Raw genomic sequence first — 71,679 nt, forward strand, 5'->3', positions numbered from 1 at the left:
TTAAACTTCCGGTCCATTTTTCATACAAAAGTCTGGGAAGGCATACAATTGAAGGTGCATATATCGTCGTTTCGAAACTTGTTCCCCAAGCAACCCTCCAATTTGATTAGCACGTGTAAGCTATATAAAACGAGAAATTGTATAACAATACCCGGAACGCTGTGCGACAAACCGTTGCATCACAGTTTTGGCACACGAATGCAGGGAAAGCTGGCGCCACATGGAGGTCAACCAGACGGCGGGCATATACATACCTAGAAATTCTGGACAAGAGCATTTTGAGCGAGGAATCGTTTATGAACGCAATTTTTTCACGTACCGCCACGGCGGCTCAGTTCATTCCACTTCCGACTTCTGTGGGAGACGGTCGTGTGATGGGAAGCTTTGAGCGTGCTTCGTTATCGGTCATGTCTGGCCGAGGTGTCGGTGAGCGACGCCCACCAGTGGGCTATCGCTTAGTTTTACGCACGCTGCCTACGGGAGACGCAATGAAGACAACGGTTTTCCTTCACTACGATATTGCCGAGCGGCCTTATCGCATACAGAATTTTCGGGAGCCGTTGAAAACTGCCGGTGTTCTACTCTTCGTGGCTGGAATTGGAGCCTTTCAAATGTCATATGTGTGGATGTTGAAGCTGAAAACTGCGGAAGAGAAGGAACGACTGCTGCCAGAAGGAGCACTAGAAGTGAAAAAACGCTTTTGTGCGGTCATTGACCTCAAAAAACGTGAGTTGGTCTTCAGGATGCACTGGGTGCCCTTCTATGTGTCGAATGAGTCGGTGCAGAAGGCTTTTGAAGACTTCGGACATGTGACAGATGTCACTCGTGAGCAGTGGAACTGTCCGGGTTTCGAAGACATCGAATCGACAACGAGGCTGGTGCGCATGGTTCTGAACGAGGGGTTCTCTATCAATGATCTACCCCACATGTTCAAGTTTTACGGAGGTACAGGGTTAGTGGTGGTGCGTGGACGTCCAACAATATGCCTACGATGCAAGAGGACGGAATATATTCGACGCGACTGCCGCACGCCGAGGCGCAGCTTGTGTCACTCCTTCGGACATGAACGGCAAGGATGCGTCCGCACGTATGCGCGCACGTATGCACGCACGTATGCACGCATGCGCTGCCAGAAATTATATTCGGGAGGGGGGGGGGGGGGGGAGGGCTCATGTTGCAGCGCAGCCTCCTCATAGAGTTTGTGGAAGGATCAAATGCAACAATAATAACCGCATTGCCATTGACAATGCCATTTTGTATTATATAACGCTACGCACTGTCTAGACAAGTGAAATATATATTTTTAAAAATAAAAGATTGTATTCGTATGTCTTCAAAATCGTGGAAGACATGATTGCAAAATATAAAACTGAGCAGGGGACAAGACACAGGAGAGAAGAAAACCGGACGAGCTCGACCTGTTTTCTTCTCTTCTGTGTCTTCTCCCCTGCTCAGTTTTATATCTTGTAATGTCATAACAACTGCCCCCTTATCGTTCACTCGTGGGAGACATAACTGACACCAATGCTTCCATGTTTTTACGTATTCAAGAAGTATAGAAAATATCACACGAAGTCTAGAATGGAATGGAATGGAAAGCTTTATTGCTATATATCTCTGAGAGATTGGCGGTGGGCCGGTGTCTTCATGTCGTGATATCTGGCCGCTACACAAGGTCGGCGCCCCTATTCCAGGGCACCGCTGAGTCTTGCTGCCTCATAGGCGTGCTGCACGATTGCCCGTTGGGCTGCGAGCTCGCTGCTGGTGAGCAGACCCTCCCATTGTTCCGCACTTGGGTTATTTACTTTATGGGATGCGAAATTGCACTTGCATTCCCACATGATGTGGTATGACGTTATGCATGTTGGTCGACACGCCTTATAATAAACAAAGTGTTATCTGAAAGAATTGATGTAAGGACATCTGTTCGACAAGGATGTCCACGGTCCTCTCTCCTTTTTGCAATTTATTTGGAGCCTTTTTGTAGGATGATAACTGCGAGTGGGCACCTCCGCGGTTTCAGGTTAGGAGTGTGTGAGGTGAGAATACTGGCATACGCTGATGACGTAGCGCTCTTCTGTGAAGACCGCAAAAATTTTGTAGAAGCGTTACAAGTAACCGAAAGGTTTTGCAGGAGAACTGGCAGCGCGTTAATTTAAACAAATGTCTCGGAGTCTGGCATGGGCAGTGAGACTTAGAATCAGAATTGTTCTGCGGGAACCAATGGACTGCAGCTCCCGGAGCTTTGGGAGTCCCGCTGGACAAATATGGGGAGAATAACATTTACTGGAATGAAAAAGCGGAAGAAACGCGGGACGGGACGAAAGGGTGGCTGGGCCGTAATCTTTTCATTTTCGCGTCCAACTGCATGTTACTCCTTTCCTGTGGCAAGGATCATGTACTTACACCAGGTATTATATTGTGCACGAAACAATATCCAAAGGTTCCATCGGGTTTTTTCGGCCTTCATTTGGGCGTCCAATTGGGAACGAATTCGCAGAGTTAATCTCTCCCGGAGATTAAAGGTCGGAGGACTGCCTCCAAAGCATCTATATGTACGGCAGGTGGATTTAAGGTTTTGTTTATTGCGTGAACAAAATGACGCCTTCCTGCGAACAGTCATACAAATCATGGTAAAAGAATGCAGCGCGAAAAAAACAAGGACGAACAGAAGTGGACAGGACAGGGAGCTGACTACCAACACATTTATTCAGAAAGATGAGCAGCTTATATAACGCAGCTTATATAACCCTCCTCGACCCTACCCAAACCAGGGCCGAAAGCGGGAAAGCTATCCGCAGACTCGTCCACACCTTCGAGGGTACGGAAGAGGAACTGCTAGATAAGGCCAAAGAGAAATGCTACGGCACGACCTTGCCTGCGGCATACGCGAAACCATACCTGGGGAAACCGAACACCCACTTAGACAGGCCGATCACCAGGGAAGAAGTGTTCGCTACCATAAAGGCATGCACGCGCAACACTGCGGCGGGAGCAGACAAGATCCAGAACGCACTCATACGCAACCTCTGCGACGAGGCGGTCGACCAACTGACCACCTTCCTCAACGGGCACTGGGCCGCAGGAACGGTTCCTGAAGAGTGGAAGCATGCAGAGGTCGTAATGATCCCCAAACCGGGTAAGAAACTCCAGATCGAAAGTCTCCGACCTATCTCACTCACCTCCTGCCTAGGCAAGCTCTACGAGCGAGTCGTTACTCGGAGGCTCCAAAGCTACATGGAAGACGAAGACCTGTACCCCCACAGTATGTTCGGCTTCCGAGCCCACCTCTCCACCCAGGACATCCTCTTACAACTCAAAGAGGAAGTCCTCACCAACGTCCCGAGCGTAGGCGAGAACGTGGTTATGACCCTCGACATCAAAGGAGCCTTTGACAACGTTAGCCACACGGCTGTAATGGAAGGACTCGACAACCTCCACTGCGGCGAGAAAATTCACAGCTACGTGAAGGCCTTTCTCTCCAACCGCACTGCAACGGTTGGGCTCGGAGACCTTCGTAGCGCTAAATTTTCGACCCCAAACAAAGGCACACCTCAAGGGTCCGTCATCTCGCCACTACTTTTCAACGTGGCCATGATCGGCCTCGCAAGACAACTCGAGAAGATCGAAGGCATACAGCACGCAATATACGCTGACGACGTCACGGTCTGGGTTACCACTGGGTCGCTCGGCCAGAAAGAAGAACGACTGCAAGCAGCGGCTGCCTGCGTGGAAGAATATGCCAGTGCACGAGGCCTCGCCTGCTCCACCGAAAAATCAGAACTCCTGCGAGTCCACAAAGGGAAACACAAGGAAGGGTCCCTCAATGTCTCCCTCGAAGGACAGCTAATTCCCGAACGAGACAAGATACGCGTCTTGAGAATGTGGCTGCAGAGCAACCAGCGATGCGGCCATACGCTCGGCCTTCTCAAGCAATCGACCACTCAGGTCGCCAGAATGATCACGCGCGTGTCGCAGAAGCGGAGCGGCATGCGAGAGGGGGATACCCTGCGCCTGGTTCAGAGCCTGGTGGTTAGTCGCGTGGGTTACGCCCTCCCGTACTTCAACCTCAACAAAGGAGAAGTGGATAGTGCAGACACCATACTCCGCAAAGCTTACAAGACTGCCCTGCATCTACCAATGAACACCTCCAACGAAAAACTATTGGCTCTTGGAATTCACAACACCTTCGAAGAGATCAAAGAAGCCCAAATGGTCACGCAGTTAGCTAGGCTCCAGCAGACTCCTACGGGGCGCTCGCTCCTTAGCCGACTGGGGCTAGGCGGAACTGCGGAATTCGAGAATCGTACTGCGAGCATACCGGACGCAATCCGCCAGACGCTAAAGGTTCGCTCCCTTCCCCGGAACATGGACCCCAACTTGCATGCGGCCCGTAGGGCAGCCCGGGCGAGGTATGTACAACAAAATCTAGCTACAAAATCCACAACGGTATACACGGACGCGGCTCCGTATACAAGAAGCTCACATAATAGCACAGTGGCGGTAGTTATTGATTCGAACTTAAAGGAATTAGCTAGCGCCTCAGTAAGGGATTGCACGGTAACCGAAGGGGAGGAGCTGGCCGTAGCTCTAGCGGCGGTAGCCGGTTATCGAAGCAACATGTCCCTTACCATCCTTACAGATTCGAGAGAAGCGTGCCGTAACTACATGAACGGCCGCATAGGTCGCGCCGCGCTCCGGCTCCTCCAGAGCGCGACCCCACCAAAAGTCATACATAGCATTTACTGGGTGCCAGGACACACCGACATAGCGGGGAACGAACGCGCCGACGAGGTAGCTCGAGGGTATACGAGCCGAGCTTCCTCCCAATCGGACGATCTACCCGACCGAGTCAGTCCTACGTACTCAGACATTCTCAACTACTATAAGGGGGTACGGATCCGCTATCCGCCGCCTCATCCTGATCTAAATCAACTAGAGGCAGTGTATTGGCGAAGATTGCAGACAGGAACATTCCCAAACCTGCATATCCTTAGCAAGATTTACCCGACGCAATATCGGGACACTTGCCCGTGGTGTGGCAGCAAACCATCGTTGTACCACATCACGTGGGAATGCAGTAAAAACGACAGCTTTCGCAAAGACCCGAGTGCGGAACAGTGGGAGAGCCGGCTCTCCAGCGGCGATCTGGGTTGCCAACAAGGTCTGATCCAGCACGCCCAACGAGCAGCGAAGCTCAGCGGAGCCCTGGAATAGGGGCACCGACCCTGTGAGAAGAAGGAAGATGGACCTCTTCTTTCTCGTCTGCTACTAGCACCTTTCTAGAGCATTAAAAGTCTTTCCTACCTACCTACCTATTCAGAAAGATGAGCAGCTTATATAACGCAGTCCAACACCCACGTGACCAAGAAAATAGCAAACGCGTTCAACTATCTAATACAAAAAAAAACGAAGTACACAATATCAAAGTGATACATATCTGGGTAACGCAAAGTCAGTCAAGAACCGATAAAACCGAGAGGACCACGACGAACCGTAAGGTGCACGCATGGAAAATGAACAGTCAGCGACCTTTGCCGCCAATGCAGCACGAGGCAAAACGAAGACGACAATAACAAAATAGTCACCGAACAATAAGTAAAGGTCGAAGCTAAAAGCAGGGTCGGGGCCAAACGCATAACAAAACAATACAAAACGCAACGCAAAAGCTGAGTCAACCTGAATAAATGTGTTGGTAGTCAGCGCCCTGTCCTGTCCACTTCTGTTCGTCCATGTTTTTTTCGCGCTGCATTCTTTTACCATGTTCACTGACCAACAAGCCCAAACAGCCGCTTTAGTTGATACAAATCATCACTTCCAGAATTCATTGTCTCTTCGTGCAATGCTCGGAGGTACACAGTACGTGTATCGCTTCCTGCGAGAGGTGGTAGGTGGTCTGGTCGTTCAGGTTTTTGCAAGTGCGGTTCTCTCTAGAGTATTTAGCGAGTGTAATGCCGAAGCGACTATACAGGGATCTTGTTGAACAGTTGTTTCCAGCATCCCTGTACAGAACCTTTTACTGTGAAGGCCCTGGGAAAGACGTTCTCAGGGGAGTTAAGAAGATGACTATTGCACCTGGCGTCACAACATTCTTTTTCAAATTGCTTAAAGGAACCCTACCAGTAAAGACTTGGCTAGAGAAAAAGGGCCTTTTTGTTCCTTGGAGCTCAAACCGGCTCTTGCTTAGAAAGCCAGAGATGGTAGAACACGTGTTCCTGGATTGTTGGGATGCGGTATTCTACTGGGATGTTTTGAAAAGAACCCTAAAAAAAGACTTGCCATTGACACCGCGCGGAATTCGGTTCCTGACCACTGAAAGTGACGTTGCACAGTATGACCAGATTATGTTATTGGGCCTTCACAGCATTTGGAGAAGAATGGCTGTTAGACATTGTGACTTGAATGCACGATCGGTATGTGATTATTTTTTGGAACATACGTATAAACTAAGAGAAGTCCTGAAGCAGCAGGACTATACGGATGATGTATTAAGTCTGATGGAGAAGTCTGATGGGCCAACTTGTTGTCATGAAAGTTCATTAGACGCGGTTGTCTGTCAAGGAGCATGTCAACTACGATATTTTACTGATCCGCAGTGTCCGGGATCGAACACGACCGCGGCGGCCGCGTTTCGATGGAGGCGAAACGCTAAGGCGCCAGTGTGCTGTGGGATGTCAGTGCATGTTCAAGGTCACCAGATGGTCAAAATTTTTCCGGAGCCCTCCGCTACAGCAGCTCTTTCTTCCTTTCTTCTCTTAGTCCCTCCTTTATCCCTTCCCTTACGGCACGGTTCAGGTGTCCGCCGATATGGGAGACGGATACAGCGCCATTTCCTTTCCCCAAAAGCCAATTTTCACTTCCAAGATTTCACTATAAAAATCGATATATCCGCAGATTACCCGACGGCAGTCTTGTATTTTTTTCTATTCACGTTTTTCTGTCGTCGAAAGAGTTCCCCATTGGTTTTCTATGGCAGTCGTAACTGTTTGAAGCGATCGTTGGAAACATTTTAAAAGAAAGATTTGCTACATATCAGAATAACGAATTTTTACCTTCAATATTTTCATAACAGTGTCTTCCAATTTTTCGATTTTCAGAATTTTTGCTCGAGAAAGGTGGACTTTAAGACACATAAGGTGGAACCAGCGATAACGGAGGCAGGGCTTCATGAGCTGTGCATTGTGAGGCATTGTGTCACACACACACACACACACACACACACACACACACACACACACACACACACACACACACACACACACACACACACACACACACACACACACACACACACACACACACACACACACACACACACACACACACACACACACACACACACACACACACACACACACACACACACACACACACACACACACACACACACACACACACACACACACACACACACACACACACACACACACACACACACACACACACACACACACACACACACACACACACACACACACACACACACACACACACACACACACACACACACACACACACACACACACACACACACACACACACACACACACACACACACACACACACACACACACACACGCACGCACGCACGCACGCACGCACGCACGCACACACACACGCACGCACGCACACACACACACACACACACACACACACACACACACACACACACACACACACACACACACACACACACACACACACACGACGCGCACACACGCACGCACGCACGCACCGCCGGCTTTCCTCGCAATGGGACTAGTACTGATTTTGCATTAAATCACTGCACTTTGTTGGCGCGGCTCTTTTTGCGAGTAGAAGTTTGATGCAGCGCTGGACATTGGTAGTGTAAGCCTTATACCCTGCATGCGTCTATACTCTCGGACAAAAATTACTGCTATCCAATTGTGGTCGAGACATGCGCTTGAATGAACTTCGCACTGAAACAAATCAAGCGCCGGTCGAGTGCCCCAGCTAGAGACAACTGCCAGCCTGTCGGTCACACTTATAATAACTCAAAATATTTGGAGGCTAGCAGGCGGCATCGTGAAAATGTGCTTCGTAGATACATCTAGAAGTAATTGAGCCATGTGCTACATAAGCCTGCGCCAACTTTTCTCTGTACAGCTCTTTTAATTTAGCACCAGCCAGTAAAACAAATCGCAATTCTGGTCTCGTCGACTCCTCTTCCACACATTCCTGCCGTACTTTTTGCAAGCGGTGCTATTACTGTCATAAAACTCGTTGAACCTTGCGCGCAGAGTTTAGCGTTGTATGTTCGTTGGCACCTTATCAATTTCCCTTTTTTAGTGCGATAGCATGAGTTCACTATCAATCCTGAAAAAAGGCGATGGGTCTCTGAAGCCTCGACCTTTAATCTTTGAGATGAAATTGCTTAGATACGCAGTGGCTAGGGGAAGGTTATGTGGTACGAAAGTTTAAAAGAAATTGTCTTAGAGATGTGGTAGCTACTGTATGGTCATGTGGTATGAAAGGTTATTGAATACTGTGTGCGAAAATGGGAGGCAAACGAATTGGAAGTACAAGTTAAGGCAATGTTTAGTCAATAGTCAGGTTGACTTGAAACCAAGTGCTTTCGCTCGTCATACTCGGTTTAACGGCGTTAAAGCTCCGTGTTTTGTTTCTTTACGTCTTTGGTAATACACATGTGTCGTTTAGTGCTCTGTTTTTGAGCAGTTGATAGTTTAACGCCAATCCTCTGCCGGTTTCTTCTTTACAGCCGTTTTCGTCGTTTGCGTGCTCAGGGAAAACCTTTCTTTCCAACTTATTAAGTTGCCGTCTGTAATACCGTCTCTTATTTCAAAGCTTAAAAAGGGCTAGCCCCTGAGGTTGAAATGCCACGAGCGCTTCAGCGGATTTTGACAGTTGTGAGTGGTACGATCGAGTGAGGCACGTGGAGGCCTGCGTTGCTCTTGCTTGCTCTTGCGCCAGCCAGCATGCCGCAGCATCGGCAGGTGAGACAATAAAATCAGTAAAAAAGCTTCACTGTCAATGAAACGCGTTCCTCGTGTTATGTGGCCTGCGCAGGACGGGCAGCTACAAGAGCGCCACGCTGTGTCCTGCCGCGCGTGGGACTACGACACGGCGTGGCCCGAGGACAGCATCGTGAGCCGCTGGGACCTGGTGTGCGAGCGTGCCTGGATGTACCAGCTCTCGCCCCTTACGTACATGCTGGGCGCCGTGTTGTTCGCTCCGGTGGCCGGCCTTCTCGCGGACCGCGTCGGGCGCCGGCCCATCATCAGCGTCGCGGTGGCGACGTTGCTGCTGCCCAGCATGGGGGCATGCGTCGCCGACACCTTCTTCTACTTCCTCCTCACCAGGTGCGCGAATGAAGGAGTCGCCATTGTCATCACTGTCGTAGGCAGAGCAGTGGTCGGCGTCCACATTCCGGTAGTTCCGGTGGGTCTAGGAGGCACCTTCAGTAGTAGACTGTACTCGAAAGGAAATTCCTGTAAACGGTTTTTGTGACGAATTCAAGTCTTCGCAAGGGGATGGTGATTTTGTTTGGTTTGGACGCTTCCCAAATATGTGCGCATTAATGATTTCGCTGCCCAGAGCCTCCCTCCATGTATATATGTCTAGATGGGGGAAGATAGGAAGAAAGATGATTAAGCCGGAATAAAACCATTTCCTGAGTGAGCGTGGGACCCGCCGCGGTGGCTCAGTGGTTAGGGCGCTCGACTACTGATCCGGAGTTCCCGGGTTCGAACCCGACCGCGGCGGCTGCGTTTTTATGGAGGAAAAACGCTAAGGCGCCCGAGTGCACACCAAGCGCACACCAAGCGGTCCCAGTCTCTAAGGATAAGGCGTTGAAACTGGGCTTGATAAAGGAGCCGATGCTGCAACACAGCGGACTAAAGTTCGAGCCATATTAGAGCATGCACCATCTGTGTTCTGGGTAACTCGAAGAATAGGAGCAGCGTGCTGGCGGCTTTCTTTCGCGCAGATCGAACCCACGGTGCTACCGATCCAAAGCTGTCCAGGTCGAAACCTATCACCCGCATCGACGAGGCTGTAGTAACGAGTTGGCCGTTCAAGGATAGCTGTATAGGTGTGAGCAAAAGGCGGCGTCAACCCCACATGCCATAAAGTTTGTTTTTTTCAACCATCAATGTCAGGTGACTCCTGGTGCACCACTGAGGGGTCTTGTCAAGAGCGGTCTGAATGCCTATCTCCTGGCGGCTAAGGCCCGCGTGTAGTTATCAAACCGTTGCATTATCCGCATATACCAAATGAAATATATCCGGAATGGTTGTCAGTTGCCATGCCAGAAGAAACAGTTCGATGTTGAAAATTTTGGGGCTAGCATGGATCTTTGAGGTACACCCTTCTCTATGTTGAAGTGGCCAATAGCGTGGCCTTGCTGATGCGTATGGTGAAGGAACGGTCTTCCAAGAACGAAGCCATGAAGCGGATTTCTTGAGGAGGGATATGATGCCAGCGTACAATGCCCATGCGCGTTGTGGACGTACATGTTTATAAGCGTGCGGATTTTGCGAGATCTGCCTCCGAGTAGCGCCATGCTTGATAGGTGGCTCAGTCCGTCGTCAGTGCCCAAGTGAGGGCGAAAGCCAATCTGAGCTGGGTGGTGTATCGACGTGTAGCAGGTCACGCTGTGGTCGCCTGGCTGCACTGGCCAGACCCACGGGATATAAAGGAAACGCAGCACAATATTGGTGGTTCTTCCCGTTTGAGTCCGAGCGTCCGCGTCCTGTTATTCGAAGCGGGTGGTACCAGTGATACCGTTCGAGTCTCCATGAGAGCCATGTAGCTAGCGTCCGTCCTAGTAGCTCACATAGTGTGCGCGTAGCGCAGTCGGGCGAAGGTTACTTAACCTTCTAGGATGCTTTCCGGGCTTAGGGATCGGCACCACCTTACCATGTTTGCACGATGTTCAGACGTCTCCGGATCTCTAAATTGTGTCCAGGGCGTAAACTTATCACTCCATTGCCGGGCCGTCGATGTAAGTCCATCTAGCCAAGGAGCTTTACACAGTTTCGCTTGATCTATTGCAAGAAACAGTATGGTGAGCTGCATTTGCATACCTTCAAGGTCCTCTTTGCTTGGAGGCGAGCCCGCTTCTGAAGGAAGAGCATTCGAGTAAGTGAATGGCGCTGCAGTTAAATCCGGAAATGAAGTCCTGATGACCCCTTAAGCGAACTGACTTGACGTCTGTGCGCAAGAAAGACAGGTGGAACTTGCGGGGTCTTGTGAACGTTTGCCGATTTCGATGAGACGAATGGTGCGCCATATAGACGCAGTCTTTGACAGTGAGCCAGGAGACGCGCACCAGTCCTGCCATCTCCGGAAACAGTTGGCTTTCCTCCACCCAACTTGAATGAGTGGCATTTTGACGCGCTGCACGAAGTTTTCTGCAGATCCGATGGGGCTGATAGCAGGCAGGCGTTGAGTGCCGTCCTGAACAAGTCCTACTCTGTGACATGGCAACGGCGCTTACGGCAACTCTGGGAATGAGGATCCAAACTGATAAGCAATGGATGGAGATAGCTGCTGCAACAGTCTATTTCTCGGTCTCAAGAGACAGGGCGTGCAGCGCACAACCATGTTAGGTCTGGCGAGGAAGAATGAGATGGGGATGATCCTATAGGTTTCGTTGCGGTGCCTAAGAAATCCAGAAGCACAAACTCTGTTTTGTATGATTGTATTTCGTGCAAATTATACAACCAAAAAGAAAACTATCAGTACCGATTCCGGACTTATATTAAACAAGGCCTGCGTACCGATTTAAGGTCCGTATAAATAGAAATAACTAAATTGTCTTAGTTACTTGGGAGCAGCGCGGAACCGACGCGGCATTGTTTAACTGTTTACTTATGTTTTTTACGCTTCAATAGGTTCCGCTGAGATGTTTTTCTTTCTTGTGCATATATACTATATATAGCCGGATACAACTAAAAAACGCAGCGGCAAATGCCCCTCATAGGTGCTCCTCCAGCCAATGGATTCGGCCCATTTTCCCCCTTGACCAATCCCCTTGGACCTGCTACCACGAAATCGCAAGGGGTGCCAGATGAATGGGAAATACCAGCTCCCTAATGGATTAACCGCGGAATCATGAAAATCGGTTGGCGCCAATGGCTGGAGAGCCTCGTTTGAGGGGCATATTCCGCTTCGTTCTTTCGTTGCATCCGACTCTAGTCATTCAAGCGTCACCAAAACGTAGTGTACATTTGGATAAGAAATATAAGAGGGAACATGGGTGCACGTGGCCTCTTCGCTCCGCAAACAGCTGCCGCCAGCAGACGACGAGAACGTGCGGCCGCGGGGAAATGCGCGAGAAGAGCAGCCGGTCAAGCTTACGGGGCATACGCCTTTGCCGCCGATTTCCGCCGCATCTCGGCGACAGCTATCCGCGAAGTGCGGCGTACACGCGCTCCCGTGTTCTCTCTCAAATTGGCTCTACCTTACGCCACAGCAAATGTGTTCGTGCGGCACGTAATGTCTTCGCAGACTCACCGTGTCGGGCTCCACGCACTCCATCGTGATGCTCCTGTACATCCTGCTGTACGAGGTGACGGGCAGCGAGCGGCGCTTTGTCTTCGTGCTCATCGACACCGCGCTGCCATTCACGCTGGTGCCACGCATGGTCGAGGCGCTGTCGTGGCTGCGCCCCCACTGGTTCCTCGTCCAAGTGTTCATCCTGGTCCCCACCGGCCTCCTCGCCTCCTGCTGCTACCTGCTCGAAGAGTCACCCGTCTGGCTGCTGGCCACGTGGCGCCTACAAGAGGCTGAGCAGCTGATGTTGGCCGCTGCCAGGCAGAATGGCGTCAACCAGACGCGTGCCAGGAACAGCTACCGCCTTCTTCGCGAGCAGCTTGCAAAGGTGCAGGCGGAAGCTTCGAGCTGTGGGTTCAACTCCAGGTTGAGGGTAGCACACTTCCACACCCGGGTCGTCACCGTGGCGCTGTCCTGGTTCACTCTAACCCTCGTCCTGTATTCCTTCACGCTACGGCCAGCTGAGCCCCCTAACGAGATTTTGGAACTGGTGCACATGTGCCTGCAAGCGCTCTGCTACGTCTTAATCTACCGGTACATGCATCTGAGGGGACACCTAAGCGGCCTCTTAGTCGGCTTCGGCCTTCTGGGAGCGTCCATGATCCTCCAGGCGGTGTTCGCCTACGGGGCCCAAGAGCATGCGGCGCGCCTGTGCGAAATGGTAGTGCATTGCGCCAGCTACTGTGCAGTCAGCCTCATCTACGGCTACACGGCCGAAGTCTATCCTACAGTCATGCGCAGCATAGGGATGGCTTTGTCATTCGACGTTGGCCGCCTGGGGGGGGGGGGGGGGAAGGGGGGGGCTGATGGCCGCTGCGATCACACTAACCGAAGGCGCCGACGCTCTGTTGGCAATCAATATTGCCATGGTTCTGCTCGTCGTGCTCACCGCTGTCGCCATCCAGTGGCTTCCCGAGGTGGTCGTGGTGCAACAGCCTAAAACGAAGGCGCTGAAAGCGCTTAGCGTCGAAGAGCGCAAGGAAGCGATTAAGGCGTCACTGACGCCGCAGCGACACCGTCGTGCCGGCAGCGGACACTCGACGCCACGGCTGTCGCAGACATCGCCATCGCAATCGCCATATTCTTCGCTCGCGCCTTCGTTCATTCGAATGAGTCCGCATCTCTACTGAAGCGCAAACAACGACACATGTGCCTTGGGAACACGGTTTTCTTCTTGAATTCCAAAGTTTTTATTTCTTCCTTACAGCGCACTTTTTTGTTATTCTTTGACATTTTTTCGAGATTCCTCAGTCGCAACCGGGTTCAAAAACAGTGCAACGTTAGCGTGCTCATTAAGCCAATGTTGACTGTCTGAAGGCTCCTTCCAACGACGTGTGCAAACATGCCTCCCAGGCAATGCGTTCTATTTGATTTGAGGCCGGTTCATTTGGAACCTTTGTGCTCCTAGAACATACACTATTTCATGAAAGACATGAGCCTCGATCGCTGCTTCGTAATTTAGAATGCAGATCGAAACACGAATCTTAAAGAAACCTATCTGCCATCACTGCCTTTCTTGCTGTGCATTGCTTTTTACTGAGCTAAAATGGAACTGTGTTTATCTTATGAGAAACCACGTTTTACAAGTTGTATTCACGCGTTTATTTTTTGTGTGACTTAGTAACTTTGACGGTATTATTTCATTAATATAATGCCTTGAATTAGGTTGGATTAGAACAGCTAGATCAACTTGGCTAATGTTATCGACAATTAGAACAGCAGATATGGAGCATTTAATTTTCTTATCAGCCTTTCATTGAAGTCACTGCACACTTCAGGCTAAATGATGAGGAAGCTGAACAAGTTCGTTTTGTTATGTGATTACACAGTGCGGCAAAAGGAAAAAAAAAACACCTCAAGCGCTCCGCGCTGAGTTTACGAGAGTTCGCACAATATCCAGGAGAAGGAACCAATTGAAAGCTTGTTAGAGTTCTGCTGCAATGGCCAAGATTTACACACACTGTCAGAAAATATCCGCTGGCATCTTTTTCGGTTTGGTACACAGCTAAATTTAGTATGAGTCTGTTGACCTCTGGATGCAGGATTGAGGAGTTTTTTTTTAACTTAAAAGAAGTGATAAAAAAGCACTACTTTCAAGCACATGTAACGGTTAGAGATTTTAAAACATTTGGCGACATGTTGTTTACCTCTGCGTGCAAGCTAAGGTGCCGAAATGTTACAAAGCACATACTTCGAGAGTAGGTTTGTAGTAATTTATAATATACGATTGGATTTATCTTTTATCTATATGGTGCATCACATGTTTACAATTTTGTTTTGAATGTTTTGATTAACGATATCAATGTCCTCCACAATGACAGAAGCGCACGAGCGAAACATAGCGAAACAATGCATGTGGGGGCACATTAAACATCGGCTGCTGAAGGCGTGCCTTGTAGATGTGCACAGTGCACCTCTGGCGTTTGTCTTTTGCCTTGCAGCCAGAATATATCAGCTAGCTCAGATCAATGATGCAGTTCAGGATATTACCCATGTCACAAAACAAATGCTTATGGTGAAGTTCAATATAGCTCCTCCTGTGGCTGTATTGGAATGCACCGAAATTTATTTAAAACAGAGCAATGAAACAAGGCCAACTTTGCAAACGTATTATTTTCATTAACTGTTTTTAATTTTATCGCAGGACAAAAAGTGGCCTGACTCACGATGCAACAAAAGAAGGCATGAAGTAGCTCACAAAAATACATATTGTAAAAAAAAAATTGAAACTACCGTTTGACTGCAGTTACGGTGAACGAATTTTTTCAGCCAGACTGCAGCCGCCCGTTGTATGGGGAATGTCACAGCTGTACTCCAACGCGGATCGAACCGAATGGCACAAACTTTGGGAATGTCAGCTTTCGACACTGCTCTGTGGAACGAAGAGCTGAAAGCAAAGAAGAGCAGACCAGAACGATCACGCTACGCTGCCACCATTACCAGTTCGTCCTTGCTTTAGGGCTTGCAATACCCCAACCTTCCGCCGTCAGAAACGATTACGCGGGGCGGGAAAGCTCATTAACCTGCAAAGAGGGATACGAACGAGTTCATATATTACAAACCAGCCGGAATGCAACCACGCTGCACACTCTACAACCATTCTAAAGCAAACCTCAATAACATCCTATTCGAGTGCCCAAGGGCCCACCACCTATGAACTTCTAGATCCCAAACCGAAGTGATTGGGAGACTGTGTTTCTTAGCACTGATCCGGAGGTACAATTCAGGATAGTGGGTTGGGCACTGGAGGTCGCCGATAAGCATGGTCTTCAAACAACCTAGCGAAGTCGCGAGGGCCTACGCACCTGTCTAAACCTCATTCCGAACCCATACTCACTTTGTCACATGAGAAATAAAAGTATGTGCCTCCTCCTCCAAACCAGCCGGCTAACAAGCGCCGTGAGCGGCGATTTCGAATTCACCGCAACCCAGCTCTTTAAAGCTCGAGCACCAGCTTGATAATGTTAACACCAAGAAAGTGGATGACATGTACGCCCACCTTGCCAGTACGAAGAGAAGCGTGCCATTTTGAAACAATGAGGCTTACATAAACACAGTGGAACGGTCATACTCAAGAACCATCGTCTACACTGCCATGGCAGCTTGGAAGTGTTCGCACACTCGAATATGAGAGGACTATGAGAGGACGGCCGCAATAAACAAACACCCTCGCACGGAGAATTGAAGTGGCACATCGAAAGGGCAAATACAACTGGGGCTCTGAATTTTGAAATCGAACCGAGAGAACTAAGGAACGAAAATACGTCAACATCACATAGCGCTGGCAATCGAATCGTGGGACGCGTAGGCCGTCAAAAAATTATCATTAATGGCGCTTTATAAGTGGACCCGCCGCGGTGGCTCAGTGGTTCGGGCGCTCGACTACTGATCTGGAGTTCCCGGGTTCGAACCCGACCGCGGCGGCTGCGTTTTTATGGAGGAAAAACGCTAAGGCGCCCGTGTGCTGTGCGATGTCAGTGCACGTTAAAGATCCCCAGGTGGTCGAAATTATTCCGGAGCCCTCCACTACGGTACCTCTTTCTTCCATTCTTCTTTCACTCCCTCTTTTATCCCTTCCCTTACGGCGCGGTTCAGGTGTCCAACGATATATGAGACAGATACTGCGCCATTTCCTTTCCCTAAAACCAATTATTATAATTATTACTTTATAAGTGGCACCAAATGAAAGCGTTTACAAGGTTAGTGAGATTACGGACTTCGTGGCTTTCACAACTGTGAACCCGAAATGCTCGACGAACGGCTCGCATGAGCACACCCGTTTACTACTCCAGCTCACACTCACTCTGGCACTATAACCGACAACAAATACAAAATGGTTTCTGAAAACAAGCGTTTCCATTAAGCTTGTTTACCTTGGTTTTAGTTAGAAGGCTACTTTTTTTTTTCGAGAAGTTTCCTTCGGCACGTCGGCTTGCTTGATGATGATGATGCTTTAGACTCACCTTCTTTTCAAACATCTTTCACTGCGGCTGAAGACAGGATGGTTCACATTTATCCCTCTACAGATACAGAGGAAGCGAATTTTCTTGGCAACCACATTTTAAAACTGTTGCATTTTAAAAACTGCCTTGCTTGCCCACCCTCATAAAGGACCCTATGTCAAAGAGTGCAACATCCTTCGTATTGAAGGCTTCTTGTCAAACTTTTTTCTAATAAAGTTACTGAAAATAGTGTAATGAAATGGTTCCTGAAAGTCAGGTATTTTAATTCCTGCATAAGGATTGTCAGATGAAGTTCAAACATATAACAGTGACAGTTGTTATACTTAGGTTTTCAAGGCTCAGATGAGGGACTGGGGTGCGTTTATGCACTTGGCTTCAGGGGTTTATCCAACCTTAAAGGACCATAGACACCGAATTTTATTTGCATGTTTTCTTGTTTCAAGGGGTACGTTAGACATAATACATGGTTCATCACGTGGTATTCACCTACGACCACTAAATAATTTATAACTGAATTTCTTCCCTCACGCTATTTCGATTTCATCAGTCGAACGATGGCTGTGACATGTAGTTGGTGTTGAGGTCACATGAGGCCCTAAAAAAGCAAATATAATCGCTTATACGTAGCTTTAATTTACTACAACATTTAAGCCAGCGCGCTAACAATTTTTAATGGCAAAAGACGACGTACCAGAAATCATATAGCCGTTTTCTTCATGGCTCACGTGACCTAAACACCAACTTCACGTCACAACCACCGTTTCGCTGATGAAACAGAAACCGAAACAGCATCAACAAGAAATACAATTATAAATTATTTAGCAGTGTTGGGCGAACACCGCGTAATTATTTGTGTACACTGACGTCTAACACATCACTCGAAAGAAGAAAACACGCAAGCAAAAATTTGTTGTCTTTATTCCTTTAACGCTATAGCCGGTGCCGCCAGCCGGAGCGTGCAGCCTGTGGTTTTCTCTTTGCGTGGCTTACTTACACCCGGGTTCGAACCCGACCGCGGCAGGAAAAAACGCTAAGGCGCCCGTGTGCTGTGCGATGTCAGTGCACGTTAAAGATCCTCAGGTGGTCGAAATTATTCCGGAGCCCTCCACTACGGCACCTCTTCTTCCTTTCTTCTTTCACTCCCTCTTTTATCCCTTCCCTTACGGCGCGGTTCAGGTGTCCAACGATATATGAGACAGATACTGCGCCATTTCCTTTCCCCAAAAAAACAATTATTATTATTATTATTACTTACAAAAATGCGAATAAAAGACTTTGCCTAATTGTGAATATAACTTACCAGAGCCTGTTTTGCCGCTGTTCTCATCGAAATAGGCTCAATGTTTGAACACGAGTTACGCGCAGGAGTTAAGCCTCCTTTTTTCTTGCTTAAAAGAGCCAGAAAAAAGGAGGCTTAACTCAAACATATAACAGTGAGAGTTTTTGTACTTAGGTTTTCAAGGCTCAAAGATATGGAGGTAACGTTGCGCCTCTGCTGTTCGGAAGGCTGTCTGTTGTTGAACTAGTAGGCGTCGTATCTTCGGCGGACACGGTTGCTGCGACGCGCGCCTTCTCTTTCAATCTTTTCTTTCGCACTTATTTCTATCGACTCCCTTCTGTTTGTGCTCGGCAGTGATAGTGGCCCCGTTGGAGTCAGTCTACGGGCATTCTCATTTTCCTCTTTCTTCGATCTCAGCAGCAGCAGGTCTCAGCTGTTGTGCCGAACACATCGCCGGCCGGGTCTGCAGTGCTGTCTCAGTAGCCCGCTTGGGCGCAGAGAAAGAAAAAATTCAGAAGATACAGTTACGGCTACTTATGTGGGGGAATGCGAAAGCATTACTGTCTCTGGATGCACTCACACCCACCCACACGCGCACGTGGCACCACCCGGAACGCTGTACGACGAACCGCTGCATCACAACTTTGATGCGAACGTCTGGGAAGGCATATATTTGAAGGTGCATATGTCGTCGGTCTGAATCGGTTTCGCAAGCTAGCCGCCAACATGGCTTGCACATGCAAGCTATATCAAACGAGAAGTGGTACGGCATCACCCGGAACGCTTAATGGCAAGCGGTTGCGTCACAATCTTGTTACGAATGTTATCGGGGAAACTGGCTCCACATGAAGGTTGGCCAGTGGCGAGAATATACAGGGTGTTTCACCTAAGATTTTGCACAGTTTTTAAGACTTTGTTTTTTGAGATCGAAGAGTGTTTTTGCGGCATAGCATTCCAGCTATGTAGTCCATCAGAATACAGCTGAGACGTACTCTGACTGGTTAACTGACGTAGGCTGACTGGTTAAGTAATACTGAATAGTTAACTTTTAAACTATTACTGTTAGGCCCTTTAATTACATAGAGGCGTGTAGCCCACTGTAGTAATATTCATATCAGTTTTTAGAATTTCGATAACGTGGTTTCTCTCGACACTGGCAGATATCTCAGGGCTGGGGATATCTCAGATATCTCGCACATATCTCAGGGCCGCATACTTAATACTGATCCGTCACACACAGTACATAGGGAGTTACCAGTTCTATAGTCCCGCGCTACATAGGGAGTTACCAATTCTATAGTAACGCGCATCCTGATCTTAATTATCATCTCTCGCCGTCGTCAAATGGCTGAAGACAGTTCGCTGCATAATCCCTATTGTACTCAGTCCATTCATAAGCTCTGTGCATTGAACTCCTATCCATCCACAGGATTCACATAATATTTCCGCACATACCCTGAAACACCTTGGCTCATCAGACGGCCGACCGTCCTTCCCATTTCTTCCACATCTTTTCCTGCCCAAATATCACAGTCTCCATAACTGAGCCACTGAACATGTGCAATGGTTCCTCCGTGATGCCCATCCTTTACCCTTATTCTTAACTGTGATGAGGACGTATCTGAGCGCTGTATTCACGCGGGTACCACTCTGACCACGTTTGTACGCCATCGGTTGCGCGACAAGCAGCTGCTAATGATTGATAAGTCCCCCAGCTGCTGTACTTCACCGCACGCCTATGTTTTGCGACTCTTCTTGCGGATGCCGCTGCGGTGGCTCAGTGGTTATGGCGCTCTGCTACTGACCCGACAGACGCGGATTCGATCCCGGCCGCGGCGGTCGAATTTTTTTATACGTCTTTATTTCTGCATAAAATAGGCCTAGCCTTGCGGCAGAAATGAGGGGCTTCAGGGGGGTGGAGGTGGGGGAGGGGGAGGAGGGCCGGTCTCCACTTCTTCTTCGAAGTGGGGTGGTCCTGTGGTCGGCTCTGCGAAGAAACGGCCAGGCCCTTCTTCTTCCTTGAAATATAGGAGAAAAGCCCGCCAGAGCCGGAGTGCGTCCGATGATCCGATGTGTAATGGTGGATCGACCCATTCCTGCAAGGTGCCAGGTCGGTGCCCACCTAGAACTTTCCGAAGGGTAGAGGCGGTACTCCTCCGCCGCGCCCAGACTGGCCAGCTTCTGTCGCCAGCAAAGCTCAACCTCATCAACCCGCACTCGTACCCGACCCCTCAATGCCCGGCATGCCCGGCCAGAGGCACGGCCGAACACCTTTTGTGGCGCTGCCCTGCTTTTGACGTTGTGCGGGAGCGAGCACTTCAGTCCCTGGGTCGAATTTTTAATGGAGGCGAAATGCTAGAGGTGTGCGTTGTCACTGTGCGTTGTCAGTGCACGTTAAACAGCCCCAGGTGGTCGAAATTTTCAGAGCCCTTCACTACGGCGTTCCTCATAGCCTAAGTCGCTTTGGGACGTTAACACTGAAAACCAAATCCTGTGGATGCGTCCAAGGATGGCTTCTGCGCGCAAGCGCTTCTTCAGGTAGGCGGGCATACGTTGGAACCGCGCCTCTGACTTCTTGAAGGGGACGTTAGACAATCATTATTTAGACTTACTGTGCCGTTTGTTTCTGAAACATTTCTGCATTTCTTTTCGTAAGTTTAAGGCACACATCCCTGTCCTCGTTTCAGTACCTACGTCTCGTGGTGCACTTGCTGTACGAATAATAGTTTGGACAGCAGACGACGGAGCTTACTTTTTCATGCAGCCAGACTGGCGACCAGCGCAGGCAGTCAGGTGAAGTCAGAGTGAAACTGTTGATGGCGCACAAAAAGACGTTTTCAAACCTGTGCAATGCTGCCCAGTCATCCAGACACAGCCGTGTTTGAGGAACCATGGCAGATAATCGACATACAAGAGCGGTTGATCCAGAACTGCGTGCTGCCATATGCGTACATTCCTCTACTTTTGAGTACGCCTCTAAATGAAACGTCGATTACTGAGCCCGATACTGGCGCTGTATGTAATTGCTTTATCACAGTGTGCCTGCATTAATAGTTTTCTTCTTTCTGCTGTCAATTTCAGTTGCTGCATGTCTCCTATACGTGGTATTCAGGTGACGTCGTGGGCGCCATTTTGTTGTCCAAAGCATAGCTTCAACAGCGCAGGACGGAGTGGTAGGAGATAAACACTTTAGACACGCGCTTGCCTTTTGGAGTGCTCCACAGACAACAAAATGGCGACCACCGTGATGTCGGTAACACTCCCTATACTTCCCACACAGCTAGCTGGGTCGGCCATGGTAAAAAACCAACCTTTTTTAAACCAGACAGGAGCTTTTTGTTGCATAGCGGCGTCCCGCTAAACGGCGCCAGGTAGTGGTGGCTAGCACAATCAGCAGATGGGCACAGTAAAGCTTACTCCCAGAAAGCGTAAGGCCCCCCAACCCGCAGTCACAAGGCTAACACAAAGGTCTGTGAGATAACTCAATATTTAAAGCCAGTACATTTGCTGTCAGAAAAAGCAAATATTTGAAAGATTAAGGATTTCTGAAGCAAATCCGCTCAATGATTTAGCTGGCGAGCGATGGAAATTGCCATAATTTATTGAAGGAGGACACGTAAGGTGCAGTACTTATTAGCGGTATAAAAAATTGGAGAGCGCACTTAAGCTTGGCTTGAAGAGATGACGCGATAACATTAACGGGTTAGTGACCATCTACGCGAAATTGTTCATTCTTGACATTGCAGTCAAGGATCGCGGGGAGTCCTGACATCAATTCCAGGAGCAGTGGTGCAGCGGTTGAACGATGCGTTCACAATTTGCTCGCAACCCAGTGGGCAGGTCGTGATGACGCCACAAGGTCACGCTACCTGGGTGGCCCACCTGGGTTGCTTCTCCAGGGATATTTAGCTCGTGACGCCGACGATGCAGAAGACGCCGGAGTTTCTGTAGAACGGGAGACTTCGCGCCGTGGTGTTAAAACGCCACAACCCCGACATAAATAGCTGGCAGCCGCCAATTGATTGAAGCATGTTTACTGACCTTCGAATATTTTGGGAATCTTGAGTGGGCCGCCTAGTTCGGCTGCCCAGTGGCGTGTGCTGCAACGCTGGCCTTTTGAACCAGGCCGCGTTGCTGGTCAGGGTCATCTCTGAGCAGAATGGCTTCCCAATATCCATTTCGGGGGTTTGGAATAAGGTGTAGGGCAGGGTTGAATTGGCGTGCCAGCGGTACGTACAGTGATGTAACTATTGCATCACAGTGGGGGAATTCTGGGTTGTAGAACAGCTGCCGACTTTCCTCATGGTATTTGGAGCCTCAGGGGCGAGAATCTTATGAGTCCATTGTCCTTCACCAGTGTGCCACCTTCAGATCTACCTCACGCACTTGCTCGCAGTGAGAACCGTTTTCATCGCCCCACATCGACACGCACCTTTTCCTTACGCGGGCGAGGAAAATTTCCTTTTTATGTCTGATGTGGACCGGTGCGCGTGACATGACTTTGCCGGGAATCTAATCATCTCTTTTGAGTCTGTCTCGGCGTTTCGGCAACTGCCACATAAGTATTCCAGGGATCGTGCCATCAGGAATCAAAAACTCAGAACTTGTTTGGCTGTTCTAAATCATTTTCGAGAATGTAAACTCTCGTGTACGTTATCTATTAAATTTGATACAAAACCGCCGCTGGGCATCCTAGAAATGTGATTGTTCAGCTGCTCCAAGCAACAAGAACATGTGAGCAGTAAGAGCCTAAGGCCACCAGAAATGTGCCAGGAATGACGTCATTTTCATGACCGCTGCTACCATTCTGGGCATTCACTTAATTAGTGTTATTTTGAGGGATTCAGCTGCTGGCTTGCTGCCATAAAGCATAAAATGAACAATAGCGCTTGCTGATTTATTTTCGTTTCCGCCGCATTTTCCTTTTCTTCTTCGCAAGCTGTCAGGTGACAACAGGGCTAACAACCTAGAGACGCCCAATTTATTCGTGCTGTGACGTACGAATCCTATTTATCAAACAGTTTTCGCATACCTTACCGAGCGGCCGCCTGCCACTGTTTTTGCGATGGCAGTGGCGAACTTGAAGTGCGTGTCGCGCGAAGGGGCGCGCTCCATTACCTTCGTGACCCGCTGCTCAGGGGACCAAGGCGCGAAGCCTCCACGCGTAGCGAGCGAAGGGGCTCTCGCATTCACGATCCGGTCGAGTCAAACGTGGGGACCACAAATCAGTCGAGCGCATGCAAATACGCCGGGGATTTCCTCCGGCTGGCGTCCCCCTCGCGCCTTGAATTAGGCGGACGTCATCAAAAGGCGGCCCGCGAGGCTCCGCTGTCTTTCGAAGGACCGGAAATTGAAGATGGCTGCGAAGACGGCTGTGGAGGATGATTGTGTCTTAGCTACAGCTCACTCCCTCCGTGAAGCTTGCCTGGAGTCGCACTGCAATCAGGAGCCGTCGCGGCGAGCAGTCAAGGAGCAGGTGCTGCTTGTTAGTCGACGCTCGTTGCCATGATGAGGACACCGCTCCTGGTTGTGGCCATTATGGTGGCGCTGACTGACGCTCAGAACGGAACCAAGAAGAGAGTGATTCGTGAGTTTTGATTTAGATCTTCGCTCCACTTCACTTCACTTTATTACCTTAAAGACCCCACTTTGGGGGTGTTACATAAGGGGTGGGAGTACAAATATAGGTTGAATATGATTGCTTACATGATATTTATGAAATGCATATTTAAATTGTTCACAAAACTTAATTGGCAGGTGATGGCATCAACGTCGTGGGGAAGGCCATTCCAGTCTTTAGCAGTGCGAAGAAAAAAGGATGCGGAAAAAGTGACGGTGCGGGTGCGTTGGCATGACACTTGCAGTGGATGGCCGGTGCGATGAGATATGCGAGCGGGCGGTGTGATGTAGGGTGGTTGTCCGAGGGAACTGTAAAAAAACTTATGAAACAGACTAAGAGAAGCAATGCGATGACGATGGGCAAGAGTTGATAAACCTGATTGTCGTTTAAGTGACGATACACTGATGTCGTATAATAGGCAGATTGAATGAACCTCGTGGCGCGATTTCGGACAGATTCTAGTGAACTGATGAGATATGCTTGTTGCGGGCTCCAGATAGCAGATGCGTATTCTAGTTTTGGTCGAATCAGTGATTGGTAGGCGAGAAGTTTAATACTTTGAGGGGCGTGCCGTAGATGACGTTTCAAAAAACCCAATGACCGGTTAGCTGATGCGACGATGTTCGTTACATGAGAGCGCCAGGAGAGATCCTGGCACAAGGTGACACCTAGGTACTTGTATGAGTATACAGATTCTAGTGGAACGTTAGCAACGGAGTAAGGGAAAATATGGGGGTTACGCCGGCGGTGAAAAGATACGAGTTTACATTTATTAGGATTAAGCGACATTAGCCAGTCATCGCACCAAGCATGCACTGTGTCAATGTCGTTTTGGAGCTGTGATTGGTCAAAGGTGTTGGAAATCGTGTGGTAAATAACGCAGTCGTCTGCAAACAGACGAACATTGCAAACCAGGTTTGAGGGTAAGTCGTTTATGTAGATTAAGAATAGGAGGGGAGCAAGTACAGAACCTTGGGGTACGCCTGATGTTACTGGAAGAGGGTTGGAACTCTGGCTGTTAGCAAGAACAAACTGGGAGTGGTTAGAAATGAATTCTTCGATCCACAATAAGACGTTAGGATGCAGTTTTAGCATGGTTAGTTTTAGCAGTAAACGCCTGTGGGGAACTTTATCAAATGCTTTAGCAAAGTCTAGAAAAATAGCGTCATTTTGTAAATTTAGGTCGAGGTTAGAGTGAACGTCATGAAGAAAGACGGCCAGTTGAGTTTCACATGACAAACCCTTACGAAACCCGTGTTGTGAGGGATGAAAGAAGTTGATAGTGTCAAGAAAGTCAATGATTTGAGAATAGATGACGTGTTCCATGATTTTGCAAGGCATGCTGGTTAATGATATCGGACGGTAATTTAAAGGAGAATCTTTGTTACCGGACTTAAAGACGGGAATGACCTTTCCCACTTTCCAGTCATCCGGAATGGAAGTCTATACAACGTGATGGGCGTTGCACCAGTAAGTTGGTGAAGCCATTAAGTACGGTTTAAGGGGTCTGAGAGCTTCTATGCTTGTCAGAATTGCACCTTCGCGTTCTTTACTGCGGTCACCAAGTATAGCACCACATGAGGTTCATCAGTTAACTTCACTTGGGGATTGGCTCTTTTATAGTTACAAATTTACAATTTGAGTGTACAGTCGGGGACAAGAGTATCTCGACCACGTGTTTCTGAAACGAAGCAGATAGCTCTACTATTAGCCGGTGGCTGGAGACCACACTTGTGAAGGTGAAAGTCAAAATTTTGTTCTTTCATCCCCACAAGTGTGGTCTCCAGCCGCCAGCTAGCAGTAAAGCTATCGGCTTCGTTTGAGCAATTCGTGGTCCAGAGACTTTTGTCCCCGACTGCACGTCCCCATCGGTGCACTCGTTTATATTAACCTACGGGCGTAACTTTGTTATCACCAGAAAAAGGAGTGTACCAGGTCAACCTGACAACTGTGTCACCACACCTGCCGCTTTCTTATAAATACACCACGTGAGTCTATATATTTTGCAGGCACCAGGTTTGCTCCAAGGAACAGAATAAGCTCACATTGTGCCAAGTGTGTACAAAATTGACGATGTTCAAATGTAGCAAATGCGTTGGTCGGCCCAAATTGCCCCAGAGAGAAGAATGTGGGAGCATGCAACCATTTCCCCAACTTTCTCTTCTTTTCTTCTCAACCAATCCCTCCGCTTTGTGAGATTCCTCATAATGCTGTTTTTTCGCTGTTGGGTGCTCTGGGACCAGTTAGGTTCTTTATGTAAAGGAATAAAGATGACTGTCAATTCTGACTCTTTAGTGGGCTGATTTCATACGAAATAAAAACGGTGTTTTCCAGAGCATGCAGTGGCATCCGTTTCAAGCCAGGATGATGTTGAACGATGCGAATTTTTTCGCAAGGATTGTTTTTTAGACACGTTTGGGGTCGGCTTCATGCACTCCTAAATTTCCACTTTTCTGTATCACTCTTTTTCACTGTGGTGTGACAGCCATAGAGGCGAATATATCACCTGGGTTTTGAAGAGTATGGTGGGGGTGCTGGGACCTTTTTCGGGCATTTTGCGCCATTAATATTTGCCTGCCTTTGCCCAGAAGAGATATAATAAATGTTCAATTCAGTTCAATAGCAACCTCACATGACTGGACTGCCCATTTGCAGCAAAACCGCCCAAACTCATAAGCTCTTAAAGAAAGTCGGTTCGGAAGGCATGACATAGAAAATAAAAACTACCAGTCCCCGCCAAGCAAAGCTCTCATTGCTGGAATTTGATTACTCTTTTTTGTCAGAAGCTAGGACGAGGCTTTACATGTGATCTGGTTGCATGAAAAAGAAAGCCGCAAGACCCTCACTGTCAGTATTAGTAACCTGCTTCATTCGTTAAATAAATCAAGATGGTTAAACTAAACTGATGACTTTTTCTAAAGGTGTGGAGTAGTAGCCTTCAAGAACGCCATCCATTCTGCACAAGCAAGGTGTCTGTATTGACTCATACATCGCGACTCCTCTGAGCGACTTAGTTTTCAAATAGCTAAATGGTAGCCGTTTGCCTACAAGTTAAAGTTCAATTGACTTTTCTTATTTTCTTCAATGCCAACCGGTAGGCATTGAAATAGCAGATACAGACGCAACATTAAATGTATTTCATGCGGGTATAACTCCTTCAAGTCACGCTTCAGTTGCCAATAGCCAGTGCTCCCTAGAACATTTTATGGACCAAATTTGTCAAGAGGCATTGTGAAAACAAGCTATACCCATATCCTGGTAGCGTCCGCTCCACCCCGCAGACCAAAAGCTTGAAGGGACGGAGTACCCAGTCTTTGTTAATTTTAGCGAAGGTCTGCTGAGACCACATTCTCGAGACGAGACGCACAGCCGCAGAGGGACTACTTGCACGCACCCTTTCTTACATATTCATTTTGGCGGGCTTAATTACTCCGCGTCTATGCTTAATTACTCGTGCTCTTACCAATAAAAAGACATTATCCAAAGAATAGTTTACTCCCGAATTATTTATATAAATTAGTCTAGGCAGAAAAAAACAAAGAGGTTGCACCGCATGGATTACAAAGGGCTAGATTTACAGTGGAAACCAAGCAAGCTGTCTCGCACGTTAGCCAAATTTCACGAGCGCTCCTTGAGCCGATTATTATTTTTCTTTATTTTGACAGTTTGCCTGCTGGCATAGAGTGTTATTTACAAATATTGGTGCGCACTGCACACTCAAAAAAAGCCCTGTAACATCCGAAGGTGTGGCCGAAAAGTCCATTCTGCTACATCCGATAGACGGCCTGGGGGCAGTCCCCATCGGAGGAAGTGTTTCTGCCGGATAGCACGCAAGGAGGGGCAGGCCCAGAGCAAGTGTTTTGTGTCCGCCTCGCTGACAGGAGTGGGACATAAGGGGCAGGAGTCACCGAAAGGGGCATGGTACTGTGCCTGCGAGCAGGTTACCGCTGGGGTGAGGGCGACACGGAGGCGCAACCTTCGAAGCAAGACCTCTTCCCAGCGTGCAAGACCACCATGGAGGTCGGTGCCACACGTTGGGGAAGTGTTGAAGGTTTTTTTTTCTTGAAGGAGTATTGTCTCCGGAGAGGATGCGACCGCTTGAAGGGGACGTGGAGAAACTGATTCGTGACTTGCTCCATCCCCCAAGGCCTGTGTGGGGTGGTCATCTCGACGAATTCATCGTACACATACCGTGAGGGAGAATTGGTCAATTATATCCTGAATTAGTTTTGCCAATAAGTCGGTGTTAAGAAGACGCTGCAGACTACGGACGGCGCATGAAGAGTCTGTGAGGATGTCAAGGTGGCTTCTAGATGGCCACGGTGGACAGAGGATGCGTAATGTGTCCCGAATGACCAATAGCTCTGCCTGTGTCGGCGGCAACACAGGGGAGCAAGTGTACGAGCATGATGTAATTTCTGGTAATAATTCAGCAGAAGCGATAGCCGTGGTCACGTGATCTCCACTCACACTAGCGTCGACATACGCCACGTGTCGCCGTACTGAGATTTCAATCGTAGACGAGACGCCACCGTCCCTACACTATAGACTCACTCTGGTGGCCAAGGGATCGTGAATGTGCGAGTAATAGGCCGATTGCGTGTAACTTTCTGGTAAAGCCACGGTGGTCGTGACGGGCAGGAAACGATAGGCAGCACAGAGCCGTCTTCCGCGTAGAGATCAGCGCCTTCAGGGTATACTGCGGCATTTTGTGCATCATGCTTGCCGACACTGGTGAATCTGTCAAGCGTGTTTATTTGCATCTCGGCATGGAGAGCGTGAATTTGGGTAATTTGTGGGAGGCCTGTAATAACACGCATTCCTGCTAAATTTATCGATTTCAAGTGATCCCACTCTGTGCGTGTCATGTGCTGGAATTAGGCTTCGTAAATCAATTTTGGTTGTAGCACAGAATGTATGAGAAGGCGGGTGATGGTGGACGTCGCACTACCTGGCGGCTGACATACAGCATAATTGGGACGCCTTCTGGCGTGCTCTGCGAAGCCAGGAGCTTGCGGATAGTTAATGCAACGAGCGGTTTGGGCGACATATCGGCGACCGCATGAAAAGGAAATCTGAGCCTTATTCTGTAAGGATCCATTTGTCCATGTTCCATTTCTAATTCATTTGGTCATTTGGCATTGGTCCGTCACTGCGGTTCGGTGAAAGCAGCGGCTTTCGAGCGTCCGCGGAAAGCGACTGGACCATGGACTCATTGGCGACCGCACCTCAACACTGGCTGCATATCAAATAAGTCCAGATGAAATGAAAAATGAAGATCAATTTCAAGTGGATACTTATGGGATATGAGGACTGATAGGTAGTGCATTTACTGCATGTCCTATAGTGATCCTTTAGTGTTTGTACTGTTCAGGAGCCAAGATTTTACGCGTACCAGCTGTACACAACGTAGTTTCTTTGGGAATGAGGAAACAATGGTTATGTTCGTGCGTCGTGTAATTTTTAATTGCGCAAAATTATTTGAAGCCACAGAACTTCTGCAGACCTCCGGCCCCTACGGCGCAGGTGTGATCATCGGCTTTGTGATTTTATGTGCTCAACCTCTATTACTGAAAATAACACCTCTGTATGCACTGGGTATACAGCATCAGACAACTTCGTAAACTCTCGTTCAAGGACGCGCCATCACGTTCCGATCACCTTTTCAAATCTCTTCCAGGCCACTGATTAGCGATAAATCTATCGACAAGCCTTGAGTGGGCAGAGTGATATGTCAGAACATGCTTCCTGGCCTTGCCTATCGCATTCATACACAACAACAAATTTGTTGCTTGTGGCTATTGTCCCAGCAGGGTCTCTTCCCAGGAAACGTGCAGGTGGTGCGTAAGAATTTCATTCAGCTATTTGTGGGCCATCGCGCACGTTAAAACAAGAGGGTTGAAAGACAGCTTAAATATAATCTCTATGCTTAAAGCTTTGGACTCAAAACAGCAAAGCCAGCAGCAAAGGTTAAGAGATAATAATCGAATACATAGAATTTTGTAGCTTACATTCTCTCTGAGAGGCAGACGATCTTCTCGTCTAATTATACAAAAACAGGAGCACTGCAATGCATGACTCAAAACAAAACCAATCCTCCTAAAGGTAGGGCTTGAAACCTCACTGGATAAGCGCTAAGCTGTGGCAGAAGGTTACATGTTCAAATGACTGATCGCTGAGATATTCTTGGAGTTTTTGAATTCAACACAACAAAACGGAATAATGCATTTTTTCTACACGATACTAAACGTTATCACGCGGCAATGTATAATATAGGTATTAATGTATGTCGAAAAGGCTTAAAGGTGTTCCGTACGACAAGAAATGTAGAAGTACAAAATTTCTTTTCAACATTTTTATCGGCTCGCAAACTATTCTTCAGTCACCATTTGTGAAGTCTCTAGGGAACCACTATTTATGTTTTCAATCGCAAAAGAAATAACCTTGAAGGTCGTCGGACCGGTACCTCAAACTGCCGAGAGTACTGCTCCGTGATGTACCTCGTGCAGGTTGCTTCTGGGGTAAATGCGGCATTTTTCATGGAGCCTGGAAGAAGTGCATGCCCAACGAGCAGTGCGATGGAAGCGAGCTGCGCTGCGAGAGACAGTGCATCCTGGAACACACAGGTGAGGAGGAGGAGGAAAAACATTTTTAAGAGCATAAATACTGGGTGGGTTGAGTAGGAGAACCCATTGGTCGCCAGCATAATCTGGCCGCTCTCGAGCAGCGATTTCTGGTCGAGGGGACTGTGGCTATGAAGGGCTGCCTTCCAGCGCTCATATGTCGGATCGGAATTGCTGTCCAAGTCTGGCTTTTCTTGACATTCCCAAACTGTGTGAAAGAGTGTGCCAACTGCTCCACAGAAGGGGCCAGACGAATCGTATGTGTCTGGATTCATTTACTCATCAAGCAGGGATTGGGCAGAGTATTAGTTTGTAGTCGCCTGCTTTTGGGTTTTTCAAATTTGCTTAGGGTTTTGTGAGGAAGAGGCTATCGCCTTGTTATGATCTTATAGTACTCCGTAATTTCTGCGTAGTTTAGTAAGGGTGAGGGGTTGTTAACTGTGTCAGAGAGAGGCAGCGTGCTAGATGCTCGGAGGAGGATAGTTCGGGCAGCTGTGATGGCCGCCTCATTGCCCGTCGTTGAGGGGTGCCCTGGCGTCCAGAAGATCTGGACGTTGGAAGGATTAGAAGTCTCCAAAATTTCCCAACATTGAGCGCCAACTCGACGTCCTAGGTAATTGCGTACCGCTGCTTGTGAGTCGGACATAACCGTTTCCTCGCTGTTCTTTGATAGCGCTAGTGCGATAGCTGCTTCATCAGCCGATGTGGTATCCACCACTTGGATTAGGCTGCTTTCAATGATATCCCCCCGGGATGAAACTGCTGCAATTGCCACGACCCTGTTAACGGGTCCTGCCGCATCGACGAAGATCGTGTCCTTGCTTCCATCCCAGCGCTTAGAGAGTATCTAGCTCTGGCTAGTTTGCGTCTTCTGTTGTATCCCTCATCCATGCACTTTGGTAAGGAGTGAGTCGTGATGTATGATCTCATCTGCATGGACATGTCGATCTTGTCGGCGCCTTCCCGGGATGGACGGATTCTCAGCTTCTGTAATATTTTCCTGCCAGTCTTAGACGTTGAGAGCCTGACAATTTGATATACACGGTGGGCGTCTATTAGTTCGTCGATGGTGTTATGGATCCCCAGCTGTAATAAGCGCTTAGTGGATGTGCATAAAAGGAGTCCCAGCGCCCTCTTAACTGCCTTTCGAATAATAACACCCACTTGGTCTTTCTCCTTTTTGCTAAGCCATAAGTACGGGGTGAGACAGGGCGAGACACACACACAGGTGAGACAGAGCGAGAAACAGAAATTGTATTCAAGCGGTTGTTCTCCTAGCTGACAGAGCTTTTCGTGATTCATACCATTCGTAAATCTCCGGCGGGTTACAGGTGAGCGAAAGCAACTGCAAGCCGCGGTGGAGAGTTGACACAAAAAGCAAAGTTAATTGCCAGTCAGCTGCGCTTCCTTCGTCCCTCTGGCCACGTCTTTTCTAACCGCCAGCTTAATGCAAGATAGCTGAGATTCAGACCCGAGCGGCAGTGTTTCTTCCGGAAGTCGCGCATATGAAGTAACTAGACATATGCTTTTATTGCTCTTCACTGGTACACGAATACACTCGCATGTTTTTTCGTGTTTTTTTTTATTTTTTGTTTCGAAATGATATTTCGTAGATTATAAAACACGCATCCGCTGGATATTCACTTGTGCACCACGTATTTTTGTACAAATTTGCCGAAAAGTATACGTTCAAAAGTTGCTACTCCACCTTACCCCGACCCGTCGACAGGGAGCATAACCTAATCAGTGTCCCACTGTTCTATGGCCCAGGCTGCCCACCGAACCACAGACCGGGTTCATGTCACAAGGACCTGCTGGTGTGGAAGTGCTCAACTGATTACACATGTCCACAGAGCCAAGGCAATGGCCGCTGTCACAAGACTTGCTTACCACGCAACGCCCAGAGCCGCTACAACGAACCCAAAAACTTCCTTAGCCTTCTACCCATCGTTGGTCCGTTTTTCCAATAAATATCAAGTGTAGCCACAGATGTATGACTCCTTAAGCTCACAGTATATAGTCCCGTAATAAACATGGGAGATAAAAACTTCCAGCCTACAACATTCCTGGGTACTTGCCAATTAACCAAGGAAAGGTAAAGAAGAGTAAAATATATGGAAAAAAAACATTATTATGGCTGTACGCTTAAAATTGACTTGATTTCTGAGCCTGTAAACACTGTAAAGCCGTAACCTGTAAAAACATAGACCCAGAGTCGAAACCATTTCGTGATCGGCAGATGTGGTGTGCACGTTGAAATTTTGCATTATTTTGCCGGCAGCGATAGCTTTTGGACCGAGTCAGCTTACAGCATGTCTTCTGTTTCTTTTCCCGCGAAAATTTCGTTTTGAGAAATACTTTGGGAAATGCACTTCCAGCAACCTCAAGATGGTTTAATCCCTACTTTCTTTTTTGGCACAAACGAGACCGACTGGCATTGGTAGTCTGTCCTATACGTGAACGTGGTTATAAAACGCTTACGGCATAACCTGTACCCGCGGTTGGTGTTCCTGCGAGTACCAATCGTCCAGTTGAGGGCCCAGCAGGAAAATACGTAGTGTGGATGGATGGATGCAATGGATGGGAAGGCAGGAGCGTCCACTTTGAAATGGGGTGGTGGCAGTTGCCACCATGCTCGGCTTTTTTTCCTTTTTTTTTGTTTAACTCAAGCAGGAGTGTCCCTCGGGACACATCCGCCACCTTGCGGCTGCAATGATAACTGCTACGACTGAGTGGTTTCCCAGCTTCTCGCCCGTCGGCAGTGGAAACCGTAGCAGAACCTGGTAGAAGTGCTGAACGAGCGTGACTCGCGCATGTACTGAGCGTGCAGGTAGAAGACACCAGAAATCTAACGCCTGCATTTAACTCCAGAACCAAACTTATTTTTACATACGCAAAACTGGAAACAGACTTGCAGGAACCATGTTTCTATAGGTGAGGTTTACTGATCATCAGCATGGTAGGAGGATCCAGATCTTGTCTTGAATTGAAAACGTATGGGGGAAAACTGGTAAGAACAGACACAAGCAAATGAGTGCGTTAGGTTCATCCCGGAAGCACTGCGACTCAGTCGGCTCTAGGAAATCTTACCCGCAAGTTTGTCACGAAATCGTAATGAAGTGGACACCGAAACGAACGCCAAATATTTTTGTCAAAAGCGCGTTCGTACACAGGCGGGAGGAATGGTTATGAGCGAAAAAAAGTCGAGTAGCTGCCTCGCATTATGTGGACGTGTACGAACCGAGCCTCAGTAAAAGATAGAAAGAGGAGGTGAAAAGAGATGGAAAATGAATACATTGCATAGATGGGCACCAACAAGACGCAGGTGTACCCCGCTAAAATATAACGACCCTTTTTTTATTCTAATCCATTTTCGGTCATTGTGTCTGGCTAAAACAACGCCGTGCTCTTCCCAATCATGCCAATCATGCAGAGGGAACGCAAGTGTAGCGTCAGAATCATAATCAGTTTATAAACCATCAATCACAGCGTACACATATTTGATAGATACAGAAGGAGCTCCCAAAGCCAACGGCTGCACAGAGGACTTCCTGTAACAAACGTGAAAAAAAAATGATTACATACAAATAACAACGGATAAAACTGAATTTGATTAGATAAAGTAATTTTTAAAACACACATAAATACAAGATAATGCAATTATAAACGAAACATAATTCGCGTCAGTGCTATAGCAATGCATAAACAGAGGAAAACAATTCAAGTGAGTGCTCCGTGTGATCTATCAAAGAAAGAAGGTATTTATCGCATTAGAAGAAAATTACGAGAGCTACGTTTGAAAGCATGAACGTTAGATTATTGCTTTAAACTAAATGGAAATGAATTGCACAGTAATGAGGCAGAGAAATTTACTGGGAATTTACCGCAGTTAGTTCCAGGCTTCGGAAGTAAGAAATTGTTTTGGCACGAGAAGCGAGTGAAACTTCGTCGATCGAGTGAATTGGATACTATAAATTATCGGAATGGAAATTCTGGCCAAAAGCATTTTTGAGCCGGAAACCGTTTACGAACCCAATTTTTTCATATAATGAAAGATTTCACTATAACAATTGATATATCTGCAGATTACCCCACGGCACTGTTGTATCTTTTTTGTATGAACGCTTTTGGTATCGTCAAAAGCATTCCACATTGGTTTTATATGGCAGTCTAATTGTTCGATGCGATCAATAAAAAAGCTTTAAAACAAATGTTTTGCTTCATATCAGAAGAATTGACCATTACCTTCAATATTTCCAGAACAGTGTGTTACAATTTTTCAACTTTAAAATTTTTGCCCTAAAATGTTGGACATGGGCTTGATTCTGTATGCGTTGTAGCGCTGATGTGTGTGTTCTGTTGGTGTTTCCCCAAGACGAAATGCAGTCGTGGCTTTCTAATGCGACCCCTGTTAATATGGACGATTCGAATTATGCCGAGTTTTAACGGGGACCAACCTTTTTCAATGTATTTACGCCTTGTTAATATGGGAACTCGCTGTCCGGACAATGGACGTGTAATTTTGCCGTGTAATATGGACAGCAATGAGAAGAAATCTCGACTGCCGCAACGAGATCTTTCCTGACAAGTTTTCTGAGAGGACACCAGCAAGGGGTGGTGGGAAAGTGGAAATGCCTTGTATGGTGTCCGTTTTTTCTTCTCTGTCTTCATGCTCTCTGTCTTCAAAGGGATAAGTTGAAGCGCCTTATGAATTGCTGTGTTGCATGAATGGCCGAGAAAAAAACTCTGCTGGAGCTTGCACTACGTTGAAAGCCACATTAGGCAGCTGTTAAGCGACTGAAAACAGTTATGTAATACCATTTCGTGGGACGTGAACAGCAGTAGAAATCCTTTCCGCCATGAGGCTCCATCACGCATTTCATGGACTACTAGGTGAATCAAACTGCCCCACGTTATCTTTGAGAAAAAGACGTGTAAGCTCGTGCAGTTCTAAGTAGCAAGATTTTCTATTTTCAACTACACCGCTCATTATGCATGTACTGAAGCCGATCTTAATCAGAAGATGCTTTTTCTTAACATATCTTTTTTTCTTCACGATTCGTTACTGCGGACAACTCGCTTTATGGACAGTTTTGTCCAAGAACCGAAGTGTCCATAGAAACGAGGCAAGGATGTACAATAGTTATTATAACTATGGATGAAAGCGCAGTACAGTGAAATGGCGTAAATTAAAGCAATTTTGTACCTTAATGAGTACCCTCATGACATATACTGTTTTTCTTGTTAGGCAGTTTATGAGTCTGTAGAATTTTAAGTGGCGCAGAAGTTCTATTCTAGGAAACATCGCATGATCAGTAGCAACGAATATGTGACAGTCAACGGAAACATGCGGAGATTCAAGGAGAGTCTTATGAGGAGATGGAAAGATGACAGAGCTAGATTTAGAGGCATTAATAGCATGTTATTTCGACACCAGGCTGATAAGTTGGCAGCATCAGCATTCAGTTTATGTGTTAAGAAATCAATGCACTTGTCAGAGGATAGTGTGATGGCATCATCTTCACATAATATACGTTCAGAAGAGGTAAGGTAAGATTGCAGACCATTAATGTATATTAGGAAAAGCAGTCGACCAAAAATGGAACCCTGAGGTACGCCAACGTTACTAGTCTTCGGTGCAAAGTAAGTAACAGGAATGGAAACTGCTTGGGTCCAGTTAAGTAAATAGCTACGAATAAGTGTTAGTGCTAGACCAGATACTGTAAGGGCGTTTAATTTGTCAAAAGTATGTTGAGATTAATTGAATCTAACGCCTTTGAGAGATCAATGAATAATGCGCCACTAAAACTACCGCAATCAATAGCTTCTTTGGTTTTATCCGGGAATAAAGTTAAAGCTAATTTTGTTAAAAAATCCAGACCGGAAGGCGAACTCTCTTGAGCCGACTCTTGAACCGTCGCTTCAGCCAATCGCAAAGGACAAAAAACAAAAAAAAACATTCCGCAACCGCTTCACGTTTTCTGCACATTGTTTCCAATTCTGGTGCTCGCACTGCTGGACTTTCGCGTCATATGCGCTTCGCTGCCGCTTCCGCCACTCCCACCGCCGAATCGTGGCGTCTTGCTCTTCCCGCTGTCGCCTTAGCCGCTGAGGCCACCGAGCTGCCGCAACGACTTTGCTAATCGAGAGACAAGAACATCACCTGCAATAGCAGGCGCGAACACGACTGAGCCACTGAGCGCAGCGCTTAACCCTACGAGCTGAGCTGGCGCGCGACGTCGATGGCGTGACCGCGTGATGCAACGAACCAATCGGGTTCGCTCTCTCCTCTGCGCCTCTTTCTGCATGTCCTTCTGGCACTCGTCCGGTGGAACTCCGGGGGTGGTGGCTTCACATGGACTCCTCACCACCTCGTCATTTGGTGAAAGCGTCCATAATGCTCTCGCAATAAAACAGAACTGTGAAAATGATGCATTGGCATCGTTATGTTATATCCACCATATATTCAACTTAACGCCGATGCTGAGCGAGCAGATGAACTGACGGCTACGACCACTGCACAGCCACCGCAACGACACCCAGTGTGTTTGTAACTGGTATTCATAGCACAGACCACGTCATTCGCAGGAAACTAGGGGGGCGCACTGATACAAAATGACGCCAATTAGACGGCGCACGTAGTGGATGCGTTTAAGCCAAGGTGGCGACGTTTGTCGGACTGAAGTAAATGGTAAAGGCTAAAACATTATCGCCTCCAAACTCACTGGCCTTCATGTCTCGTAGTCAAAGACAAAAGTGTGCGGGATGCTGTTTCAGGAAAAGCAAAATATTTCTGCATGATCAGTCTAAGAGAGATAACGAAAAGCCGAAAACACGAGGAGACAAGCATGCTCCACACGCAGGAATGAATGAAACCTAACTTGTCGGTGAGGCAACGAAGCCATAACTTTTTTTTGGATGGAACGGAAACCCGCCAACTATCGTCCACGACCGTATGTTCTGCGCGTGCACGTGCACGGTGGCAGCAGTGGGGCAAGCGTCAACAAGGTACTGAGCGCACGTGGGTTCGATGCCTCAGCACAGAATTGGTTGACGGCATTGGCAACGACTGCTTTCTGCGCCCGTACATGGAGGCGACAATGCGGCAAAGGCGACAGAATGCACTGCAAATGACGAAAAAAAACGAGCAAAAGAAATTCTAAACACACAATTCATTTTGCCAGGAACACTTCCAGGAGTGCAGCTAGCACCATGTATGACCTGTCCTCTCTGTACCTTTATAATAAAGTTTTCCAGGCGGACAGAGTCCTGAGATCTGCTCTGCCGATCCTGCAAAGCGTATAATACTGAGGCGTAACCACGACGACGAAGCATATTGCGTGCATTTCTTTTAGAGCGGAAGCTGCTCCTTGGACTAATATAAACAGGTGCGGAGCACTCGTGCAGCAGCTTCCTTCGTTCTTGTGCCCGGTGCGCACAATAGTTCAGAAAGCCACATGGTGACGCCCAGCAAGCGCCTATTTGAAAATTAAATAGGAGAGCTGGATAGCCCAGAAATAACCTTTCGACTTCAACGCACTGTGATATTCAGCGGTCGCCTTGTCTGGTACAGCTAAGCACTTGAAACATCTTTCCACTCAGAGCGTAATATATCTGTTCACTGCCGTTTTAGACAGCCTTTATTAATGGCTACTTTTAAGTAATCACCGCTCATTAGTGCTCTATGATAGTTGCCGTTAAATAACTAAATTATTATCGCACTTTTTTGGCAATTTTTGCAGCCAACGAGGAGAGCACAGCCATTGCGAATTATTATTTCACCAGTAAAATTGAGTAATTACGATGATTGACATAGAAATAAATGAGCCACCCGAAGTGCATGCATTAATTAGAATACACAAGGCCCATTTCTTTAGCTACCCCATAGAGTCCGGTCTGCAGCACCACTTGAGCACAATAGTGCAGCGTTTCAGTCGGTGGATTTTCCCAGCATTGACGATGTTGTCTCTGGCACCGCGGGGCGACTCTAAGGTCACGTTCTTTGACGAATGTGCGTCTACTGCGGTGCACGAACGGGAACCTGTCCCGCCAAGTTCTCTTCCTCGTTTCTGCAGAAAAGAACACACTTGTTAGGCGATGTGCTAATGGGAAGACAAAAATCTCCACTATGACAGAAAAGATTTCTAGAGCATGGTATCCATGTCTGCCAATGGCCACCTTACCTCGTACTACACCTTAAAACATCTGAATTTTACATTCACCTCCGTTAGTGTGGTGTAGATAAAATAAAAAAAAATCGGCTTTGTTTGCCGCTCACACGTCATGAACAATTTGTCTCCGATACTACCTCTTTAACAAATGCAGAATAACTTGGGGTTAGCAGTATTTCCTCAGGGTGTCGTCTGAAACCCCAGCTCTCGTTTTCAAGCAAGAATAAGCTGTCATCCTTCAAGAGCATGCACACGATATTGTCACGTAGTGTTGACGGCAGTCGAAGCAGCGATGAAGGCGAACAAAAGGTCTTCTAAAAGAAAACTGTTTATTTGGCTGACTTGCACCCAAAATGGACTCAATCACTCGGCGGCGGTGAAGCGACAACCGTGCTCGGCGGTCGTCGAACAGAATGCCCGCCGCTGTCGGCCGTGCTCAATTTAAAGCTGATAGCGAACTTTCGAGATAAAGCGTGCAAAGTTACTATAACATTCCGGAACAACGTAGAATCAGCTCTGCCTGGCTGCGATCAATCGAGATAAATCTAGTCGCGTCTTGCGTCGCAAACAAAGCGATAAAGTGGTGTGGCGGCAGATTTGAAATACGAACAAACACTGCAAATATTCGCGGCAATATCTACCCTCAGTTTCTTGCGCGAGCAGGTGCTATACTAACCTGCAGTACTCCGAGAGTGAGAATTACGAAAGTTGCGTGCAGGCACTGTTAAACCGATCTGTGGGTTTATAAGGCACGCTTCTACAATTTTTATCACGCATCTATATTGATCGAATTTCAGAAAGGATTGGCGGTGCCAGTCAAATGCCTCAGCTTTCGAGGTGTCAGCTCGCTATGGTGACTATCAACTACTCTGCATTTTCGTTTGCGCTACTTTCGTTACTACACTGCAGCTGCTACATCTACTACGACTTTCATTAAAGATCTTTTGAGCATGCGGAGAAGCGATGCAACATCATGAAAATTGCAGAAAAGCCGCGAAGCAAAACGCGTGTTTCTATGTTTGCCTCCGAATACCATAGCATTTATTGCAGCCCGTATAAAAAGTGTTCTTTTTGTACATGGGACAAATTATAAAAATAAAATGGAAATAAGCGTTTAAGAACCAAAACAGATTGCACCGCTCAACATGGTGGCAGGCCTCCCGTTCCCGAGCCTCCTCTAAAGAAACAGCGCAATTAAACAGCAATACTCCTGCGTCCATGAAAACGAGGGCACTTGTGTTCAAGCCATCTGCATATGCACGGCCACAACTGCATCTCACAGATGCTGTATAGTGAGCAGCTCCTTCCGGCGAGTGCTATGGACTGTTCGGCGCATACACAAGACAAGAGTCATTCCGTGATGTGATAAGGCGACCATAGACCACGGAAAGGAAGTTAGGTGGTGCTGTGAGGCTGCAGATTTTCCTGTTGAGAACAGTACCAAAACTTACACCGCGAACACCGCAAAAGTACCACAATCATCTACGGCTTCCTGAAATCGTTAAGGGAATCCAATCATGATTGAGGTGTAGTGCTTTTGTAGTCGTTGAGCATATCGTCCCCGCATCAAGAACCATACCAGTTTTGCGAACATACCTGGGCCTTCCGGCTAAATATTTCCAATCAGAAGCCATTTAGCAATGGTTTAGGGCTCAGTCAAAAGTCATTTTGTTGTGCCTTATGTTCACGCGTGGTAAGGAATGATATTGGTGGAGACCGCCAACTTCATTTGAAAGAAGCAGCAGCGGACTTTCTAACAAATGTTGTAATAGTGGACGAAAGGGCCATCCTACCCCGTCCGCGCTTTTAGCAAACCTTGGGCAGTTTGCAGGCAACTGCGGTTGGGTCTTAATGACTTGGATACCAAACGGGAAGAGAAACTTCTCTGTGTGGGGATTTCCGTGGTGCTTAGAGGGGGAAATCACGAATGTGTGCCACTCGCCTTCTGGGCATGGTGGGCGACGATCTGACAAAAGGGGTGGTGAACGGGGTGACCATCGACACCTTCTTTTCTCTGGACAGCTCCTGCTTCCACTGAGGACCGTACGTTGATGCGCCTGGTTGACTTCCCTCTAGCAGAAGCTCCACAGAGGTAGTCTTCTTTCTCCATATGCTCAACGGCTCGTAGCATGTCCTGAGAACAGCACCCATCAAGAAGTGGGTCAAGGTCAGGTACATCTTTTGTAGATTTATTTTTAGGTTTTCATTTTCCTCAAACGATCTCGATTGTAACACACAAAACAAACACGTTATGGTTTTATGGTTGATGGGGTTTAACGTCCCAAAGCGACTCAGGCTGTGAAGGACGCGGCAGTGGACGGCTCTGGGTAACTTTGGCTACCTGTGGTTCTTTAACGAGCACTGACATCGCACAGTAGACAGGACCCTAGCATTTCGCCTCCATCGAGATGCGACCGCCGTGTCTTTTGGATCGGCAGCCGTAGACGAGAGCCGCTGAGTCAACGCGGAGGCCAGACACATTAAACCTTGCCTTTAGCGCATGGCAGTCATAGTTGCTGATGCGCCATAAAACACCACATTCTGAAGTATAACTCTTAAACTGCTCTGGAGGAACCAACAAATTATAAGCGGTTGAGACCTGTTTAAGTAAAGAAAGATTGTGTAATTATTTTCAGGGCTAGCTAAGTCACACCACCTTTGCAAGCTATATTGGGATTTTGCACCAAATTGTGCATCTGGAAATATTTCGTCAAGCAATAATAGCATTTTCAGTAGATTTAGCACAGCAGTACTCGCAACTCCTTCAGCTGGTGACACAGCTAGGGTCTCTAGCTGACTGGAAAGCACTAAGTCTTTTTGAAAATTTTACCTCACAGCCACCATGCTTCTTCATTCTGTAAAGGTTTTGCAGACGTAAAAAGTTGGCACCAAAGTGGGCTCTACACGCTGTCCTATCTTTATTCTAGCAAGCTGGTATTGCCTCATCTATCAGGCTTCCACACACAACGTCGCCATCTGTAATCGATCCGCAAATCAATTGCCCCTCCATGAGTGTCGCCAGTGAAAGCATGTTGCCCCCATTGAACGGATTCCACCCCCTCAGCCCGTAGTTCCACTGCACGAGTGAGAACAAATAACGTATAATGTGAACAAATAGAAAATAGACTTGTGTTGCAGAGGCAACACAAGTCACTACCACCTTGTGTTGTGTCTGCATCCGCTCCACGTCGTTTGGGGTTATTCGTCCCTATTATGCAAGTTATCCATTGGCCTAAAATTGCGCTCTCCTAAGTTATAAATAACGGCTGCGAATTACCATTTGACAAAGTCTGGCGCTCTATATAACAGTTACGTGACGCGACGAACGTCCCTTTCTTGAATCACATTATTATACAATTCTCACTCATAAATTGTCATTTTCATATAAACACCTGTAGTTACTGACTCAACTCCGTATGGCACGTTTTTTTCAATGCTACGTTGATTTTTTCGCACGCGCATTTATTTCAAGCAGTCCATCTCGCAGACCACTCACGACATGGCGTACATGGCTCGTATGACCTCCACGACGACCCAAAAAGCGGTCTGGAAGACTAGCACCGCCAGGACCAGCAGGTACAGGAACCAGCCTGCGCCGACAAGGAAGCCACTCGCGTAGACCCACGCGAAGGTGAGCACCACGGCGTCTCCCGTGGCCGACACGGCGTCCACCACCATGCGCAGTATGTCGATTCGGTGGTCGGGATCCCAGAAGAAGTCCATGAGCGGCTGCGATTAATGCGCAACCCTCGCGTGAGCAGTCAGTTCCCACCGCGCAGGTTCAACATTCACGGCTTTCCGCAGTGGAACCTTAGGTCGCTGGTTCGAATCCTAGTCCCGGTAGCCTTACTACAGCGGAGAAGACATTCTAAAGTGGAATATTGAAGTTGCAATACATAGTGAAGACCTTCAAGTAAGTTACCACGCACCTCAGACCGCACGTGAAGCTTTGCCCACAAAAATTGCATTTTAGAGAGAGAGAGCTGTCAGCCGTTCCTCGGCTTGGCGTTGTCGTAGTATGTTGTAGTCGTCGGCGTAAGCGGAGGGTGCGTTGCCATGGAAACCACTCGGAGGGTGGTTACCGTGCAATTAGGAACGTATGACGTGAGCGGAGAAATGCGTAACTGGCGAATGGTTCCATCCGAAGGGTAGTAACCGTGGATAGAGGAGGGAGAGCGGAGAAACCCCCAACCGGAAAGTGATCACCGTGGAAGAATGAGGGTATGGCAAGAGCGTGAAAAGACGCAACCGGCATCTGGTTGCCAAGGGAACCAACCGGAGGGCAGTTACTCATGCAGGAGCAGGAGGGTTGCTGCTGAAAGAAGAGGGTACGGAAAGAGGAGGAGGGCATGGCGAGAGTTTACGAAGGTGTACGAGGGCAACCATCCGGGAGGTGGTTTCTGTGGAAAGAGGTGGGAGGGTATGGCAAGAGCGGAGGAATGTAAAATGGCCCATCGGCGACAACTTCTGCGAAACGCGCCGCCCGAGGAGAGGATCGTCGACGGCGCTGCAGTTCTAGAACGGCGGGCTGGAAAGAAAACGTAGACGACAAACGACTGCGTGCAGAAAACTAAGAAAGAGCACCCTATAACTGTACAGATATGACGTCGCCCTCATTCTCACTTGATACAATATATCGTAAAGTATAAATACATTAACAGCTGTCGCTGAATATCACGTTAACCAGTGGTAATCGTCATGTAAATTTTAATTGGTATAGTTTCGGTATCTTTCAGATATTCCTGTGTACTGAACTTCCGTTTGAACTTGGCTTTTCCAGCGCGTTGATTGATAAATTCCCGTATAAACACACCGCTACAAGAGCAGCCACACTCCCGCCCACCGAATTTTGTTCATAGTTTACAGTGGCATAGTCAACGCAAGCGGATGTATTTGACGCGCCGGCACCATCTCTGCGCTTAATCAGGACTTCTCGGTGACCAGCCTCGAATCCTTGGCGAACGCAGGGCGACCGTGCTTCCAGCGTTCCGAGAACTCTTCGCCACTTTACCATCCATGGCGATATGCTACATCGCCGCATCTTCCTCTCTGACGGAAGTAAAAGGCTGCTTGTCATCCCCGGACCCATCCGTTTGGACCTCTGCGCCTCCTTACACGCTGACCATCACTGTGCCCACGCTGGTGTAATAAAGACTTACATGCGACTCCAACTCCATTACTACTGGCGTGGCATGTACTACTTTATTCGTCATTACGTGTGCTCTTGCCCGACTACCAATGGCATAGAACCCTTCTTCACGACTCCTACGCCACCATTCAGCCCTTGCAGGTGTCCAGCCCGCCCCGTAGACCCCGTCGGCATTGACCTCTATGTACCATTTCCTATCATTCCGAATGGTCACCGCTGGGTCATCGCGGCAATAAACCATCTCACCGGCTGCGCTGAAAGCTCAACCTTGCCATCCATCTCCGCACATGATGTTGCGAGTTTCACTCCAATTCCTGTAGTTCTCCGCCATTGTGCACCCAAGAACTGCTGAGCGACAAAGGAGGTGTCTTTCATTCAAAGACAGTTGAGCCACTGCTTCAGCACGCCGCATTGTTCACCGCTCAACGCCGGCCTACCAACCTCTCAGAAACAGCATATCTGAACTTTTCAATCCTACCTTGAGTGACATGCTCGCCATTGTACACAGCCTCGGACCATTCCAATTACGAGCGGATTCTTACAATTGTGATGTACGTTTATAATAATACCATGCACAACAATCCGGCTTTCCCATTTTCGTTGCCCTGCACGGACGGAAGCCGACATGCACCACGGATACCGTTTTACCCTATCGTCCTGATGTCTCAGAACCTACGACCTTTCCGTAAACCGCCACAAGCGCAGAAAAATGCCGCGGGCTTTCGCGATCATATATGAAGCAGGACCGTTCTCGCCAGAAGCACCTGCACGCCACCTCAGAATCCTATTTCCTCCTATATTATTTTCGATTGTTCCTGTGGCTTTGGGTCCCTCAAACCAGCCCCTCGCTGTCTCCAAAAGGGCGGTGGTTTAGCTCTGGTTAAACGTGGAGTGAAGCGGTAGCTACAGCTGGTCGAGTGGAACTTGCTCAGTCGAATTGCAAATACAGTGTTTCGCCACTCCGTTTCGCTGGTCGTTCCTTCTTAATCTTCGTCCCACTTGACACGGCGCATGCGCACAGCTGTTGCAGCTCGGTTTCGCCTGCGCGCCGCGCCGCCGGCAGCAGCAGCTGCTCCGCACCACGCGACCAGCCACGTGACCACGGGCGGCCACGGTGGCCACGCTGAAGACTCGAAGAGGTGACGTAGTGTAGCTATTGCTACAAAACTCCTGCTGAAGTACCACAGCCCATACCGTGTTCTCCGGCGGGCCTGTTGTATGAACTATGTTATTCAGTCAGTTGCCTCGCGCCTTTGTCGCGGCCGTCCCACTGCGCACGTGTATCGCCTCAAGCCGCAGTGCGATCCGCTTGCTGCATACGTTCCTTGAACCGGTGGGGCGTCTGATTTATCGCCCGGGCGTAATTGTGCAGTGGCATAGCCAACACGCGCGGCTGGATTCGAAGACGACGACAACCCCGAAGCATTTAAAGAATAATAATAATAAGAAAAAGCGTGAGGCTCTCTGGCAGAACGAAAGCTAGAACTGGCCTGCTTACATTTCCTGATTGCTGCAACTGGCCGGACAAAAGTGATTCAGAACGTTGATTTTTGAGCCATACCTCGAGTTTATTGCGTGCGCACGCATTTGTGAGATATAATACTCAGTGAGAACAAATTTCGCAAGATCGATGTGACTGAATCTTCACGCATGACGGGGAGCGGAACAAATTGTCCGTGCTGCATCCCGTTGTGCCACTTGGTAAGTTCTGCATCCAGGGAGCGAACACGTTTCACCGAAGGCCACGCTGGGCACCGATTTTCTCCCTTATAAGCAGCGGGTTTTATTGTATTTTGTTTTTTATCGCACTTAAGTGCATTTCTGCCATTCGTTTGTAGCTATGTCAAGTCGCACGCTGGCGCCCTTATTTTCTTAACATGGCGCGAGAGCTCGTAACTGCAGCCCTTTCCAGTGTGGCTATCGACGAAGACAAGACTGTCATTAGTGCTTCAGCTGATCTCGATATAACTACCTACCTGCACGGTATTAGATAATTTTCGTTTTTTTCCTTCTTTTGTGGCCATGGACGTGACAGCATGTTCGCCCTTAACGAATCATCTTTTTGCTTTATTACCATCACCATGGGCGCGGAGAGTCCTTCGGAGGTTTAATTATATCATATTTTCGGAATTTATTCCCTAGGGCAAGAATGTGCTGCTACTCGCCACCTTGTCCAGTGGAGATCAATGTGACGTTCTGCCTTAAACACCCGCTTTAAATCTGACGTGCGCTGTAGCCTAAAGGCATGCACAGTGCTTCCACGCCCACGCTCTTACCGCGGGCTTGAGGCGCACGGCGAAGCGGTGTCGGCAGACGTCGCACTGGTCGGTGCCCCGCTCACGGAGCCACCGCTCTAGGCATTGCTTGTGCGCGAAGCCCTCGGAGCCCTTGCAGGCGCAGGGGGACACCAGGGGCTCGCTGCCGCCGAGCGGCCCGCGGTAGCAGACACGGCACATCTGCACCGAGGCCTCCGCGGCCCCGGCGGTCTCCGAGGCCCTCACCTCGGGCTTCGCCTCGGCTTGCTCAGTCGCCATGACTCCTTGCAGGTTCCACGCTCGGAAGCGATCGCTTTACTTCAGCTGCCTGGCGCTCTTGGGGAAATATGAACAAGTAAAATGAAAGAATCCCAAAAATGCTTAGGGCTATCAAACGACCGTCGCAGATCACATGTACTGCTGCTTCGACACATATTAGTGAACTAAAAAAACCGGCAGAGGTTATTGCTCTGCCCTTCGCTATTCCATGCTCCATAATTTATATGTAAAACACCAGACCACGTACAGGCGCGGGCAGAAGTAAACGGAGCGCGCTGCATAAGAAAAAACTGCGTGTCAGCGCCGCCTAGCCGAACCAGACGAAAGCTCGAAATCGCCGCGCGCATGTGCAGGCTCCCTTCCGGCGCGACCCTCTCAATGGTCCACTTGCCTCGCATTCCTCCGACGTCTATGTCGTGCTGCTGCTGATGATGATCGAATGGTCGCTCTCTGTGTAGCTAGCGAGCATTTCGGAGAACACGAACCTCTGTCTTGATAAGGCAAATTGTGCTGGGACGGCTCTACCATCAAGCCACTTCGTGTGAGACAGCTGGAGGCGCGTTTGCGCCGCAAATAACCCGCGTGTTCCGAGCTTTTGCTGCCGTTGGGACTCTTCTGCCTCTCGCTCGCAACCAAATGCGCTCGAGGCACTCGGCCTACTGCCGCAGTTTTGTGTTAACTTCGCACAGTCATCACTGATCATTCGCCTTGTCCCTGCCAGGCGCCGACTCAGCACCATGCAGTGCATGCACCCTGCCGGTCTCCCGCGAAGCACTCTGTCCCTATACTGGAACCTGCTCTTATCGCGACCGAGCAGCGCGCTGCGTATCGTGCTGTCATGTGCGGAGCAGAGCTCATGTTAATCACTTTGCACGCACCTTCGGATCTTAGGATGGCTACAAGCAGCCGCTGTCTCACCCACGTGAATGCCGCGGCAGCTGTGCGTCACTGTTGCGAGCCCCACGTGCGAAATTCGGCATATAAGTACCCGTTTGCGCCCACTAATCAGAGAATGGGCCACGACAGACACCGGCAAGCGATCCTAACTCTTCTGTTCGAGCTGTATTACTTCATTGCTACCGGTTACATATAGACATTGGTCTGTTTGACAATATAGGCGTGGCAACTCAGCAGCTGCATCCAGCACCTTTGAAAGCAGTCACTATACTTGCGATGCTGGATCGCGCTGCAAAAACCGCCAAGAGTGGCGGTTTCATCTTATTTTAAGCTGACCTCTTAGGCCAAGTTTCAATGCACGAGCAATGTGCTACAGGACAGACATACAGGGCGCAAGCTTTGCCGCTCCATCGGTTCCTCGTATGAGTAAGCCGAAAATGAACGGTAACTGTATTAAAGGAACTCGGAACTGCGGTGGTGGGTCGAGTGTTTTGAGTATATTTGGTCGATAGCGAGACGGAAATGAATCCCAGAGGCAACTAAATTTCGAAGGACGCGCGCTATTTGCGATGGAAACGCGCCTACAGCTGTCCCAGATGAAACGGCGTAATGATAGCGTCGCCCCCGCGGGGTTTGCGGCATCAAGGCAGCGCTCTGAGCGTTCCGAAATGCCCGCTCGCTACAAAGGGCGCAGCCATCCGACCATAATCATCATCAGCGCGACTATGACGCCGGGCCGAATGCGAGGCAAGCGGAGCAATAATGAGAGGGTTGCGCCAGTAGGGGGCCTGCATATGCGAGTCGCGATTTTGAACTTTCGTCTGGTTTGGCTAGGCGCCACTGACGCGCAGTTTTCTTGTGCGGCTCGCTCCGTTTACTTCTTTCAGCGCCTTTAAATACTGGTCAGTTGATCACTATTCCCAGAAGGTAATTCAGCCAGTACATGCTATAGAGGGATCAGTGTTGAATGGGGTAGGCCACTAAAGTCTATAGGCTAAGGATGTTCCCATCACCTGTCCAAAAGGGATGCACACTGGAAAAACTAGATTAGTTCTTTTCTTTGTGATCGGGCAATATGGCTAGAAGCCCTTGTTGGCGCGGCGCGCTTTCACGCTCAGGCCCCTAAGAATATTTTGCTTTTCTAATAAAATGAAAAGCTACTGTTTGGTCGATTGTGTGCCACTGCAGAGACAACGGGAATATTGTAGTCACGAAACTGTGTGCCTCAATAAACTTTATTAGGCTCACTGATGCGTCTAATATTGAGGGTAGTAATAATAAATAACGTATATTTCCACTCTGTAGTGTTGGCACGTGCTAGAAAAGCACCTCAGCGTTAAGCAGCATGAGTTTTCATAGCAGAAAAAGAGAGTAATCAATCCGCAAAAACCAGCACCGTCTAGGAGGTATAAGCTCTATCGAATTCTCCAACACTGTTCCTGAGCGTTTTAAAACTAATAATTCATAACTATGGCCGAATCTGGAAAGGCGGTGGTGCTTACCGATCTTCGGATACAACTGGTCAGATGTTATCAAAGGTTTGCGCTCGGACTCGCAAGTCGTCACTGACGCATGTTTAGACAAAGAGGTTCCGCTGACAAACCTATGAGTTACTTTAGCCCGCTATCAGTAACAGCGCTGCGCAGCCTTTTTGTACAGGGTGTGGAAGAACGAAAGCTGGCACTGACCTGGCCACTTCAACGCGCAATCTTCTTCTCTTTCTTGCCGAGACCATCGTTGTTGTTGTTGTTAGCCTTTCAAAAGATTGAGCATACCCAGACTGGGGGATGGGCCATGAATCGGGAGGCAGAGGTTGTTGTTGCTGGTACCCTCACACAATAAATAGCCCATGTCCATATGGGGGGATTGGCCAAGAATTTGAACACAGAGAGTTTTTCAGGTAAATATTTCCTGGCCAAAAATAAATTGAATGCTGAGGAAGGAAGAAGTAAACAAAAATGAACAGTGAAATGAAACGGGAAATGCATAACGCACGAAGGAGATCGATACTGAGGTTTAGAGGGAAGTGGCTTAATGATAATGATAATTGTAAGAAGAAAAATAATATTGAAAAAAGTTGCCAAGGTAGGCGATTTGATTCCAGTAAAAATGTTGGACGGCGGTAAAAACAGACTTGTGGCTGTACCAAAGTATGGTGGCTCCAAACGACACTATGACTGGGCTGCTCAAATAAAGGCCAAGCTGTTGTAGTGGTTTGTCTAAGAACCGTGTTCTCATTATGGTGTAGCGGCGACAAAACAACAAAAAATGTTCTATTGTTTCGTGCTCACCACAGAATACGCATACGGGATAAGCCGCCAATCCGGACCTGTGCAAATAAAATTTGAAGAGTGGAATCCAGCAGCGGAGCCTTGATAAATATACCTCAAGCTGCCGTGAATGGCATGATTGCCTGCTCCACGAATGCCTCAGGTGCAGGTAATCATCAGATCTTAAAAGAGACCGAGTTGTCATTCTTAACAAATTCTGTCTTCGAAACCTCGCTGCTTTGATGTACGCTGTAGCCGGAACGATAGGTAGCACGAGGCCATTGAGGAACGCCTTTTCCAGGCAGTCAGCAACTTCACTGGCCTTCACATCGCTATGACCTGGCACCCATATCATGTGAACAAGGTTCAAATGCGGAGGGAGTAATGAATGGAAGATGCTCAAGATTGGCGAATCCACAGCCGAAGCAAGGGACGAACACAAAGAAAGAGAGTCAGTAATGACAGCCACTGAAGAGAAAGCTGGCTCTAGTTTGCGAAGAGCAAGCACCACCGGCAGAAACTCCGCTTGGAAAATAGGGGTGTAGCCGGGAAGCCGCACAGAAAAAAACCAATCTAGAAGCGGGAAATATATTCCAACCCCTGCCTTTTCATCACAATGGAAGGCGTAGTAGCTATCGTTAAGCTAATAGGTAGGCTTTATAAATGGTCTTCTAATAAACCATTTAAAATGCGGGGTGCTAAATGCTTAGCGTTTTATGGGAAAATGTCATCATAGACAATGTCTAGAGAGGATCCACTGTTTTTTGCCGCAAAGATGTTATACAAGAGAACATTTAAAGGATAAAGCCAATTTTGTACCATAACTACCTGAGGGGTATGAAATCTAGCCAGTGGACTCCAAAAAGGAAGTCGGCTGGCAGCAATAACCGACAAGGAGCGGTGTAAATTTGATTCGTATATCCTTAGGCACGTCTGAACAGTTAGGAATTGAAATCTAGATAATAAAGGAGGAATACGGGCTTCAAGGTAAAGCACGTTATTGGCCTCAAATTTCGGGAGGCCAACAAACCGAAGGGCTTCCCGCTCCAAAAGAACGAGCGGGCGAATTTTGTAAGCAGCTGCACCAGAAAACAGCACAGATCCATATTCTAAAATTGGTCGGACATACAAAAATACATCAGCAAAAATGCATCTCTCCGCATTCGAGACCGGGGATTACTTAATCTACGCAACATGCCTACAGCACGAGCCCCTTTCGCTGCAACATGGTCAATGTGAGAGCGCCATGTGAGGCTGTCATCATAAATGACGCCAAGATATTTTAATGAATTAACTAGAGGAATATTTTGTCGCTGGTAAATGAGAGACAGATCAACAGGATCTTTCATTTGAAAAACACGTACAGAGCACTTGTTTTTATTTAAGGTGAAACGTAAGTCACACAACCAACTTTCAAGCAAATTCAGGTACGATTGCAGGCGCACATAAAGAGATTTAATGTCAGCTGCAGCAGTGAAAAATGCAATGTCGTCCGCATAGACAAACGTGCGAATGTTTTGGTGGCTGGGAATAGAGCTCATTAGAATATTAAAGAGCACAGGCAACAGGACTGCCCCTTAATTGTGGAACACATCTGGATTATTTATATGTTCGAGAATTGACACCATTTAGTATAGGAAATAGCTGTCTATTTTCAGGGAACGCAGATATCCACGCAATTAAGTAATACGGAAACTACACAATCTGCAATGTTTACAATAATATGTAGTGTTTTACGCTGTCATAAGCTTTGGCTACATCTCAAGTTATCAACGTAGCATGCATTTTTTGGTGCCGCGCAAGAAGAATACGACTCTCAAGTTCGGTGTGTGCATTTCATATAGAACATTTTTGTCGGAAACAAATTTCACAAGAACTAAGGATATTATTGCGGTCCATAAACTTCGAAACACGCAGGAATATGACCCTTACAACTAACATAACCACGTTTGATGTCAATGAAATGGGTCTAATATTATCCAGAGAATAGCCACGACCATTGTTTTTAGGTAAAGGGATCACTTTGGTGATTTTCCACTGAGGAGGAATCTATGCATGTTTTATGCAAAAATTAACGAGCTGTAGTAAGGAGTTAGGGCCAGCTCAAAGAGGTTCCATAACATTTTTGATGTTATCCTATCAGGGCCAGGAGCAGCAGTTAGTAACCTGAACACTACGGGGAAAGCTCGGGAAGGGTAATAGGGGCGACATGCTGAATCTGGTCCATTTACGCCACAAACGCGGAGCGCAAAGGAAGTACAGACGAGAAACGCTGCTCTATTCCATTGGCAATTTTATCAACTGTTTCTATTGCTTTTTGGGGGTTAGAACACATGAGGTTGAATTTTCTGAAACCGGAATTTTTTCCGCGATCTTGAGAATCCGAAAAGTGCGCGACGATTTCCTGATTTTGTTAGGAAATCGAAATGCTCAGAGTCATAATTTTCTTTCGCTTGTGAGATTCTGTGTTTAAAAGTAGCCGCAATGAACTTATATTCATACCAATTTTTCGGGCACTCATTGTGCAGAAGCTTCTTCCATGCAGCTTTTCTGCGTCTGTAATTCCGCGAAAAATCTGCATTCCACCATCTAGCTGAAGTGTTCCCTTTTCATGTACGTATAAAAAAATTCGGACTTCTTTCGGCATTCCGCAATAGCCAAACATATGCGTTTTGATGTAAGCTCTTCAGCAGAATTCACCGCTGAAGCAAGAGTGGAGTGCAAAGAGGACTGAAACTGGTCATAGTTTATATATCACCTCAACTGAGAGCATGCCAGATTTAAGTGGCAATTAACATCAAAAACGATAGGTATGTGATCGCTGGATGTTCCCCAATCCACAGTAGACCAATTGAGTACAGGAACACAAGGGCTGGTGAAAGTTAAATCTAACACAGATTGGATTTGTGCGCGGAGAAATGTGGCCGAATCCGAATTCATGCACGAAAGGTTGTTATCAGTAACCCAATCCCAAAGGCACTTACTGCAGAAATCTGCCTTAAAGCCCCACGACACATGATGAGAGTTAACGTCGCCGGCCATGAGAACTCACTTCTGACAATTAAGGAGCAGGAGATCTAGCAGCCTGGTATCCTGCACACCGCAAGGAAAATAAACATTTACTAACGAAAAGATACAGCACCCTGGAATTTCAAAATCTGAAGCCAATAACTCACAGTCTATAGTAGAGGACTGAAAAGTAATCTTGGCCCTGTGACAAAATTTAGAAGAAACTAGTACGAGTTGGCCTCCTCGTCTTGACGGTCGATCTTGTCGAAATGAAGAATAATTTTGCAAATGGAAGTGTTTTTTAGATGTAAGCTAAGTTTCGTGTAAAATAATTGTCTGGATTATGTTGAGATATAAGGTACAGTAAGTCTGTTGAAGCTGAAAGAAGTGACCGACAGTTCCACTGGAGAACTCTTAACACCCCTATGGTTGAGAAATCTGGGCAGCAGCAACTGCCTGCCCTAAAATAGTTTCGTTTGGCTTAGAGCCCATCTGTTGCTACTTTGATTTAGGCAGATAATGTGAAGAAGAAGCGTAAGACACGGGGGATCCACTGCGTTTGATGATTCGCGTATCCGAATCCACCATCTCTGCATCATGAATAATTTGAGCATTATCTTAATTAGTGGACCGAGGAAGTGGATAAACAGCAGTAACTTGTTCCTGGGGCTGAGACTGCTCAGGCAAGAATTTGGGGTCATTAACGAAGGCATGGGTGACATAGTAGAAGTCATTCCAATTTGCATGGTGTGGGTAATCTGCTTCGCCAGAGCATTAGATATGCACTATGTGACAGTGGACACTATCCTGTCAACCATCTTAGCCATAGAGGCTTCCACAGCAGTAACTATTGCCGGAGAGATAGACAAATCTGGTGTCACTCCTGAATGGGCTGACACACCTGCATAACCGTGAGCTCTCTCTTTAATTTCTGATATTGCCTCGCGCCGCGAACGGCGTTTGCGGTCGGTTGTCTAGAATTTGCAAGTCATGATCCCTAGAAGGACAATCCATGGAATTTGCAGCGTGAGATTCACCCCAAAGGCAACACTTCCCGTTTTGATCAGAGCATAAATTTGATGGATGGTCATTGCCACATTTGCAACCGCGCAAGGTGGACTTGCATCCACGAGCACTATGGCCATATCGCCAGCACTTGCTGCACTGCAGTGGCTTAGACAGAAGGGGATCTACGCGGAAGATTAGGGGCCATGCTTTTATTTCTGTGGGGCAGGCAGTACCCGCAAAAGTGGCAATAACCGTTTCCGTTGGCACCCGCTTATTGTTCACCTCCCGGCTACAGCGATACACCGAAGCAACACCCGCTGCAGAGAGAAGGTCGAGGGTCTCAACTGGAGACAAGCAAGAGTCCGCACCGCGAACCAAACCTTTTGTACAGACCAGATGAGACGGAATGAAGCTGTTTACCGAAAGATGCCAAAAATAAGAGTAGTTTAGAAGATCATTTACGCACGGCAGGTCTGGTGAACGGCACAGAATCCCGCCACGTCCAAATTGCCTAACCTCAGTGATTGCCTAATAAAGATAGCAGCTCGCCGCCTGGAGCAGGCCGCCTGGAGAGCAGCTCGAGCAGGCCATGGATTGTTAATTTTGATAGCACCACCATCCTTTGGCACCAGAGCCACAGGAATGCTGCGGACGCCGCAGCGTTGAAAAGCTTCCAGAGGCATCTCATGAGGTGGCAGGGAAGCCGACGAGGGGGAGTTCCCCTGGCCGGGAGACTGCGTAGACATTACCTCAGATTTACAAACTCACGCCGTGTGTTATCCACACAAGACAAAAGGCGCAAAGGCACAAAGAAAAAGGTAAACAGGACCATCTGCCCAATACTTATCTAATCCCGCTTCGTGACGATCGTGGCGATCCAACAGTCAACCGTGCTCCTAGTAAAGGAAAAAGAAAGTAAAGTAAAAAGAAAAGCACGCAGGAAAGCAACATCGCTGGATTCTACCTCAAGAAGGGCATGTCAGAAATTAAAGGGATAAGACTTCTGATTTTAAAAATAGAATAACATAATAATAATAAAAATAGAGGGATTAAAAGGAATAATTAAGTCAAATTGGAACAATGGATAAAAAGAAAATATTGAAACACTTAGCAAGGCAGTCGATGAGAGTCTAGCAAGAATTTTTTAACAGCGGTACAAACAGATCTGTGGAGAACCATCGGCTGCTGGGGTTGTGGCTTCAATATGCGGTCAGCACCATTGGTGGGCTCAGCAACATCACAAAACAAAGACCCTAAAACGCGTCTCTTTTGGCAAAAGACCTTTGCGTTGGGAACTGCAATTCAATAAGATTACATAACGTTCTCTGCATTTATATTTAAGAAAACTTTATGACGACGCATCGGCTTTTTCACTGGTCATTACATTTTCATAAAAATTAATTTCAAAATCCTCTCACCCTGAACAAGCCCTAACAAATGCATAAAAGATGTTCTACTCTAGAATAAGCTATAGTATACTAGTTTGGGGCACAACAACTGACTCAAGTTACAACAAATTACTTTGCAGAAGAAAGTGCTACGCATATGCGAAACTTACTATGAGGATAAACGGAAAATAAGAACTCACCCATTTTTTAGTAAGTACAATATTCTTAGGGCAGACCAGGTATACTACTTCAAGCTGCTACAATGGATACATAAGAACAGACTTTATAACGTACCTACGGAGAGGGTAAGCCCGTACGACATCAGAGATCCGAAAATAAGAATGCAATAGTTAGAACAAATTATGGCCGGCAAACACTACCCTTTCAGGTTGCCAAAATGCTCAATAGAAGAGACATTCCCGTTAATTACAATAAACCGTTCCCTGCCTTAAAAAGGATTGTAAGAGAGCTCTTTTGTTTAGTGATGCTGTCTACTCTTCTCACTAATATCTTTTGCATGGAAGTGTAGTGTATAGATGTTTTGTCTCTTTTGCAATTAATCATGTACCCTTTGCCATCTCCAATGTTCTTACTTGCGATGCCTGTGCTGTTCATATATGTGCGGATATTTGTTCATGGACATATTTTCTTTCTGTGCTTGAAGGGAAAGAGGAAAGGGGAAAAATGAGGAAAAATGTCTGATTTAGTGTATTATGTTGCATATGTATCATGACTCTTATCATTTTTATGTTGTACTCATTCTACATTTATAGTGCAATTTTCTCGTTGAGTGCCATTTCCTTTTACAGATGTATCTTTGTGTTTTTTGTATGCAGTGTATGCGTGTGTGTTTTGACCAATGATATTGTTTGTGTGCCGCCCAGACGCACTGTTATATATATATATATATATATATATATATATATATATATATATATATATATATATATATATATATATATATATATATATATATACTTAAAGATACTTAAATACTTAAAACTACGCACAGATAAAAATGCTTAAACAGGCAGGCTTTCCTTCCCTGGTGATTAGCTCTGTGACGGAAGCATTGCTGCAAAAGGCAAAAAAAGAAAGAAAAAAAAAGAGCGAGGATGGTGAAGTATCTGAAAAGAAAATTAAACCTCTGGTCATTCCATACTCCCACAAAGTAGCCCATAATCTTAAGCATGTTGCCGTGAAATACAAACTGCCGGTGGTCTTCTCTGCCCCCAGAAAACTTGCATCGCTGTGTCGGAAGATTGGAAATGATAATGCAAAGTCAGCAGAATGTGAAATTAAGCATGCAAACCCTTTTCTGGAATGCGCTGGGGGGGGGGGGGGTAGTCTATAGCATCCCGCTGGCTTGTGGAAAGGTGTACATCGGCCAGACAGGCCGATGTATTAATGAACGCCTAACGGAGCATAAACGCTCGCTAAGAACAGGCACCGGGTCACATTTGCCGCATCCCTGCAAGGACTGCGGCAAAGAAGAGCAAAAAATTTGTGAAGCGAAGCTTCAAGAAACCCAGATATTATGTAGGAGTAAAGATAAGACTGCCCGTGAACAGCTAGAAGCCCACCGGATTGAAAAAAGCGGTAGTTCTTGTGTCAGAACCCCATTGCTGGTCATTCATAAGAATGAAAGTATATTTTTAGTTAATTTTAGAAAGATTTGAATCACTTTTGTTCCCCCCTCTGTTGTATCCTTCCCCTCGCGCTTAGTTATTTACCTGTTGTTTGTTATATTGTTTTTGTCCCCTTTCCTCCACGCCTTCCTCATGGCTGTAAATAAGCCATTCTTAACTTCAATAAACAGTTGCAAGTAGCGCCTGTCTCGTGTCTTCCTTTCCTGTGTGCTGTGTTTTTGTGCGCTTCATCTGCTCAAGCTCTTTAACATGCACTGACATCACGCAGTACACGAGCACCTTGCGTTTGGCCCCCATGGAAACGTGGCCGCTGCATCCGGTATCGAAACCGTGTCCTCGTGATTAGCAGTCAAGCGTCCTAACCAGTGAGCCCCCGTGCAGGGTAATGCCGATTCAAGACACCGAGAAGAATGGCACCCGATTTCCCATCACCTGTGAACGCCATGGCGGCAAGAAAGCGCACGCTCTTGCTTGCGCTCATTCTTGCTAGTGCTGGAATGCGGAGCGTAATTTAATGGACGCGTATCCTTGAGTAAAAAACGCAGTCGTCGCTGTCACTCCCGTGCGTTCATATAAGCGAAATAAGAGCTTGATTGCACGTACTCGCATTTTTGAGTGTCATACGGCTGGAGAAGCGAACGTGGGTGCGTGGTGATATTGCTTCGCCTGAATGAAAAGCGATCCTTGAAAAATGGTTTTGAATGGAAGTTTCTTTGCAGCAAAGTTTGCTAGTAGATAGTAATGGCTCCAGCGAGAATGCTTTGTGTACTGGTACATTGCTTCATTGACCTGCTTAGTCCGATAAAGTGTAAGGTACTGCACTGGGCATTTAACTACTAATAATGTCTAGGAGGAAATGTAGGCTGGCTGCATGCATTTGTTTATTCATGAAGTGTGCCATAAGGCATAGTGAGAAATTTGCAGTGGTTATGTAGAAAAGAATGTCTGCCCACAACATGTGCATAACTTAGAGATGATGGTCTTTATCATGTTTGATATAGATTATGATTACAATGCTTTGTTGAAGTTGTCTCCTTGAGATAGCTGGCTTGCATTGCTTAGTAAAAAGCCGTTTTCTGAATTAAAAATCTAAAAATATTTTGGAAGAGTAATGCACCAATAGTTATGTGCTCTTTTCAGTTGCAGAAACCATGACGTACACCCACCCAGATGACATCAAACACTGGTCAGAAGACATGCGTGACTGGCCAGAGATAAGGAGACCGGACATTGTGTTCTACTTGATGCAGAAAAAAGCCTGTGACTGGCTTGAAGTAAGAGCATACAAATCATTAGAATCATATAATTACTGCAGTCAGGGTGGTTGATGAAAGTACTTGCACACAGAGTGAGTGATTACATTGTGATGCTAAAATGTGAAGTGACGCCCTCACAGGCTGGAAGTAGCAGGCCACATCAAGTGTGGCTGTCAGCAAAGAGCACAGGTGAAGTTCTGCGTGCTGGTTGCTCCTGCATGGCTGGACAGGCAAGAGTGTGCAGCAATGTGGGAGCGGTACTGTGGAAAGTAGACTGTGCCGTTTCTCGTGGCTTCAATGGAAGGGTCTGCACATGGAATAGAAATGGAATAGAGGAACAAAACGCAACGTTGAGCCCAGCAGACGTGACCACATAAACTTCAAGTTGAAGCAAAAAACAGTCGACCCTGAAGTTCAGGCTGACTGTGCCTTTTAAAGCGCCGCTCTCAAAAGAGGAATTGAAGAAAATGCATAAGGAGTCAGGATATCCCGAGCTCTTCAACAGTCCAGGTATCATCCATTTTGTTATTGTGCTCAACTGTTTTCAACTTCTGTCTTTACTTGGCTGCGTGCTGAGTAAAGAGTAGATGCTAAATATTCCTATGCATGGTTTGGTGCAAAGCCAAATGCACCTTTGGTTCCAAATTCCCCTCACGTGTTTTGTAGGACAGTTGCTCCTGTTACTTGAAAATGGTTCTAGGTCATGGAAGGCTGAAAAATCTAACTTGCTATCGCTAGCACGTCCGCCTTATTACATATTTAGAACACATAAAAAGTTTAACCTCTTGTTGTAGACTCTCTGGATAGAGGTTACAGAGGCATATTCGTTTCAATGTGGTGTTCTCTTTCATTCCGCTTTTAGGCACACAGCGTTATGCAAAGTTCAGTGCCGCACCACGTCAGCCCAGCAGACTTCGGCAAGAGGCTGCGCCACATGGTAGCCATGAAGCCATAAGTGATTTACCAGCCAGCTGCCTTCGATGCTGTTCCTTCTATAACAAGTTTGTTAACTTATCGCCAAAGGCTGCAGCACCTCTGGAGAAAAAAACAAGGAGCCAAATTTCGCCACTTTGGCTAATGGCGCGGTGCCTTAGATTGAGAGCATCTTGTATAAGAAAAGTGGCTAAGAAAAGCAGCACACCAGGTCACAAAGCAGTGAGTGCTATAATCAGTCTCACGTTTTATGGAAATGCAGCTACGAAATATGGCCAGAAATATGAAACAGTGGCTCGTGCACAATTTGAAAAAAAAAAAAACAGGGCATAGTGTGACACGGTACGGCACAATATTATGTCCAGATATGCCCTGGCTCTCTGCGTCTCCCGATGTCCTCCTTTAGACAGCTCCCGCTGTTCTCGAAATAAAGTGTCCGCATGTGATGAACTGTCGGGACCCTGTGCGTTCTGGAAGGCACGACGTTAAGGAGGTTGATGGAAGGTACATGCTGTCCGAAAATGGGCTGAACGATTACTATGCCGAAGTTCAGCTGCAGATGCTGTGCACAGGCCGTGAACTCTGTTATTTTTACGTGTGGAGTATAGAAACTGAAATTGTTATTGAAGCGCCTTTTGCACCTATGTTCGTGAATTCAAACTTGCCACGACTTCAACAGTTTTACTTCCGTGACCTCCTGCCAGATTTGGAATGGCGCCATGCGTCTGGACGGCTCATTATCTCCACAGAGTATTCAAGGTTCTGGACCAACCCTCATCATTTTGTGATGAAAATAAAACGATTGATTGAACTCAGAGTTTGAAAAGGTAGTGCTCCTGGAATGAAAATTATTGGGCTGCGTATTATCCAGTACTTCATTTAAAGTGGGAGATACTGTGTGTCTGAAGTGTGCTTGCACAAAAGGCAACACTGTAATTGATGAATTTTTTGCCGGTCTAATACAGGTATTGAACAGGTTGTGGCCTATAATTGTTGCTCTGTGTGATCTATAGAGCATGAGATCTGCTCAGTGCAAAACCATTGTTATAATTAGGACAGCAGAAAGTTGGGCTAGTTGGTTGATATGCATACTGAAGAAGTTGGTGCGGAAAAAAACGAGGACAAGCGAGACCTTCAGTTGTGAGCAGCGGTCGTCTTTGTTTGTCACGCTTGTCCTCGTTTTTTCGCGCCAACTTCTTCAGTATGCATATCAACCAACTAGGCCAACTTTGTGCTCTCCTAATTATAGCGCTCGTTTTTGTTTGTCTCGCTTGTCCTCGTTTTTTCGCGCCAACTTGTTCAGTATGCATTGTTATAATCCATATCTCGATGTCCAGTGCACTGTTACCTGGAATGACATCTACAGTTTCCACTTGTTTTGTGTGTACATTGCTTAATGGCCACTGTGTTCACTATTTGGGAAATATTTGCAAATAAGTGCATATTGCATTGCTGGCACAAATGGCACAATGTTATTACAGAGTGAAAAAATTAATTTTAATGAGTAAGTACCATAAGAAAGCCTTTTAATTGCAAATGCATCTATTTAGTTCCACATTTATTGTGGATTCATAAACTGAAAAACTTTGCGTGTGAAACACCTCAAGTTCAAATACCTTGAAGTCCAGTCAGCTGGGAGAAGTGTTGACATTGACTCCAACATTACCAATCTAGAAAATGGTGATGCGAAGTAAACCACTTGCATGTGTGCAGTGTCCCCACATCTGGTTTGCCAGTCCTTTGCTTCATATGCACATTGAGGATTAGAATGACCTTTTCTTTAAGGTATTAGTGATAAGTTTTGAGCACATGTAAGGTCCAATTGTTTAAATGCCAGCCATTTCATTGCTTTGAAATGACGTCCTTTCTAAATTTCAGTTTGGAAGGCTACTGCAACATGGCTCCAGCCATATGGCACGTCTACTTTTTTTTGTCCACTTTCCACAGTAGGGAGGCTGACCAAGCGTACTCTTGTACTTGGCACAAATTTACCTTGACGTGGGTTCTCTCCTGGTAGCGATTAAAGAGCCTTTGAGATTGCAAAGCCCTGCACAAACAAGAATCGTTTGATTTATCGTCTTCTTGGACTTGATGGGCAGGGCCTGCTTAAATATTCTGTAGGTTTTAATCCTGTTTATTGCGCGCTCCACGTGAATGCGCACGGAAGCTATCCGTCTAGTCCTGGTGACTTCCTCTTCTCGCTGAGTAGAGATTTCCCTGCAAAATGATATATCCATCAGGCAATCCAACCATTCATTATCGCATGTTTACGAGATACATTCACCTTTGTGAAGGCAGGCACGTTTAGCTTCACTCCTTGGATTATCATGCTTGTTGTCAGGGTGAAGCCTCTGTCAGCCATGACTTCATCTCCTGGGCCGAGATGGTCCTCCAGCTTGCAGTATTTTGTGATATATTTGTACGATGCACGTCCTCCATAAGCTGGAGACACATACATTACGTAGCCATCTGGTGCTATGGCAATAAGAAACTTCACAGTGTTGTGCGCCTTGTACCTACTGTAGGTTTGAGCCCTTGGCATCAGTTTTTTTATTGCTGCAGGTTTATCTCGGAGCAGTCGACAATACATGTGGTTGGGTCGGGTCCGTTGTCAATGAATGACTTGGGAATACTGTTTTTTATTACTGATCGTGGCAACTAAGTTGCGACTTTTTTCACGATGGTGCACAGCACCGACAGGACATGCCTGAAAATGTTGCAGACACTCCCTACAAATATTTGAAATATTCTAGCCAAGTGCCCATAGAGAAGGCTAAGGCGCAGTCGCATGAGAGTGAGCAGCAGCTGATCTTCATAGGGGAGCACAGTGAAGACCTTCCTCGACTCTACTTTCACTACTGTGACGAAGTTTCGGAGAAGTGTCTTTTAGCCAGCCCCGTATAAAAGACACAGTGGTCTTCTCCTAACGTTGCAGCAGATAGCTGCTGCTTCTTTGACCATGTGCCAAGTCCAGGTTGGCAATAACAATGCTGATAGTTATTGTCCTCCCACTGAGTTGAAGTAGTTTTCACTTTAGCAGGTTGTTCCTGCATAGAAAGTTGCAAGAGTTACCTGCGCAACAAAGAAGAAAACAGGGCACCAATACAGTGCTTAAAGTCTCATGAATATTCAAAACTACACCTGCATATTTTCCACAAATCGTCCTGAAATACTTTCCGTCAGCATATAACAAAGCCTCTTAGGCATAATTTTAAGCACGAAAGTCATCAGCATGCCACAACTGCAGGAACTCTTTTACCTTCTTCCTTACTGGTAATAAGAAACTCGTTGCCATAAACAAACTTCTTATTGCAAAGAAAAAGCAGCAGTAAATTGCCATGCTGGAGGCAGGCGGGCACTTAACACGGCAGGTGTCACTTCACCTTCCGTCATCTCCTCAGCCGTTTCAGCAGCTGGCTGCATTATGGAAAAATATTGTGCATTCAGTGTCAGCATTAATGTGATGTGCAGTAGCACCCAGTATGCTTTCTGATATGCATGATGACCTTGGAGCTTTTTCTCTAAACATTTGAAAACTGGTATGCGAAAGTAACTTATCTGCCTAGCCGCAAATCTAAACATTTTAAGCCGCGACCTTAAAAGTGCTTTCTACTAAACATATACAAAAGCACACAAACAATGTTTACTACATTCAAGTTAGTGCGAAAACACACATTTTTTTCCTTGTAGGAGATTACAAAGAGTGGGCAGTGTCGTGGGACGGAGAGCTCACGGAAGACGAACAGGCAACGAACAATTTTGCTCGGGATTTGTACCCATCGGATTAGCGCTTACGCACTAAACGTCCTTGTTACCTCCATATCACAGAGTGCTTCGACATAAATTGAAGCAAAAGGGCTTAATACTTCATGCCATGTCCATTCTGAGTGCTGCCAACTAAAACGACAGATGACAGATGATAGGAGTGCACATGCCATAGTAGGTATTACTTGGTCTGGAATTGCCTCCTCGGCCATGTCGGGCGCTACCTGCATCGAAGAAAAATGCATGTAAATTGTTTATCATAGTACAAAGCAGATTCGCTTGTTAGAACTTATGTAGAGCTTAGTGCTAACACGGGCCCCTATGAAAGCACTTACCACATCAGTTGCCACTTCATCTGATTTCGGCTTGTCGACCATGCCATCAGCTGCCTGTATCAATTGATATTAAAACACAGTTACCAATGTCTGGATTTAATTTATTTATAAAATGAAAAATGTTTTGCACCATGCATATTTGTCGCCGCTAGTTTCCATTATGCAAGTCAAATCCATTTTCTGGTCCAGAATTCAACCATAGACCAAACGCAAGCCATTTGTTAGTGTTTCACTTCACATTTACTACTTTTTATCTAATATGCACTAAGACAGGTTACAGATTGGTATTAGCAGTTTAATGCACCCTAGTGTTGGGACCCAATGTCTTATTTAGCGCCAGCAGAAAAGAGTTACAGCAACTGAGATTTTTATAACTAATTTATCGGTATGAGCATCACGTAGTGAGGACCAGTGGCCTTTTGGTCAGAATTATGCTCATAATGTTGCTATCCAGCACCAGCTCAACCATTTATGCAGTTCAGTGGCGCAACTGGCCTTTAAACCTAACCTAGATGTCAAAGCACAGTCAGTCAGGCAACCCACATTTTACTCTAGATGCGTTTAAAGCTGGAAATTGTCCACCGAAGGTACTGTTTGGTGGATGAACAGGGCCGAATAAAATACCAATACACTAAGGTGCGCAAGTTACATACATACATACAAGGCAGCAAAAATAAAAATTAAAGGGTATTCATCTAATGCTGCGTGTGCACTTATCAAGAAACACCTCTGCCTATGAGGCAGTGACATATTGGTATGTGGTGCGATGATGCACAAATTCGGCCATCATACAGTTATGAAGTGAAAATAGCCCTTGCTCCAAACTACACAATGGCGTTCTACTTGAAAGTGTCCATTCTGAGCAATGTTTGTAATAATTTTCATTTCAGATATGCCTACATGAATATGAACTTCTCTGACAGCTTGTATCATGCAACGAAGATAAAGCATTTAATGACGCTGCATTTTGCCACCTTAAGCGTTAGATGGTGACTGCGGAAGAAAGAGTGGCCATGTCCTGCCTTAATGGATATACTGACGAAAGCTGTACTATTGGGGAGAAAAATTTGTGGGACGTGGAGTTCTTGGAATGAATGAATGATATTGAATGAAGGTGTTAAAGGCCTAAATGCTCCTTCCTTTGGTAACAATATCGGATGACTGGGTAGGGAGGTGGAGCTGCAATAAACGTTTGTTTTTCCGAAAATTCTCATCCCACAAACTTTTGTCTCCGACAGTACAGATGGTTTCTACTTGATATGCCTGAGCCACTTCCTACAAAAGAGAAAATGTTTAGAAGAGCTTTCATTCGCATTACTTTAATAATAATAATATTAATATTAATAATAATAATAATAATAATAATAATAATAATAATAATAATAATAATAATAATAATTGGTTTTTGTGGAAAGGAAATGGCGCAGTATCTGTCTCATACATTGTTGGACACCTGAACCGCGCCGTAAGGGAAGGAATAAAGGAGGGAGTGAAAGAAGAAAGGAAGAAGAGGTGCCGTAGTGGAGGGCTCCGGAATAATTTCGACTACCTGGGGATCTTTAACGTGCACTGACACCGCACAGCACACGGGCGCCTTAGCGTTTTTTCCTCCATAAAAACGCAGCCGCCGCGGTCGGGTTCGAACCCGGGCATTACTTTACACTAAACAACGATTCAAAACGTCTCACAAGGGCATGATTTAATGACCTAGGAGGGCGTAGCTGCGAGCAATCAATGATGCCATGACATGCACACAAATGTGCTCCAATATGTGAAAGTTGTGGACATTAAGTGGTATGCAAGGCTTTCAATTACCAAGCAAGCCACGTTTCGCTGAGCGCCAAAATATTTTATATGACTCGAGAGACACTTAAGTAGACCAGGTATTGAATCTGATTTTGCTTCTCTTCAGCTCAAAAATACATGCAGACACCAACGGATGTCCAAACGCGTACCAGAGCACGCGACTGGAGCATTTTGGAAAAAGTATGAATACTGTACTATGCTCTAACTGCTTAGCTCACCCTGGGCTGTATCACAAATTCTTACAAAAAAGGGGGGAGGGGGGCGGGCGTACACCAGAGTGAATTAGTTTCTGAAACACATGAAAAAGTAAAGTAACGTGCCTCTGGTTTCGCCGATTCGCGATGTTGCTTAACTGCGCAAGCTCCAAAACGTGAACGAGCATGCCATCGTCTCTTTTGATTATTTCATTGTGCCTGCGGACTTTGTCTGGGCATTGCACCCTAACAATCAGAAGCTAATAAACTTACTAAATCTGGGCACGCTTGCGCGCCAACGTCAGTTATCTGTCCAGCATCGCTACACAACCCCGTCTTGGCGCCAGCCGATCTACGCATCTACAAAGAGGCACGAGCTGTCACACTTTCGAAATGTACGTGGAATATGGACGTGAAACATCACAGCGTACCTTCTTCGGTGGCGGTGTGTACGTCTGTCTGACTAGGCGGCGGCGTCCAACAACCACCTGAAAAAAGATGCTGTAAAATCGCCGTAACAGAAGCTACGACGATTTTCGACGAATCGAAGCTATGATTTTCGATTAGAGTACGACGTAGTAGAAGCACGCCGCTTCGAAAAGCACAGACAGGACCAATGAACTGCTGGGCGAGTCGGCGATGTCACAACTCGGATAGAGGTGGCAACTGTGGTAGGATCCTCTCAACACCAGGGACGCCAGCGCAGGTGCATGGTTTCAAGGATAGGTCGTGAAAAGGTCTATAGGTTGCATTTTTTATTCAAGTTGGAGGCTAGCTTGCGACAGTGGTCCGGGAAAATGACATACGCATATTCAGTTGCATGCTTTAAGGCGCGGTTGAGGTGTCCACGAGATGTCGAGAACTGAGAGCTACTGCGTCCTTTCCTAAAAAAAAACATTTCCTTTTCTCAAAACACATGCTTTCGCATTCATAATAATAAAAACGCAGCCGGGTTCGAACCCGACCGCGGCGGCTGCGTTTTTATGGAGGAAAAACGCTAAGGCGCCAGTGTGCTGTGCGATGTCACCGCACGTTAAAGATCCCCAGGTGGTCGAAATTATTCCGGAGCTCTCAACTACGGACACCTCTTTCTTTCTTTCTTCTTTCACTCCCTCCTTTATCCCTTCCCTTACGGCGCGGTTCAGGTGTCCAACGATATATGAGACATATACTGCGTCATTTCCTTTCCCCAAAAAACCAATTAAAATTAAAAAAACATCCTGTCCTACTAAATGGTCGCCTCTCATAAACGTCTTATCCTGGCCACCTATTTTTGCTCTGATTTGAAAGATTAAAGTTATGATGGTATTTTTTTGTTCCGTTCTCGCCAACCGGAGGCTGACGTCACGTGACTTGTTGACCTCCTACGTAGCGGAACGTTAGCACCAGAGGAGTACCTGGCAGAGAAGGATCTTTTCGAGCTTTTATTGAGGTTTTTGAGGAAAGGAAATGGCGCTGCAACTTTCTCACATATCTCGGCGGACACCTGAACCGCGCCGTATGGGAAGGGATAAAGGAGGGAGTGAAAGAACAAAGAAAGAAAGAAAGAGGTGAACGTAGAGGAGGGCTCCGGAATAATTTCGACCACGTGGGGATCTTTAACGTGCACTGACATCGCACAGCACACGGGCGCCTTAGCGGTTTTTTTCCTCCATTAAAACGCAGCCTCCACGTAACAGACTCATGCACCTGCGCTTCAACTTACTGCTCATGGAGGAGAAAAAAACTAGGAGGGAGCATGACGTCACGCGCTCAGCCTCTGCAAGCCATCCCCCTCGGACGCCGCTGCGGAGGGCCTTTTCGCGCACTGACTCTTGGGAAATAGGCCCTCCACAGTTACCAGACTGCGAACCAGCTTGGATAGCGGTGCTTTTATTGAACGTCCGTGCTCCGATGTAGCGCAGCTCGTGTCTTGCAGCTTTGGCGGAATGCGTACCGATGTTGTGTGATATGGCTCCGCGTCTCAACACTTCTGTTCATTACGCACCTGAGTTTTTGGGTGCACTGTAGAAAACTGCAGGTAAACTTTTCTTCAAAGGGTTCGTCGGGGGCACTGCGCATTTGAACTAACGTCGCTGTACGCTATACGTGTAAGGTACTCCAGTACCGACGTGAAGAGGCGTTTTCATGGTCTTGCTAATAATAATAATAATTGGTTTTTGGGGAAAGGAAATGGCGCAGTATCTGTCTCGTACATCGTTGGACACCTGAACCGCGCCGTAAGGGAAGGGATAAAGGAGGGAGTGAAAGAAAAGAAGAAGAGGTGCCGTAGTGGAGGGCTCCGGAATAATTTCGACCACCTGGGGATCTTTAACGTGCACTGACATCGCACAGCCCACGGGCGCCTTAGCGTTTTTCCTCCATAAAAACGCAGCTGCCGCGGTCGGGTTCGAACCCGGGTCATGGTCTTGCTAAAAATACAAATTGCACATGCCCGCTTTGAATATCGCTAGAATTCAGAATTTTTCCCAGCGGCGTGCGGCCGCGACCTCGTCACTGTTCAACTGTGGTTCGTAAAGAGAATGCAAAGCAATTCCATTCATCGTTATACACACATACGGAGTGTTTATTTCAGCGTAGCGGAGAATAGGCGAAGAAAAAGAGCCTCTAAAAAAGGAGGCAATGGCTTCCAGAGCGCTCACGGCGCACGGACATGTTTAACGATCAGCAAGGCGGAAATTTGGGCGAGTTGGTAAGTGTTCATTTTCGCTCTCAGCGCAACACGAACAGGACACAAGACGAAGGACTAGTACAAACAGGCGCTGACTATCAACTGGCTTTTTATTGAAGAACGAGAAGCGTATAAATACATGCAGTGAACTACTTATCACGTCAATATTTGTCACTACTTATTACTTATTACCAACTGTTTAACGAGCGCTCCGGCGCGCTGCGCAAGATTCTATTTCTCGGGCAGGCGGACTTCGGCCATGGGCCCGCCGTTCTCCGCTACCCTCGGGGCACAAGTCGCGCCGAATACGCTCGCGCACATACGCGGTTCCGACGTGAAATGCAGCAGTAAAGTATTTCTCTCTCTCGCTGTCGAGAGAGAGCGCCGACGGCTTTACGTCTGCCTGTCTGCCCCTGCGCGGGGTTACCCGGCCCTCGGCGTTAGCTTGTTCGTCGGTTTCGGAGCCGATGCTCGGAGTTGACGCGGTGCTGTGGGCTCACGCAGTTGCTCGAGAACTGGATGCCATTGCCGGAAGACGACGGCAGATACCGTCCTATAGAATAATGCAGCTTTCGTTACTGCGACCTGACAGGCGCTGCCATTAGTGACAGTAGCAAGAGTTGTCTTTTCGTGGTTGTGATGAGGCAGTTTCTCCTTGGAAAATGCACATGTATGAAAACATTTATCCAAGCAAGAAGGTCATCATACATGAGCCACTCATAGTAGCATAACTGCACAACGGCATAAACAGATCATATGGTACAAAATATTCACAAAGCGGACACATATGGGACCAATCGAGATATGTATTAAAATATTTATACCAGGTAATCATACATGAGTCATACCTCTTAACATAACTGCAAAAGGGCAAGAACAAATCATATGGCACAAGATGTTCATAAGGAGCAGAAAGACATGATTTATCGAAGCCAACACGTGAATGTTCATCCAAACAGTCTGGTTAGCATCAGCAGGACTCGTCTACACAGCTGCCAACAATATTAGTAATCTGCCAACACAATCAAATCATTCACAAGGTACGATGGGACAAAAGCTTGCCAAGGTAACATATGAGTATGTTTATTCAAACAGTGGAACCATCATAAATCCCAAAGTGAGCTTGGTCCACGCAGTTATTTGCAAATCTTTGAAGATACGACATTCACAGCAGGGTTCAATGTACTTTAAGAAAGAAACACATGACAATATTTCGCTGTTCCTCAAAAACGGTTTCCGGTGCAGGCTATCGATCCGTCTGTATTGAATCATCGTTATCTTTTTGTATCAAAAATTTCCTCATTCATAGTATATAACTGAAGGACCCACTCATCAAATAATAGAGGGGGTCACATTTCTGCGCCATTTTTTCACCTGCATTATTGTCTTTTATCTTGTTTCAACTAATAAGCTAAACAGACATAAATTGGTTAGAACACTGTTTTATTGGAACTTTCAGAGCTTGGGTTCTTCAACAAAGATTCCGTCTCCAATGCTTAATTTCAGTCTTGAAAGCTCTATGTGGATTGGTATATATGTCTTGACATCTTCCATTAAAGGAGATTAAGGTTCTTGGACAACGGCCACAGCAGTTGTTGGCCTTGATGGCCTACCAAACACTGTTGTGCTTCTTGATAGTGTTTTTTTTTTGGCTCTGGGATATGGCTTTGCAGTATGCAAAGTTATTTCTGTTCTGTGCTTAAATTTAGCTCAGCTCTGTTTCCTCCTTCCTTTTTATATACCACCACCTCCTTCCCCCAGTGTAGTGCGGCAGCAAGTCAGTATCTTCTGGTTAACGTCCGTGCCTTTACTTCTCTCCCCTCTCTTGGGAGCTTCACCTAACTCTGCATGACCTGAGGCATATTGCTCGCTGGCTTACTAAATTTGATATATATTTAATTTGCTTTTGCCGCTCACATGGCCCTCACAAGTATGCTCAGTGCTCTTACTTCTCCCTTTTTTCGCTGTTAGCTTTCGTTTTCCTTGTATATTTACGCCAGTGGTCTTCTGCAAAAATTTTTTTCCTGCAAGATGGAATTGCAACTCTAGCAGCGAACATCTGCACACAAAGACTGCTGCCCAAACAGTAAAATCATCCTTACATCACAAAAGAAGCCCCGTCTGTACAATTGGTAACAGGCTGCTCTAGGCCCCAGAATGAGCACAATCAGTTAAAGCATGCAGGGCGGAATTTATTTACCCGGATGTGACTTTGGTGGCTGTGTCGTCTGAGGTTTTGCAAATTTAATTATTTTCAGAGGTGCAACCTATCACTCTAGTTTCCTCTTGGAAGCTGAGAACTGCTTTACTGTAACCTGTGATCAGGAGCATAGCGGTTCGCATATCCGCCACGCCTTTTGCAAAATACACATACCCATAGGGAGGGCTAACCGTGCAAGGAATTGCCTTGATTTTGGCTCTGCCCATAGACTTCTCTCGTGGCGTTTGCAATTTTTTGTTGTTCTCTCCTGCTCCCTTTCTTCCGTTCAACATTCTTGTCATTTTTTTCTGATTTGGCCGTGTTTATTATTAAACAAGACATCCTCAATATATTTAGTACCTGGGAGCCCCTATGAATTTCTGGAAGTCATGTCTTGGCTTGCATCCTATCCTGCCTGGCATTAATGCAGAAATGAGCAAAGTCACCCTCTAATAATGGCAAAATTGAATTTCTGTTAATTCAGCTATAAATGGCTGCTTATATAATGAATAACTATACTGTAAGAATTTAAAATACAATTAGTCCAAAATAAAGTGGGCAAAAAACAAAGGGGGTTGAGGCATTCATGAATTTAACTGCTTGTGGAATCAAACATGAGCTCCAAGAAACCAAAGAATTCACCAGAAACAAGTATGATAATCTCTGCATTAACTACTTACTTTCATACAGGTATGAATGGAATATGCCGATAGGATAATTTTATGGCAATAAACAGCACTGAAAATTAATGGAGGAATAAAATTTTACCTTGCAATAGTTAGAATACAGTTTACGACAGACACAAAACCTTGCCACTGGCCCTTGAACTGCGTTAAGTTTGTATATTTCTGTCGAACCCTTTCATGATGTAGCCTATGTGTGATTGACATGGCAACGTGATGCATTCTCACATCCAGATACTTGTCAACTATTGCCCTCATTAAATGAGCTGAGTGGCTCTCCAGGGCATAACTATCGAGCATATGCTCATCTAGACCCTTAAACAGGTCTCTGCCAATGAATGTAGTCATTGTAGTAAGGGCAACCTTAGCTGAAAGTGTTTGGGATGGCAGTGAGGAATATGCAAGAGCCCTGCGCAAGTGCTTCTCTGTTTCTCGGCAAATCGTTAACACATCTCTTGAAGGATAGCTAAGTCCACCGGAGGACTTTCTTTGTATGAGAGAGTGGCCAGTGTACACAGGGCCTGAAACAGTCAGTGCAGAAGTGCACTCGGAGCACTTGATGTGGGCCTGAAAATGACGAATAACAAAACCGGCAATGTGTGCAATGATGGAATCACCAAGATCCTAAATTTTGCCTGGATCTGCGCAGTACGCGTGATATTCCGGAAGGGTCTCTGTTGAAAGGGCTTCACGGTCGGCAAGGCTTCTTCTCGAGGTGATCAAGTTAATCACGTCGGTGCAAGAAGGCTTTGCTGTTGAACTCGCATACAAAATTTGAATTTGTTCTAGTGGAAGACAGTTCCCAGCAGCAACATCCTTCACCTCATTTTTAATTATTAGGCGTTTGTATGCTGCAGCAAACTGTCTTGCTGTAGGATTGTCATTGCATCCCCCAAATGAACGAATTGCACCAAAGAACAATTCCAAGTGGTCTTGACTTAGCTTTATTGTAGGAAGGTATGCCAGTAGCTGATTGTCCCGGATTAAATGATTGTATAGAGAGATAACACGTTCGATGCAGATAATAAAGCCGATAAATCCAGTTTTCCTGTTAGTTTCAATTATTAGCTTTCCATCTGCTGACTCTCTCAGCGAAGAAAAGTAGGACTACAGTTGTTGCAGGCATGCAATGACAACAGTCGAGTTTTCAATGGTCAGCGGCTTCTTCCACCCATACTGTTTTAGGTGTCGTGAGTTAAGGATATCAAATGTGTCATTTACATACCTCAAAAAGTTTTC

The 71,679-nt window shown here is 46.8% G+C and overlaps 3 protein-coding genes across 4 annotated transcripts; 2 read left to right on the forward strand and 1 right to left on the reverse strand.

Moving 5' to 3' along the window:
- Positions 1–8,957: 8,957 nt before the first annotated feature.
- On the forward strand, positions 8,958–14,585 carry LOC144120275 (solute carrier family 22 member 16-like). The gene is made up of 4 exons (XM_077652672.1): positions 8,958–8,975; positions 9,049–9,341; positions 12,493–13,303; positions 14,580–14,585. The coding sequence occupies exons 1-4, from the start codon at positions 8,958–8,960 to the stop codon at positions 14,583–14,585; spliced, it is 1,128 nt and encodes a 375-aa protein (XP_077508798.1).
- A 9,029-nt stretch (positions 14,586–23,614) lies between these two features.
- On the forward strand, positions 23,615–32,510 carry LOC144119340 (uncharacterized). 2 transcript variants are annotated; one of them, XM_077651986.1, is made up of 4 exons: positions 23,615–23,866; positions 27,840–27,919; positions 30,409–30,525; positions 32,293–32,510. In XM_077651986.1, the coding sequence occupies exons 1-4, from the start codon at positions 23,785–23,787 to the stop codon at positions 32,503–32,505; spliced, it is 492 nt and encodes a 163-aa protein (XP_077508112.1). In that variant the 5' UTR covers positions 23,615–23,784; the 3' UTR covers positions 32,506–32,510. The 2 variants fall into 2 exon arrangements, with proteins under 2 accessions (XP_077508112.1, XP_077508113.1); XM_077651987.1 differs by lacking the exon at positions 27,840–27,919 and having other exon boundaries at positions 23,624–23,866.
- Positions 32,511–40,009: 7,499 nt separating this feature from the next.
- LOC144120276 (uncharacterized) lies at positions 40,010–49,043 on the reverse strand. The gene is made up of 5 exons (XM_077652673.1): positions 48,962–49,043; positions 46,119–46,433; positions 42,202–42,422; positions 40,636–40,827; positions 40,010–40,118 (listed from the first exon to the last, which is right to left on the reverse strand). The coding sequence occupies exons 2-5, from the start codon at positions 46,374–46,376 to the stop codon at positions 40,010–40,012; spliced, it is 780 nt and encodes a 259-aa protein (XP_077508799.1). The 5' UTR covers positions 46,377–46,433; positions 48,962–49,043.
- Positions 49,044–71,679: the final 22,636 nt, after the last annotated feature.

This window comes from Amblyomma americanum, chromosome 2 (genome assembly GCF_052857255.1).
Source record: "Amblyomma americanum isolate KBUSLIRL-KWMA chromosome 2, ASM5285725v1, whole genome shotgun sequence".
NCBI lineage: Eukaryota > Metazoa > Arthropoda > Arachnida > Ixodida > Ixodidae > Amblyomma > Amblyomma americanum.

What these genes read in the sequence shown, in the direction of transcription:
- LOC144120275 (XM_077652672.1), top strand. An exon ending in TTCTACTTCCTCCTCACCAG is followed by an intron (nt 9,342 to 12,492) that starts GTGCGCGAATGA and finishes ATGTCTTCGCAG; the next exon opens with ACTCACCGTGTCGGGCTCCA.
- LOC144120276 (XM_077652673.1), bottom strand. Translation starts at nt 46,376, where the DNA reads ATGGCGACTGAGCAAGCCGAGGCGAAGCCCGAGGTGAGGGCCTCGGAG. An exon ending in CCGTGCGCCTCAAGCCCGCG is followed by an intron (nt 42,423 to 46,118) that starts GTAAGAGCGTGG and finishes CATTAATCGCAG; the next exon opens with CCGCTCATGGACTTCTTCTG. An exon ending in TCGCCCACCATGCCCAGAAG is followed by an intron (nt 40,119 to 40,635) that starts GCGAGTGGCACA and finishes TGTTCTCAACAG; the next exon opens with GAAAATCTGCAGCCTCACAG.
- LOC144119340 (XM_077651986.1), top strand. Translation starts at nt 23,785, where the DNA reads ATGATGAGGACACCGCTCCTGGTTGTGGCCATTATGGTGGCGCTGACT. An exon ending in AACCAAGAAGAGAGTGATTC is followed by an intron (nt 23,867 to 27,839) that starts GTGAGTTTTGAT and finishes GCCTGCGAGCAG; the next exon opens with GTTACCGCTGGGGTGAGGGC. An exon ending in GTGCATCCTGGAACACACAG is followed by an intron (nt 30,526 to 32,292) that starts GTGAGGAGGAGG and finishes TCTATGGCCCAG; the next exon opens with GCTGCCCACCGAACCACAGA.